A 72089-nucleotide genomic window follows, 5' to 3' on the forward strand; every position below is an offset into this window, starting at 1 on the left:
CTTAGCCAGAGTCCTCCTTTCTGATTAGCTTCCTTAGTTGTACAGATTTTAGTATGTTTATCCTATATTATATGTCTAATATCCACTTATGAGTGAGTATATACCCTGTGTATCTTTCTGCTTCTGGGATACCTCATTTAGGATAATTTTTTCCAGTTCCTACCATACAGAGCTAAACAGAGAATTCTCAATAGAGGAATATCGAATGGCACAGAAACACTTAATGAAATGTTCAAAGTCATTAGTCATCAGGGAAATGGAAATCAAAACAACACTGAGATTTCACCTTACACCCATCAGAATGGCTATGATCAAAAACTCAAGTGACAATACATGCTGGAGAGGATGTAGAGAAAGGGGAACCCTCCTCTACTGCTGGTGGGAATGTAAACTTAAACAACCACTTTGGATATCAGTCTTTCTCAGACAATTAGGAAAAGCTTTTCCTCAAGATCCAGTTATACCACTCCTAGGTATATATCCAAAAGATGCTCAAGTATACAACAAGGACATCTGCTCAACCATGTTTGTAGCAGCTTTATTTGTAATAGCCAGAAGCTGGAAACAGCCCAGATGCCACTCAGTTGAGGAATGGATACAAAAATTGTGGTACAGCTACACAATTGAATATTACTCTGCAATAAAAAACAAGGAAATCATGAACAAACTATATTTTAAAAGAAATAAAGCAGGGGTTTTAGGTCCTTTTCATGCATGATCCTTGGTTGGGGTATCAGTCTCTGCAGGATCCCCAGAGCCCAGTTTTGTTTTTTGTTTTGTTTTGTTTGTTTGTTTATTTATTGTTGTTCTGTTGGTCTCCTTTTGGAGCTTCTGTCCCCTCCAGGTCTTACTATCTCCCCCTTCTTTCACAAAACTCATTCTGGCCAAAGTTTGGCTCTGAGCCTCAGCCTCTGATTTGATACCTCGATCAGTGAAGTCTTTCGGAGGCTTTCTGTGGAAGGCTCCTGTCCTGTTCCCTGTCTTCTCCTGCTTCCGATGACTATTTGCATTTGCCCATAGACTAATTCTCCAAGTGGGTTCCCTAGTAAGGGGAGCAGTGGTTGTCTCTGGCTTGAACTCAGTGGCTGGCTCTCTGATCACCTCCACCTGGGATGTGCAGCCTTGCAAGGCCACAGATGAAGACAATGCAGCCAGTCCTGATGAGACTTGATAGGCTAAGATCAGATAGAAGGGGAGGAGGATCTTACGTATCAGTGGACTAGGGGAGGGGTACAGGTGGAGAAGAGGGAAGGAGGGTGGGATTGGGAGGAGAAGAAAAAGGGGCCCATCCAGGATACAAAATGGAAAATTTGTAAATAATAATAATAATTAATAAAAAAGAAAAAATAAAAATAAAGCAAACCAACTCTCATACAATGTATTAAGTATTCATGTGACAATCGCTTTGTGAAGCTGTGTAAGAGAGGAAGGTTAGTTTTCTGTCTCACATTTCTCTGTTTGAGCATTTTCTACTTATTGATCTTTTGCTTATATATTATGGTTACAAATTATGTGTTTTTATGAGTTTGTGTGTATGTGTGACTTATTGTGCAATTTAATTTTTATTCTGGTTTCTTTGGTATTTTTATTAATTTTTTTATTTCAAGGCTTTAAAGTAGCTTACAGTGTTTTTTAATTCCCATGACACCTTGTGTTTCGGACAATAAAGTGTCTAATTTACAAGTGAGGAGGTTAGGTTATTGTATAGTACCCACGAGTAAAAGTAGAACAGCCTGTTAGGTAGGTAAATGGACTCTGATCTTCAGAAGGTCTACACTAATTTCAAATATTGTCTTTAATCTTTGTGGAACTGTGAGCTTATTAAATCCATTGTCCTCATATTAAAAAAAAAATGTAAGCCTGAAACTTTAGTTCCTAATATGTGATTTGAGGACAATTGACTCAAAAGAACAACATACAGATAAAATGTCATGAATATGAATAATCAAGTTCCCATTATATATAATGCTCAATACAAAAAAAATATGTTTAAAACTACTTAGAAATGACATTTGAACCACGGTATGGAAGATAACCAGAACAGGGAAGGTTAGATAAAGAATCCTTAAAAATCTGTGTTCAATTTTATCAAACTCTGTACTACAGAAAACATCCATTTATGATATTTATATTTAAATTGTATTGTGGATTGTGAATAATTTAAAATAAATAAGATCTTTTTAATTAAATTTTTATTTTTTATATTAATTACAGTTTATTCACAATGTATCCCAGCTGTAGCCCCCTCCTTCATTCTCTCCCAAACCTACCCTCCCTCTCTCTTCTCCTCCCATGACCCTCTCCAAGTCCACTGATATTCCTCCTCCCCTTCCATCTGACTCTAGCTTATGAGGTCTTATCAGGACTGGCTTCATTGTCCTCCTCTGTGACCTGGCAAGGATGCTCCTCTCCCTAAGGGGGGAAGGGGATGAAAGAGCCAGCCACTGAGTTCATGTCAGAGACAGTCCCTGTTCCCCTTACTAGGGAACCCACTTAGATACTGAGCTGCCATGGGCTACATCTGAGCAGGGGTTCTAGGTAACTTCTTAATCAACACTTGATAAGGGCAAATTTTATGTGAAGGCAACAGAATAAACACACAAAAACATAAAGCAATATATTGAGGGAATTCCATGGTTTAGCTTATTCTGATTATGCCAGCATGAATGGAGACCACAGTTTTTACAGGGCTGTGCAGTAACACACACCTCTGCCCTCTCTTCAAATCAAAGCTTCATTTCAGGGCTCTGAAATGGGATTTGAGAAGGGTCTCCATTTTTTAACCTACCTTCCTTCCTTTACTCTTCCTCTTAAAAACCTCTTGAGCATCCTACATGAGCAATCAGAAATACCATCTACTTTTGAAGTAGCCATTCCTCAGATGGGAATTAGGCCCTCATGAAATGGAGAGTCTAACACAAGTAAATAGTTTGAAATTTGAAAAAAAGAAGAAAAGAAAAAAGAAAAGAATTCTCTCCACGCTCACAAACCCATAAATGCATAGGGGCTGAAAGGCATTTTAATTTTATGTTGTCTTAACTTATTAAAAAGCCTTAGAAGCCCTGAGAGCAGGCATTTCTTTGAGTACTTCCTGTGATATTGCACTCACTCGCTTACAGAACAGTCTATGACATGTGTTTAGCATGTCACAGGATCTATGACACCATCTCTTTTCTTCAGGGACAGAGGAAATACCCCTTAGTACAGACAGCAAGCCCTTGGCAGGACATTTTATGTTTTATAAAGTGATTACTTGGGAGCTCTCTAAAAAGTCTCAACAATTGAAAACACAGAGACTTTGAAATGATTAATGAATGACTTGTATTGGCACCAAAAACGTTTGTATAACAAATATTTTAAGGGAAGATTTCTTTTGTGATTATTCAGCGATTCAGGTTTGAAGTTTGCGGTTAAAAAGGCGAGCAAACAGAATTTAAATGTTGTTTAATTGTACTGGTTGAGAATGCATGAATATAATGAGACTAAGCAAGGATGGAAATTTAATGTATCAGTTCACTTTTTCTCTCTTCCAAAATTTCATTAAAGCAACAATAAAAGATATTTTTCAGGCATAAACCCACAATTACTTGGAGGAATAAAAGAAGAGAAAACGACAAGATAATCAAACATGAAAAGTGGACAGCTGGTAAATGCCTGAGAGATTCCCAGAAAACTGAGTCTTAAGAGAATTTGGAAAAAAAAAAAAAAAAAAAACATGATGCAACTTAATTTGCTCTGGATTTTCTAAAGGCCAGAAGCCTGTGATAGTACTGAAATCTAGAGTAAAGGGACTGCCATATACCATACAGAACGCAAAAGAGGCCTACTATAAGGCAATTATTCATTGTCTTTCTCAGAGACTTCCAACTCCAGGCTTTGCAAGAAAGCAAAGTTCCGACTTTCCTTAAAAAGATTATCCATCTGTAAGACTACTAGAACCAAAGTCACAAAACACAGAAATATTTCTTATAGTCATTGTTTTATAATTCACATGAGTTAACTGGATTAGGTTTTAAAAGTACATAAAAGTTTCATGAAGCTTTCTGAAGTAGAAGGGAACATATTTCTTTCTGCATTTGAGAAAGAACTCCATAGCAGAAGGACTCTTCTATAAACTTTTTCAAGATAGCATGAGGGTTCTGAGTTTCTCCTAGATACCTTAGCACCTGGAGAAGACCACTATTGGGAACCTCCTCATGACTCCCATCATACCATTAGCATCCAACAGCACCCCAGCATCCTTTAATAACCATTGATTTCTAAATAAAAATAAAAGCTGTCTAACTTTTTTTAAATAGAGGATTGTATGGTTGCCATCCATCTCTGGAATTGGGGAGACTTCTGGGAGTCTATGGGGGTGACCCTACCTGAGACTTCAAGCAGCAAGGTATATGGAGCCTGAAAAGGCCACCTCCTGTCGTCAGTAAGGACTTCCAGTGAATTGAGGGGGACACCAACATACCCATAAAACCTTTGACACAAATTTTGTCCTGCCTACAAGTAATGCAGGGATAAAGATGGAGTAGAGATGGAAGGACTGTCCAACCAATGACTGACCTAACTTAAGACCTACCCCATGGGAGAGACCCAATCCCTGATGCTATTAATGATACTCTACTATGACTGCAGACAGAAGCCTAGCATAACTATCTTCTGTGAGGCTTTATCCAGCAGCTGATGGAAACAGACGCAGAGACCCACAGCCAAACGACAGGTCAAGCTCATGGAGTTCCATGGAAGAGTGGGAGGAAGGATAGAGGGAGTCGGAATGATCAAGGACTCCATAAGAAGACCTACAGAGTCAACTAAACTGGGCCCGTGCGGGCTCTTAGAGACTCAAAGAGCATACATGGACTGGTCTAGTCCCCTTACACATACGTAGCAGATGAGCAATTTTGTTCTTCGTGTGGGTCCTGAAACAGTTAGAGTGGAGACCGTCTCTGTGTTGCCTGCCTTTGTATTATTTTCTCCTAGCTAGGCTACCTTGTCTGACCTCCTGTGGGGAAGGATGAGCCTAGTATTGCTGTGAATTGATGTGACAGGGTGGGTTAGTGACCATGCATATCTCCACTTCTCTGAAGATAAGGGGATTCAGGAATGCAAGAAGGGGGGTCTGTGTTTAGGCTGCAAAGTGGAGGAGAAAATGCCCTGACAAATACATCTTGCTTAGCAAACAGAGGTGGAGGGGGAAAGGGGGTAGAGAGAGAAAGAGAATAGAAATCAATTCAGTTTTAGAGGCAAATACCCAGAGCCTAATTTTAACTGGACAAGACTGAGATCTGATCAGATTTCAAAGTTTAGTCTTAAGGAAGGTTGATTTCATTCTATAGATGAGCAGCAGACCAGTAAATCTGTGGGTAAGTATATCAGTCAGGATGATTACTACAGGTAAAAGACGGACCACCATAGAGGGAGAAACAAGGAATCTCTTGAAAGACATTTAAACCAGCCAGTGGGAATACCTGACCACAGTAGAAATTATACAGATTGAATCTGAGATATTGTACAGGGAGGAAAAACTGGCAGAACACTTCATGTCTGATTGCAGTTATATTGTGCTGAGTACATATCAAACTAAATAGAAAAAAAACTTTAGGAAAGATAAATACTTTCAAAGCCAAAAAAAAGTTAATCTATAATACTTGTAAAAATAACATTTAGCTTTTGGATATGTAGGAGTGGTATTGCCAGTGCTATGTTGTTTTTCTTTGTTTGTTGTTTGTTTTTATTCTGCTTCAGACAATGATTCATTGCTATGTCTCCATCCATCCCTTTGAAATAATGTTATTACGGTTTTATGTGTTTGAAGTATATAATTTGATTATTTTTAATTTATAGGAGCTTACAGAGATTGCCTAAATCACAAAGGAAACTCTTGGTTTTAGATTTATTAACAATGTTCCACCTGTTAGGACTTTAAAGATGCTAATACGTGGGCTACATATGATAATGCGTTATAAAGGGGAAATAGTGTTTTATGGGGCAAGGCTTACAGTGTCATGTTTAAAGTAATTTGTTAGGAGTGTCCAGCTGACCAAGGATAGACTCAGTTAATTTTGATTGTTAGACTGATATAATTAAGAACCACCTCAAACATAGCTGCAGGTGTATATGTGAGTACCTTTTCAGAAAGGATTAGCTAGAGAGTGAAGACTTGCCTACACAAAGACTACCAGTGTTCTGTTGGGGTTCTAGGCAGAATAAAAATGGGGAAAGAAGAATCCTGCTGAGTGTGAGTACCTCCCTTTTCTGCTTCTTCTGAGATGTGACGAGGACTTCTCACTCCAGAGAGCTGCCTGCCACCATCCTTTTCTTGCTATGAGCCCAAGTTAACCATTCCTCCTTATATTCCTCTGTTGGGTACTTAGCACAAAAATGAAAATTAATGCCTTGTCATTACTTTAAAACATTTAGAGATGTTCCCTATGAAGAAGACAAAAGACCAGGGAAAATGGATCAGTCCTGATAAATACATAAACTTTTTATAAACATGTGGCAAAACACTCCATAATAGACAGAGATACAGCTTCACTTATAGAGCGACCCACCAGCATGTGTGAGGCCACAGGTTTAATTTCCAATACCACACAAACTAGGCATGCTGGTACATGTTTGTAATACTCACATTTGGGAGGTAGAAGCAATAGAAACACAGAATATCAAGATTGATATTGACTAAACAATGAGCCCAAGGTCCACCCGGTCTACATCAGACCCCGTCTCAAAGAAGGAATTAAAAACTGTTGTCTTCTCCTGCTTCCAATGTCTGCTGCATTTGCACTTCTGAATAGATTGAGTATCTTCCCTAGGGTCTTCCTTGTTGTTTAGCTTCTTTAGGAGTATAGATTTTAGCATGTTTATCCTATATTACATATAATAATCTAATAATAGTCTAATAATCACTTATGAGTGAGTGTATACCATGTGTCTCTTTCTGCTTCTGGGTTACCTCATTCAAGATGATCTTTTCTAGCTCCCACCATTTGCCTGCAATTTTTATGATTTCCTTGTTTTTAATAGCTGAATAGTATGCCATTGTGTAAATGTACCACAATTTCTGTATCCATTCCTCCTTTGAGGGACATCTAGGTTGTTTCCAGATTCTGGCTATTATGAATAGAACTGTTAAGAACATAGTTGAGCAAATGTCCTTGCAGGAGCCTACCACAAACAGCCTCTGAAAGACTCCACTGATAGAGATATATAAGCTGAGGCTCAGACTCATTGCCAAACTTTGGGCAGAATGCATAGAATTTTATGAAAAAAAAAAAAAGGAGAGATAGAAAGACCTGGAGGGGACAGGAGCTCCAAAAGAAGACCAACAGAGCCAAAAAAAAAAAAAAAAAAAAAAAAAAAAAAAAACCCTGAGCCCTGGGGTCCCTGAAGAGAATGATACCCTAGTCAAGAACAGTGCATAGAGAGGTCCTAAAACCTCAGCTCAGATGTAACCCATAGACTCAGTCTCCAAATGGGGTCCCTAGTTAGGGAGCAGGTGTTTTCTCTGACATGAAGTCAGTGGCAGGCTCTCTGATCACCTCCCCCTGGGCAATGAAGCCTTACCAGGCCACAGAGGAAGACAATGCAACCTGTCCTAATGAAACCTGATCGGCTAGGCTTAAATAGAAGGAGAGAAGGACCTCCCCTATCAGTGGACTGGGGGAGGGGCCTAGGGGGAGAAGAGGGAGGCAAGCAGAAGCTGAAAATGTGCCTACCATCATACAACATGAACAAATGGCAGCCCTCTGACTGGATATGACATGCCCAAGAGCCATCTGATTGACCTGTTCATCCCATGTAAAGAAGTCATCTAGACAACCTTCTGAGATGTGGGGACGGAGGCACTGTGGATGTTAGCATATTTTGGATGGGGGCTAGTTTGTCAGTTTGGTGTTTCGAGTGCTTCAGACCTGGGGTATTATACATGCTAGGTGAGCCCTGACACTCTGAGCTCCAACATAGTCTTCGTGGTTGTTGTAACCCACAAAAGATGACTGATCCAGTCCCTGATATATATATATATATATATATATATATATATATATATATATATATATATAAATACTTGAGCTATGACATTTACCCAAGTATATTGAACTGCAATTTATGAGTCAATGATTGAAAAAATTTGTCAAAATAATGTTATTCTACAAAGAGTCAGTTGTATTAACTGTGTGTTAACATGATTGATAAATGAGTTGCAGGCAGGTGGATTATGAACTGTCATTAGTTCATTAGCTCGGATGGGCATATCTGCAGAACTCTGAGCCAATGATCTTTGTTAAGACGTATTTTATGTGCAGGAGTGTTTTGCCTGCCTGTATATGAATGTATGTACATCACACACTTGCCTGGTACTCACAAAGGTCAGAAAAGGACTTCAGGTCCCCAGAGACTAATGGCCAATGGTGAGGCGCCCTGTGGGTGCTAGAATCAAATCTGGGTCCTCTGTAAGAATAACAGTGTTCTTAACCACTGATTCAATTCTCCACAGTCACCCCAGTCGCTTTTCTTGATGAGTATAGAAAAAATATTTTGAGGATGTTTATTACAGCCTTATATAGATGTAGTCTCTGTACATGAAATATTTTACTTTTTACATGTTAATATGTCTTCTTTATATAGTTTACTTACTGGTGATCATATTTTTTCTTCATTTAGCTTAGCAATGTTTAATTTTGTCACTATTACCACATATATTTGATCCCTTTACAATGATTTTCTTCTATTAGCTTCTGTCAAGAGAAGTCTTGTTTTTCATTTTTCGTTTCTTCTTTTTCTTATTTATTATTATTATTATTTATTACAATTTATTCACACTGTATCCTGTCTGTGGTCCCCTCCCTCGTCTCCTCCCAATCCCACCCTCCCTCCCCCATCTCCTCATGCCCCTCCCCCAGTCCACTGATAGGTGAAGACCCCCTGCCCTTCTAAATGAGCCTAGCCTATTAAGTCTCATTAGGGCTGGCTGCACTGTCTTTTTCTTAATCTGTGTGTTATTGCCACTGATTATTCTCTGTTCTATGTTCAAATTTAATTAGATTATTTTTCTTACTGAGATCCAAGAAATACAGCCCCAAAGTAATTTCTAATCCTCAACCCGGGGTAACAAAATAAAATCTAAAGTGTGGTTTAAAGATAGCCTCAACTCCTTTTGTATTCCAGTCCTCATACTCCAGAGATTGACTATAGATTTTTTTGTATGATTTAGTTAGCTCAAAAGAAATCGCCACCAATTCATTTTTCCCAGGTTTAGAAGCAGTTTCAGCTCCACATGCCGGGATTGCCAGACAAATGCTAAGTCATAATTGGGCTGTTGAGGACAGTGCAGCTGCCTTGAGCAAATCAGGCAGCTCCGCTGCCATAAAATGTTATTTGTTAGTGACTTGTTAAGAGAGCTTTCCAGCTCTCGAGGCCTATCTCCGCTCTCGGGAGTACATATGTAGAAGAAGCCGAGCCTTTCCTGGAGACGTAGCTCTCTGTTTGAGAACAGATGTTAGTTTCTCAAGGTCCCCAGGATTCCTCTTTTCTGATGAATCACCTGAGTGTTACAGTGTAAGCTGTGAGACTGCATCTGCATTCAGAACGGTTCATTCAACCACTGCCAGTTCCTGCTCTCCAAGGTTCAATATGAACGAGGCAGGCATCCCAGACTCCCGACCACTGCCAAGTACTCCCTCACGTGCATCTACGCAGCAGCAGCAGATGAGACCTGGGTGCAACTGCAGCCCTGGGTTTGTTCTTGTTTCTTACAGTGCCTCCCAAGAGAAGTGTGAATCTTCATATACAGTTGTTTGTAAGATGATGGTTTTAAAATATGGTCTGAAGACCTGTTATAATTTATACCTCTCTATGTTTACATTCCCGGCTTACTATGAGTACTAGAATACCAACTATTCACATAGGCTTAACTATCCCACCAGGATCACGTACCACCTTCATCTACTTGAAATGCATCACAAATAAGGGTACATCTGTACAACTTACATGTTCAAACTTAGTGATCAAGATTCAGAGCTGAATAGATATTCTTGTTCGCTGTTTCCCATTAAAGGAGCAAGCCTGGGGTCAACATTTAGTGTCATTTGAAAATATAGATACAAACTCAAGATAAACTCTAGAACACTTAAAGAATTGTTCAACATTCTTATCTGTCAGGAGAATGTAAATGAAAACAACTTTCATATTCCATCTTATACCTGTCAGAACAATGGCTAAGATCAAAAACAGAGATGAATGCTCACGCTGGTGAGGACGTGGAGCAAGGGGAACATTCTTCCACTGTTTGTGTGAGTGCAAACTTGAACAGTCACTTTGGAAGTCAATATGACTGTTTCTCAGAAAAATGGTTATCAGTCTACCTCAGGGCCCAACTACACCACTCCTGGGCATATTCCCAAAGAATGTTCCATCCTATTACAGGGACACTTGCTCACCTATGTTCATAGTGGCTTTATTTATAATAACCAGAAACTGGAAACAACCTAGATGTCCCTCTACTGAAAAATGGATAAAGAAAATGGGGTACATTTACACAATGGAATATTACTCAGCTATTAAAAGCAATGACATCATTAAATTTGAAGGCAAATGAATAGAACTAGAAAAAAAAATCATCCTGAGTGAAGTAACCTGGACCCAGAAAGACAAATTTGGTATGTACTCACTTATAAGCAAATATTAGCTGTTAAGAAAAGTAACAAGGAGGATTTAAGGGGGAACACAAGGATATCCCTGGGAGGAGATAATAGAATAGATTTAGAGGGTAGGCTTGGAACAATTGGGTGGGGAGAGGAAGTATCAGGTTGGGGGTGGCTGGAACAAAATACTCGGAGAAACTACTGGAATTGGGGCCATTTAAGCAGCAGGGTGGAAACCTAGGGCAATAGAAACTTCATGGAATCTACAAAAGTAACCCTAGCAAAGACTTCTAGTAATGAGGACAGGGAGCCTGAAGAGGTCATTTTCTCTAACCAAGCAAATGCTACCAGTGGAGGGACTGAGATATCAGCCCAGCCACAGAACCTCACATGTACAGTTGGGGCTTCCTTCGGAGCATGCTGAGACCAGAGCCAAACATAAGGTCATCAGAGAGGTGAGAGAGACTTTATCCAGCAACTGATGGGAGCAGATACAGAGCCTCACGGCCAAACATTAGTGGAGCTCAAGAAGTCCTGCAGAGGTGGGTCAGGAAAGATTGGAGGAACCAGAGGGGTAGGGACATGCCACAAGAACAACACAGCCCACAGAATCAACTGACCAGGACTCATAGGAACTGACAGACAGACACCAGGGAGCCAGTAGGGGTTCCCTAGGTCCTCCACATATATGTTACAGCTAAGTAGCTTGATGTTCTTGTGGGAATCCTGACAGTGGGAGTGGGCGCTGATCCTGACTCTTTTGCCTACTTGTGAGATATTTTTCTTCCTAATGGGCTGCATTGTCCAGCCTTCAAGTAATGACATGTGTCTGGTCTTACTATAGTTTGTTATGCCATGTTAGGTTGTGAGGGGAAGCAGAGAGGGTTGGATTTGGGGGATAAGGAAGGTGGAAGGGTGAGGATGGGGGAGGGAAGGGTCTGGATGTAATAGATGAAAAAAAGAGTATTACTTTTAAACATTCACAAAAGAAACTTTCTAGAGTAGATATTTAAATGCTATTATTATTTATTTTTCAAGTTTTTCTGTTTACAGAATTTATTTTCCAATGATGCTTTGTTCCTCAAAACCATTTTGATATTACTTACTTATCAACCTTACAAGAAGTATGAGACCCAGATAAATATTTTTGTACATATTGGAGTACAGACATTTGATACACATTTTTTCAAGAAAGTTAGTTTTCCTATCATAATTTATATTTTAGCAGTTACAAATTGGCATGCAAAATACAACAGAGAAATAAGAAGCTGATATTGAAAAGTACATGCACATGGTAGATTATGTTCCTTTTCAGCTATTTATTTGTCATACTTGTAAAAGAATTCTATGATTCTGCCTCCTGTGACTCATAAATGCTTATGCCACCACGCGTAGTCATTTTAGTTACTCTGGCAAAAGGAATATAAAAGGACATGAGTCAGAAAGTTTAAGAGTTATCCAGGGATTATATCATTGCTCTTTATTCCGCTCTCTCCATAATGGTGTTAGAATTTTTCTTTCAGTTCTAAACCTCTGAAGCTAGCCTTGGGAATCACAACTGCAGTCCGTGCAGACATGCAGGAGACCCAGAAGAATACTCTGAAATGACTGAATCTGTTGTGTAAGCCCCTGGTGCTTGTTACATAACAATGTTTAAAAGCTAGGGTAGTCTGTTTGTGCCGCTGTGGGCCCTGCTTAGTTGAGTCTGTGTGCCATGTTCTCTTGGTATCCTTAGGCCCTCTGAATCCTTCCTCCCCTCTTTCTCTGGGTTCAAGCCTAATGTGCAGTATTATAAGGAGGAATTGTGGGAAACATTCTTTTCTTTTTGTGGGAGTGGGAAGCATCTCTTGGAGCCAGGGTTTCTCAGTAGCCCTGGCTGTCTTGGAGATCTCTCTGTAGACAAGGCTGGCCTCCAACTCAGAGATCCACTTGTCTCTGTCTCCCAAGTGCTGGAATTAAAGGTGAAGTAACAATCAGGGAGCATGCATGGGCCTAAGATAGGTCCTCTATATATACTTTATGGTCGTTTAGCATGATGTTCTGGTGGGATTCCTAATGGTGGGAGTAGGGGAGTCTCTGACTCTTTAATTTGCTCTTGAGACCCTTTCCCTTCTCCTGGGTTGCCTCATCCAGCCTTGATATGAGGGTTTGTGCCTCGTCTTATTGTAACTTGTTATGTCCTGTTCCATTGAAACTCTGGGAGACCTACTGTTCTATGAAAGGAAGCAGAGGAGAGGATTTGGGATAGAAGGGAAGTGGGAAGAAGAGAATGGGAAGAGTGAAAGGAAGGAAAACTAAGGTTGTGATGTAATATATGAGAGAAGAATAAATAAAGACAATTAAAAATTGTTTAAATCTACTTTAAAAGTCATCCTCCAGAGTAACATTCTTCCATGACTAGAAAGATAGATAGCTAAATGGCTCACTTCAGCATCTGAATGAAAAAATACTAATAGAATCTAGAAAATTCATGACCCATACTATGTAGTCTGTCAGAAGATGATGTATCAATGGATCTATGGCTTTAAGAAAATATATTGAGAAAAAGAATACTATGAGCTTTACTTAATCACTATCCATTGTGCCTGACATAGCACTACTAAAAAAAAACAGAAAAGAAAAAGAAAAAAAAAAAAGAAAAGAAAAGAAATGCTACCCATTGTCTTAATTGGAGTATTGGAGTTTCTATTGATGTAAGAAAAACACCAATACCTAAAAATAATTCAGGAGGAAAGAATTTATTTGGCTTATACTTCCAGATCATGGTTCATCACTGAGGGAAGTCAGGTCAGGACAGGAATTCAAGCAGGGCTGGAATATAAAGGGAGGAGCTAATGCAGAAGACATGGAGGGGTGCTGCTTATTGCTTGCTTCACATGACTTGCTCAGCTTGCTTTCATATAGTACCCAGGACTAACATCCCAGGGATAATGCCACCCAAATTGGGATGAGCCCTCCCTGTTTGATCACGAATTGAGAAAATTCCATAGAGCTGGATCTCATGAAGAAGTGTGCTGAAATGAAACACCTTTTTCTTTGACATCTCTAGCTTGTGTCAAATAGAACACACGAAACCAGCCAGTACATCCAAAATGGCCAAAAGACTTTTTCATTCACAGGACTCAAAGAAAGCAGCAACAAATATAACAAACAGGTTATAGATGGCATTTTTCAGCCCATTGCTGTGACTAACATTTTCAGTACTGTTTGAGCAATTCTGGAAAATGTTGTTGAAGGTAAAGGCAAATTAAGACAGTTCACATTCACTACCATTAATGCAATGACCTTTGCATATGAATATACTTTCCTAGCCATATTGCAATGACATTGGAGCAGCTGGATCATCTTTGGCTATTGAAATCTTATGTGCCATAGTGAACAAGAAGTTCCTTTTTTTTTTTTAGCTATTACTGCTATCACCATGCTATCATTACTCTCTCCTCTCCTCCCTTCATCCCTCTCACTCTTCTGTCCCTTCCTCCTATTCTCTTCTCCCACTTTCTCTTCTCTCCTCTGCTTCCTTTCCTATCCTCTCCTCTCCCGCCCTCCCCTTTCCCCACTCTTTTCTCCTTTCTCCTCACTCCCATACAAATGTGTTCAAAAGACTAGTTGTTCTTTGGCTTGGTTGCCAAGTAACAAATAAAATAGAATCAAACTCATTAAAGCCAACAGTAACGGAATTTTAAGTGAACTGCAAAGACTATGTAAAATGAGTAAGGAAGAAAATTATTTTAAACCATTAAAACATGGGAGTTATTTCATAGAGCCTAATATAATAAGAAATGATTAGCAATATACGAGAGGTGTTGTATTTAATGTGATGTGCATAAATGTATTTCAACTTTTTAAAAATAAAGTAGAATATTGTCAAGCAATGATCAAATCTGGTATACCCAGCAGGCATTCTACTTATAAATTAGTAATATGTAACACATCATCTGTGGAATATTAATGTATACTAAATAGTGTTAATATAATTTTATAAATTATTTTTATAAAATATCTATACATTTTAACCATTTTCTACATTTTCTCAATTCTTTTTTTAATTTATTTTTTATTATTACAATTTATTCACTTTGTATGCCACTTGTAGCCCCTCCCTCATTCCAACTCTATCCCACCCACCCTCCCTCTTCTTCCCCCAAGCCTCTCCCCCAGTCCACTGATAGGGAAGATCCTCCTCTCCTTCCATCTGACCCTAGCCTATCAGGTCTCATCAGGACTGTCTGTATTGTCTTCCTGGTACAGCGGCACTCCCCCTAGGGGGAGGTGATCAAAGAGACAGCCACTGAATTCATGTCAGAGACTGACCCTGCTCTACTTACTAGGAAACCTACTTGGAGACTTAGCTGCCATGGGCTACATCTGAGCAAGACATCTAGGTTATCTCCATAGTCCTTGGTTGGAGTATCAGTCTTTGCAAAGTCCCCTGGCCTAGATTTTTTGGTTCTGTTGCTCTTCTTGTGGAGCTCCTGTCCCCTTCAGGTCTTTCTATCTCCCCTTTCTTTCATAAGATACCCTGCACTCTGCCCAAAGTTTGGCTATGAGTCTTGGCATCTCTCTACTGAGTAGAGATGTTCAGAGGCCCTCTCTGGAAGGCTCCTGTCTTGTTCCCTGTCTGTATAGTTATGCTCAGTTGGCCAGATATAGACTGCTTGTTTGACCATGTTCTGCTTCTGATGTCTATTGCATCTGCCCTAGGGTCCTTCTTTCCTAGGGTCCTCCTTGTTGTTTAGCTTCTTTAGGAGTATAGATTTTAGTATGTTTAGCCTATCTTATATGACTAATATCCACATATAAATGAGCATATACCATGTGTGTCTTTCTGCTTCTGGGTCACCTCACTCAGGTGATCGTTTCTAGTTCCCACCATCTACCTGCAAATTTCATGATTTCCTTGTTTTTAATTGCTGCGTATTCTATTGTGTAAATGTACCACAATTTTTGTATTCATTTCTCCATTGAGGGATATCTGGGTTGTTTCCAGATTCTGGCTAACTTGCACATATTTTAGATATATGCCTAGGAGTGGTATAGCTGGATGTGGAGGAAGAACTATTCCTAATTTTCTGAGAAAGCTCCAGATTGATTTTCACAATAGTTCTATAACTTTACACTCCCACCAGCCATGGGAGGGTTCCCCTTTCTCCACAACCTCTCCAGCATGTGTTATCACTTGAGTTTTTGATCTTAGCCAGTCTGATGAGTGTAAGGTGAAATCTCAGGGTCGTTTTGATTTGCATCATTTTCTACATTTTGAAACCTGCTTCTCTGGGGCAGAACTAAAAAACCATTTTACCAGGACAAGGGCAAACAAGCAGTCTGTATCCAGCCAACTGAGAATAACTACGTAGATGTGTACATTTGGAAGGACAGACACATTGATGTATAAAGGCTTCTCTTAGAAAATTGAATTTGAAAATGAAATATTTTTCTTAGCTAAAATGACAGTTGTTTTTAAACAAAATCTCAAATGTTTGATTTTACTAATAAAGAATCAGGAGCCAGATGAGAGCCTACTGGCTCAGAGAGGCAAAGAAAGCACCCAGCTGACCTTCCTCCTCAGCAGATGTCCCAGAAGAAAAAACTCCTTTTCCTTCTCCACACTGCATTAAAAACTATTCAAACTGAATGCCCCTCCTTTCTACTTCCTGTGTGTCTCTTTATCCTTCCTCCCAACTTCCTTTCATTCATACGGTTTTTATCCTACATTCACTCCCTGTCAACTGATTTCTCTACCTCTTGACCTTTGGGTGGCTTTATTTAAAATCCTATTTACAGAAGGCTCTTGAATTAAAGGTGTGTGCTAGGGCAGAGGAACACCAAAACTACCTATTTAATTGTGATAATTAGTTGTGGTAATTTTATAAAGCAGATGCTAATAATGTTTATTATTTGCCCTATAATTATTATGTTGGTATTATCTCACCCACTGTCATAATTAATAAAGAGAGACACCTGTTAGATTTTATAGTTGCCTTAATTCATCTTGGGATAGACAGATAATTCTACCTACACCATCTGGCCCTTTGCTATCTCCTTATCTCCCTGCCCTATCCCATGCTGTCTGCTTTACCCATTCCTAACCCCAAAATACTTGCTTATATTCTTCATCTGGGCAGTTCCTTCCCATGCCATTCTCTTGGAGTTCTTCTCTTGGCCCATGTGATTCTTTTTCTACCGCATAGCAACTCTGCTTTCACCTCTCTTTTTCACCTTTCTCTTTCCCCCTGTGATCCTTTCTCCTAACCCAAGAACCTTCACTCCACCCACCTCACCTTTTCCCTGCCCAGGTGTAGGAAGTTTTATTTAGCCAATCAGGAGGCAAAGTAATGCAAGCATCATTTTGGGGTGCATGAGGGATTGTTTGAAGAACAGTAAGACTCTTCAGGGATAGGGGACAAGATAACAGTGCAAAACACCAGGCCAGGCCAATACACAATAAACAAAAGGTTCTTGGATTGAAGGTTTGTGCTAGGGCTGAGCCACAGCACAAATGGAAATGAATTTTTCTGGCGCACAGTCTTGGCTTTCATGGTGTGATGAAATATCCTGCAACAACAATTAGTTGAATGGTCTTTAATCTGTTTAGAGTACAAGGAACCAGACATCCGTTTCTATTGAAAGAATCTTCCTGTTAAGTCTGCATTGCTGTTGGTGCCATAGCATCAAACTCCATCTCTCAGTGTCTTCCAAATAGTACTTAACAAATTTGTTCATGTGTTTTTTGCTGAGTTTAAACTGTTTACATGATACAGTTGGTGTGTGTGTGTGTGTGTGTGTGTGTGTGTGTGTGTGTAATGTAATGCCCTGTGTGTATATTAAGGATAATATTTTGCAATCTCCAAGTAAACCAAACTTTCTTGGAACATGATAGCATTTACCACAATGAGATGTATGGGCTCTGGAAAGTATTTCCCCACAGCGTTGAATAATCTTACATTTCTTGGCTATTTCTGAAATCACTGCTTTTCTGTACATGCTGCATCACTATACATATATCTTTCTTTCACCTACCCTATCCTATAATTTAAACTTTCCTCTCAGCTCTTCCAAGCGCTAATCTCACAGCCTTGTCTTCTTATTATCCTTCAGCTGTCCATTCAGCATTCACATTGCCTGAAGTGGAGAAGGGACCTAGTTGGGATAGACTGGGGAAATGCTGTAATGAATGGCCTGTGAGCTATGCACAGCCTATAGGAAAATAGGAAAATCCATCATATTTCCCAGTCTCCCCAACTAGCTCCCTTACCCACTCCAGGCAATGTGAGTGCTGAATAAACAACTGAAAGATGAGGGCTGTCTATCATCCTCAAAATTATTCAAATGTGCCTGTGCATAAATCATTCACAGGCTCTGAGGAGAAATTCGTCACTTTAAAATCCCCTTTCATCTCCCTTGGAGCCTCTTCTTTTTGCTGGCATTGTTTTAGTTGGTCACTTATCTCCATATGCATGTTACAGTGTAAATTTACCCTATAACCAAACTAGCAGTAATATCTTTCCTTCAAATGAGCACTCTAGGACGGTAATACACAGAGAGAAAAATGGTTCTATAAACAGACAAAAGATACCACTCAGTCCCCTTATTCATTTCCTTAAGGTTTTAACTTTTGCCTGAGCCACTGAAGCAACAATAACTCCTGCGTTCATGTAGCAGGAGAAGCTATGGAAAATGATAAGTAGAAAATGTGTTTGGGATGGGTGAGTAGCCATTGTGCCTCCAGGAGAGACAAGACTGTTGCAATATACATGGACATAGTGTGAAGCACTGAACAACCTGAAATGTTTGCAACAGAAAAAAAAAAAAAAAAAAAGGCTGTCTTCTTCTTTTTTTTTTTTTTAAAGACACACAGTCAAAAGCTCATCAGTGTCTGATTGTGGGTTTAATTATTTGCGTTGTTCTATAGCTGAAACCTCTATTAGCAATGTTGGCTCATGCAGCCTACAGAACTTCTTTCAAAGACAGGGGAAATGGCAATGGATTCTTGTTGCCTGGTGAATCTGGAAGGAAAGTATAAAGGTAACTTCAGGAGTCTCAGGGTGATGAACTGATAAGTGTGATCACATTGCTGACAGCATTGCCACAAGAGGTAAAATGTCTTTGCCTTCTTTAAGCAAAATCAACTACTATAAAATTAAAAATTTGCCTCTGTGTCATTTTTTATTTAAATGAGACTCAAGTTATTAGCAAAGAGTATAAAAGCAGTAATATTCAATGATTTTTTATTGAATCATATTAAAATATAAGTGAATTGTTTCCCACCACAAAGAAAACAATATTCTTATGTTCTGCTTATTCTCCAAATTTAATAATCTTGAAGTGCCCCTTATTTCTCAAGTAAAACCTTTTCATGCCAAAAATGTCTTCTTTATTTAGTCAGTCAAATTATCTGACTACTCTCAAGTATTCACTGAACAGAGTAATAATTTTTCTGACATTGTCAATGTTCCTTTTTATTGGTCTTTTAAAATAAATATTTAATTTGGGGTTCTTTATAGAGTAAAAAATATATACTTTCAATTTTTTTCTTTCTAATCAGTCATTCAGAATACAAGTCTTTGATATCTGTAGTTTGCTGAAATAGTAATTTTGAAACACCCTCAATTAAATTGGGAAATCTACTGTCCAAAGCTAAAATTAAGTTGGAGAAATCCTTAAGTCCTTGAATACATCCTTTTATTTTTTTATATTAGTATTCAGCAATGGAGAAAAATCAATGAGCTCTCAGATACCCATGGCAAGGGGACAGACTCACTGCTACGTCTCAGTCTAAATGGAAGTAATATTCTTTAAGACACAATAGATCTTTCCATGACTTTCATTTGTAATTCATCTGCTGTGCCAAATAAAAAGGAAACAGAATGGAATATTCAAAATGCTATATGCATGAAGATAACAAAAAGAGATATTTTTAAAGAGCCATAATTAATGTAATGATGACTGAGAAATTCATGACACAGCTAGCTGCTTTTTTCCTTCCCTGGAAATAAATAAAAAACAAAAACAAAAACCACTTCTAATATGTGAATGATTCTCTCTTTCCCTAGAGTTAGGAAAAAAATCTTTTTTATTCGGTATTTATGCAAAAATTAGAAGTGGCAACTGATGTACTATTGTTCATTTGTACTAAAAGATTAATTGTTACAAAAATATTCATCTTTTAGTAGTTACTATGGTTAAAATAAAAATTGCATCCAACTTTCTCTAATAAATATTCATGAATATTAGTTTTTTTCCATTCTGCATAAGATAGTGTTCTACTTTAGCTAGAATCAAGTGAGCTATGGTGTGTCTGATCATGCAAAGGAAATGCAATTCAGTAAATAACAACTAACATGTCATTGTACTCCTGAGGCGAAGGACAATCTTTGTTATTTTTTTGTGAAATAAATTTCAATTCTTTCTTTAGTATAACAACAACAAACACAATGTTTTTCTTTGTGTGAGAAGAGAAGGGAATTAGAAGAAGGAAATTAACTTTTGAAAACTTCCTCTTGTGCCCTATAAAATTTTTGGTTCACTCCATATTTCATTCTTCTATTCATCATAAGGAAAATCTTCTTATCACCAAGTTACAGATGACAGCACTCAGCAGAGAACTCAGCTCTCATATCAAGTGTGCGGCAGGCAGTAGAGCAAATGATGCCACTGGCACTTCAGAACAGGGAGGAAGGTTTTCAATTAGAGCATCCCAAAGTGCAAAGCCTTACTGGAAACTCTGCCAGATGACTTTTACTCTGGCTTCTCACCATTTAGCTTTTGTGCCAATGAAACCAGTCCCACACCAAGTATGTAAAAGCCAAGAGAGGGAAAAGGATGCAGCTGCTGCCAGCTCCACACTTTGTGCCTACAACCACTGTGACTTTGGCTGAACAAGAGAACCTTGCCAGGGATCTGTGCAGTAGGGATTCTGATGAGTCTATACATTTGCAGGTCTGTAGGCTGATGGATGACTGGGCTGCATGACCTGCTAATCCAAGATTTAAAGAAATTGCATATCTCTTTGGAAGGTGATCCAACTTTCTTCCCCTAGACAAATGCCTTGGGCACTGAGGGAAAAAAAAAAAAAAAAAGACTGTACCAGTGTCTTTTACCAGATTCTGTCACAAAGAGTCTTCTAGAAAAGAAGGTTCCATAACTTAGGGGAGCAGGGATAAGGGGAACAGGGAAGGAGGGTGAAATCTGAGATCAGGAGGATAGTAGGGAAGGGGCTCCAATCAGATGTAAAGTGAATAAATAAATAAAATTTTATATAAAAAAGAACCCACAAGGGTAGAAGGTTGGAGGGGGGAGGGAGAAGGAGGAAAAAGATGGCAGAGGTGAAGGGAGAAGAGAAATAAGCTCCAAAACTCTGTAAGGCAGACACTGCAAAGTCATATTCTATCAACACTGATTCAGAATTTGTTCCCTGTTCCATTCCTACCTTAGATCCACAAACAAATGAGCAAGAGCAGTAAATAATTCATGGAGTAAAGGTGTGTGTGTGTGTGTGTGTGTGTTTGTAAGAGAAAGAGAGTATCTGTATGCTTACTGAAAGTTCATAAACAGATTTCAAATGAAAGAAGGCATTTTGATTAGTTTCTAGGCCTAAAGTTTCATATTTCAATATATAACTGTATTTGTAGTTTGAAGTGGTATTAGGATACTCACAAGATGTGGAATTTTTGTTTGTTCTTTTGCTTTTGTTTTTTGTTGTTGTTGTTCACTTCTACTTCCTTGTTAAGTTCTCTTTGGTCTGGTACTTTTTGTTCTGGGTGAAAGTGCCCTACCACAAAAATGCCATGCATTGGAATCAAGCCTTGAATGCCTTTCAATTAAAGGATAGAATGAACTGAAATACCCCTGTCTGTTGGATATGTTTTACTAGTTAAACTGATTTGGTCTGACATAGCCAAAACAAGAAATACTATGGTCTTATATTCTCTTACCTTGCTGAAGCCTATTACTCTGGTATTTCTGTAAAAACAACAATGATGTACACCAAGGGGTAACTTGAGAACACCTGTGTGTGTTCTCTGTGTCTGGTGCAGAGGAGCCATCCAAAATTCTTTGAATGATTCTGAATGTCACTAATCATAATAAAACCACTTTTCATCACAGTGTAAATATCAGCGGTAAAATATCAGTTTGTTTATTCAGTTCTATTTCTCTATGGTTTCTGCTCTTGCTTCTCACTGTTCAAAGGACAAAAGAGCATACTTAAAGTGGGCTTACACTGCAGCACCCAAACTGAACTCCCAGCCTCCAATGGATGGCAACTCGCCTTGCCTGAGCAGCTAGGACAATAGAGGACACGTTCCTGCAGTCAAGAACTATAAAGTCCTTGGAGCAGGCACCTTTCTTCTAGGACCATTCACGAACCTTGCTGCGCTTCCTAAGAACTGAGTTGATTTTTTCAGACTTCCCCCCAACTTCTTCCAAGTTTCCCTTTTTTCCTGCAACCATGCTGACCATGAAGACCTCAAAGGGATACTCCAGCTTCCCCAGCTCCTCAAGAGTTCTTTCAAGTCTGACCTGGAACTAAAGAGCATCCAGAGAAATACTAGAAAGCATGTGCCAGATCAGCCCAACTGCCTATCAAAGCCCCTGCCTCATCTGAACAAATGACCCTGAGTTTGACCTGGTATTTCTAAAAATCCACATTTTAAAATATAATTCTAAAAATTTTTACGATCCAAAAATTGTCCTAAAAATAACTCATAATTCAAACAGGATACTTGCCAATTAGATTTTCCTGTAAATAAACAGAGAATGGCTTCTAGCTCATGGAACTTATCAATGTAAATCATTAGCCACATTTATTAGAATTTACCCCATTCTATTTCACCTTCCCAGGGAGATTTATGAGTTCCTCTTGAGCCCTTCTTGTTATTTAGCTTCTTTGCATCTGTGGATTGTATCATTTACTTTACAGCTAATGTCCACTCATAAATGAGTACATGTCTCTGACTCTTTTGCCTGCCTCTGGGACCTTTTTCCTCACACTGGTTTGCCCCATCCAGCCTTAATATGAGGGGAGGTGGCTAGCCATATAGCACCTTGATATGCCATGTTTGGTTGATATCCATGGAGGCCTGCTTTTTTCTGAAGAGACACTGAAGAGGAGTAGATGGGATTGGGGGTAAAGAGCCAGGGAGATTCGAAGAAGAGAAGGGAGAGGGAAATGTGGTTGGGACATAAAAAAATGTTTTGAGAGAAAAAAGATTTATAAACCTATAAATTCTTTGAAAAGAAAGAATCCACTCTATTCTTTGCACTGCTCAAGACAAAGGTTTTTACGCAGCCTCAAGCTTTCCGTCACAATGAAAAATTTGTGAAGACGTGAGATTATAAAGAGAAAAGCTTTGTTTGGGTTCACAGTTTCAAAAACTTCAGTCCATGATCCATTGGCCTTATTTCTTAGGGACCGTTTGGGCAGTCACTCCATGGCAGGAGTGTGTCAGGAAACAAAAGAAAGGATAAAACAATGGCCCCATGAATCCACTTGTTGCAAATCCCTAGTGACCTAAAGTCCTTAGCCTTTTGCTTACCCTGAAAAAGTTTCCACCACTTCACAGTAATGTCAAGCTGGGAGCAAAGACTTCAACACATAAGCTTAGAGAGACACTTAAGATCTATACTGAACCAGTGAGCAAGGGTAAGGAGGAGGAGGATGCTCTCTCTCTAGGAAATAACCAGCTCTGTTGGGAGAAATGCTTCAGATGACCATTTACATATGAAGTAAATAGGACTGTGAATGGGGGGAGTAACTGTTTTCCTCTCCAGTGTTCTCAGATACAGCGAGACAAGCATGGCTCCACAGACACTGTGGCTGACCCACCACTGAGTGTGTTTTCAGCCAGCCTTTGAAACTCAAGAAGACCTCACTTGTATTTCCTATATTGTCTTTGCTCAACCTGGAAAGCAGCCCTTTAATACTGGCCTAATATCTTTAGAACAGCAGCTTCAAGCACCCTTAGTAAATCACTTATATCCTGATTCACTCGGTCTATCAGTATGAGAAAGTCCGACTTACTTGGTTTTCAACTTCAAAGTTTCTCTCATATTAGAAGACAAAATCAGTATTTTATTTGCTCTCCATACTAGGTCAATAATAGGATCCTCTCCAGTTAAATATTCATTTTATAGTTATAGGGTCATTTACACACGAGAAAAGAATTGAAGTCCTTAGGTCACACTTGTGCTGATTTTACAGTGGTCTTAAATGAATGAAAGTCTCTTCTTCCTCTCCAAGCTGTGACACCATGTCATGTGGCTTTTGCTGCTTGAGCTTCAGAAAATATCTGCCCTGAGGAATACAGTCATGTCACATCACTCACAAAGGATTCTCACATTCTCACATGAAGTTGGTTCTATCCAGCTTCATCCTGTTCGATTTCATTTGGATTTGTATCCCAACGGGCCGTGATTAAGACTGTTGGAACCTCGTGGCTAAGTAATTTTGGAAAACTTCTAAAAGCTCCTACGTACCTAGTTTTGGGCAGACACATTTTACTCAATCCCATATTTAATGTTTACTTTTCCTGTAAAATCTTCCTTAATAAAATCTGAATACCAAAACTGAGCATCACAGTACTATTTTCTCAGTGGCAGTTCTAGGTGTTGATTCATATATTGCAAGAACTCAAATCAGTCTAGTACGGATGAATAGTAGGAAGCTTGGCCCTTGTCCAGGGTCTTCAATGGCCGCATGTTTCTTTTCCTTCAACATGAAATTCTTCAAAAGAAAAAACTGTGGGAGTTTAAGTGAAAATTGTCCTCCCATATTAAGCATTTGAATACTTCGTCTCCATTTAGAAACAGTCTCTGAGACTCATAGCCAAACTCTGGCAGAGTGCAGGAAACCTTTTGGAAGAAGAGGGAGATAGAAAGATGTGGAGGGCACAGGAACTGCACAAGGAGACCAATAGAGATTAAAAAAAAAAAAAAAAAAAAAAAAAAAAAAAAAAGGCCCAGGGGGCTCTGCAGAAACAGACACTCAAACTATGAACCATGCATGGAGAGGACCTAGACTCCCTGCTTAGTGTCCAAATGTCATTTTGTTCATTTAATATTGGTGATCTACTGCTGGGCATGGAGCCTGCTCTTAAGAATGTTTTGTATCTCCACTGAAACTCTGGAGAAAACTAGTTTCTCAACTGGAGATAGCTTCTGGGTTAGGGATGAGGACATGTGTGCATTTCTTCTGTCAGCTCTGGGAACCATCTGCAGGTCCTGTACATGTGCTCCAGGCTATACTCACATTCACACAGAGACCTATCATTTTAAAATTATCTCAACTATCAATTTAGTTATTTCCTCTTTTTATTTTGTGTAAAGCCAAGAGTTAGAACGGATGAAGTGATTTGGTTTCAAGTCATAAAAGTTTTTCATTCTCAGTTTCTGGGAAATAGACCAAGAAAGATTTACCAAGTTTTATTTAATAACTCCTGGTTTTTCACAGAATACTACCTTACTTAATTCAATATCCTCCAAAAGACTTTAGAAGTCATAGTATTTCTATTTTCTTTATACTTTTGGTCATACTAAGTTTTGTTCATACAAATTTTATTTTACAAAAAGTAGAATATAATTTGAATCTTGATTATAATTTTATCTAAATTATAGGACTCTAAAAGGAGACAGGAATTGAATTCAAAGAGCAGTGTAGAATTAATTCCTCTCCCAAGATCATATGAATATATAACACAACTTTAAAAATAAAACAAGAGTGTCTTATCTTTATTAGTCATTGTATCATGGTAGACAGTAGGGAAAATGTTCTATAAAAGTGAACTATCAAGAGGAGGAAGCACAAATATTTTTTTTAAAAATTGAAATATAATATCAAATAATCCTATTCAAATATGTAAATATTAAAATATCTAGTTCAAGTAGGTAATGTAGTTACCATTGGGAAAGAGAAAATTGGAGTTAAGAATTGTTCTTTCTTAATCTTACAAATATTTAACTCCAACATACATGCTTGAATAAGTTAAATATAAAACTTAAAAGATGAGACACTGGGCCATTGAAATGACAATGGGCAAAAGCATTTGGCAGACAAACTTAAGTAACTGAGTTCTACACTGGGTCGTACAGTGGAAGGAGAGGACAGATTCCCAAAGCTTTTCCTTTGACCTGGACATAAAAAGGTCCTAAACTCCTGCTCTTTTCCAGGAACAAGGGGTAACCATAGCACAATTTTAATAAAATAGTTTTATCTCATCATGTGGTTAGAATGCATGTCCACAAAAGCTGGGCACTGCCATGAACTCAATCAGAGGAATCCACTGTCCTCTCCAATGAGATCCGCCTCCACCATTTAGCCTACCGACAGACAACAGGCTCACGTCTGGCAACGCAGTATATCACTGTGCTTGTGGACTCAGTTTTTTAAGCTACGTCTCCATGACGATCAGCTAACAGCTAAATTTCATTTCTTATAGCACTTCCATGGCACTTGGCATGCCTTTTCTTTCAAGGACTTTCTCTGTATTTAATTCTCAAGAAACTCTCACACAGAGGCACTCACTTTTTGACTATCTCTAGACAAATAGCAGATTAAGAAAAAACACACAGAGAAACTGCGGGGATATGAGTACACCCGAAGAGGACTTCATGGGGAAAGCAAAGGGGTGGGGACATCTACAAGCTAAAGCCTTGGGAGAAGCCAAGCCTGCCAACGTCTTGCTTTCGAACTGGTAGTCTAAGAATGTTGAAAGTCAAGGGAAGGGAACTGCATACCCCTTATTTAGAGTCACTTGTTTGTCAAGGTCCCAGGTAAGCCACGGTGGTTAACTTCTTGTTACAGACATGTAACATGAGAATAAATAGTTGTTCTCACAAGCCATGTGCCCACTGTGCAAGCCCACGGATATATTTTTGGCTGTGTGGGACTGTGACTCCATTTTACAGCTCTGTCATTATAGCCTGGTAACAATGATCTCTCAGTCCTGTCAGCTGCCAGGTTTGGCCTGTGGTTACCAAATTGCACTTTAAGAGAAAATGAAAGCTTGTTCCCCACTGCCTTGCATGGGGAGCAATTTGGCTGTCTTTGTGCTACATGCCTCAGATGGGAAATGGCAATAAGGTTATTAAACTTTTCTTCCACTCTCTCATAACCATAGAAAAACCTTCACTGACCCAAAACAATTAGTATAAAGTTTTTTCTAAGAACTTTTTTTGTAAAAACCCATGTTTTGACGTTTGATTTGAATAAACTAAATGGGATGTGATGTGATTTTTCCCTTCTCCATCTAATAGTTGCTGTTTTGATTTTCTAATAATGTATAGACATCTATAATTGTATTGCCTTAGAACTTAAACAAGTAAAAAAAAAAAAGACAATTCCTCCATCACTGTGAAAGTATTGATCATGTCTGAACCAAAGATGTGTATCCTAGATGATTTCAGGATAAAGTCCAGCTCTTCAAATCATGTTTAATTTATTTATTTTTTTATTAATTACAGTTTATTCACTTTGTAGCCCAACTGTAGCTCCCTTCCTTGTCCCCTCCCATTTCCACCCTCTCTCTCTCTTTACCACCCATTCCCCTCCCAGTCCACTGATAAGGGAGGTCCACCTCCCCTTCTATTCTTCCCTAGTAACAAAGTTGATATTCAGTTTTTATGTGCAAATAATTACCTTCAAATTTGTTTTAAAGAACTAAATGTAAGCCAGATATAGTAGTGCACACTTGTAATCCCAAACACTAATTGAACTGAAGTAGGAAGATTGCATATTCTATGCTAACCTGAGCCAGTTAGTAGACCCATAGATATATTTGCATGTAATCTTATGAAAGAAGGGGGAGATAGAAAGACCTTAAGAGGACAGGAGCTCCAAAAGGAGACCAACAGAGAAAAAAAACTGAACTCTGGGGGTCCTGCAGTGACTGATACAGACAATTCATGGAGAGGACCTAAAACCCTGGCTCAGATGTAGCCCATAGACTCAGTCTCCAAGTGGGTTCCCTAATAAGGGGAGTAGGGGCTTTCTCTGCCATGACCTCAGTTACAGGCTCTCTGACCATCTCCCCTGGGGGGTGCAGCCTTGCCAGGTCACAGAGAAAGACAGTGCAACCAATCCTGATAGGACAGGATCAAATAGAAGGGGAGTAGGACTTCACCCATCAATGGACTCGGGGAGGGGCATAGGGGGAGAAGAGGGAGGTAGGGTGGGATTGGGAGGAGATATACTAACCCTGATAGTCCAACAAAAGACCATGCATGGAGATATCCTAGAACCCCTGCACAGATGTAGCCCATTGAAGCCCAGTCTCCAAGTGAGTTCCCTCATAATGGATACAGGGGCTGTCTCTGACATGAACTCATAAGTGGCTGGCTCTTTGATCACCTTAGTTATGCTTGAGGTCATCAGCTGTGCAAGTCTGTTCATCTCATTTGGCCCTCTTATGCAGTACAGCCCTCTACAGAAATCAGTAGGCTTGAGCTTCCAAGTTGGTCTCCCCCATCTACAACAACTGATGCTTGTGAGTAGCTGAAGTCACCTCCTTTTCCTCCACATGGCCTCTCATCCTTCAGGGCACAAACCTCTTTGTCCCTGATATGGAATTTACAGGACAGAATTCCAAAAAGACGAAAGCAGACAGTGAGAAGTGCCTAGATGTGGAGGTCCATTCTCTAAACCCTTGGTTCTCAGTTGTGGGGGGCTGAGATCACAGAGAGAAGCTGATCATTGTAAATTTTCAATTTGTATGTACACAGAACAAAAAAAAATAAAGTCTCAAATCACTGTTTATGGCAATAATGCCCTAAACGCTTTGCTTTCCTCTCATCTCTCCCTTTCATGTGCTTATTGGATACCGGAGACTTTTACTCTTCAAAGGCCTTGATGGGTTTTTAAGGTCCTAATTTTTTATTTGGTTCACTGTTGAGAGAACACAGCAGTATGATAAGGGGTCAAGTGAGTTACTGAGAAATTCTTATCTACTTTCTGCATGAAAACTCCTCTGAATGTTTTAAAGACATAAACCTGTGTCTTTTCATGTCTGGCATGATGCTGATGAAGAGAAAACCTTCCCAGACTATCACAAGCTAGCCAAGATTTATTTATTTTTCCATAATCCCTCTGTTTATGTGTTCTCAAATGACTAATGAGGCCAATCTGTAGCTGGCAGATTTTGCCACAATTTAGACAGATGGTTTCAGTATATGTGCATAAAGAAAGTAATGCTGGAAATGTGAAAATAAAGATGTGCTGTGTGCCATGTGAGAGTTTTTCCTAGAGAGAACAAAGATATGGGAAAGGGGCATGGAAAGATTTCAACGTTACTTATCTATACAATACAATCCTCTTATCTTACAGGCCTCTGCGGTAACTATTGGTAATAATTACCTTCACATGTAGATGGTTTCTTTAGCCCAAACATCTTGAAAAGTCTAAATTATGAGCTCCAGTTGTTGATTTTAGAAAGCTTGCAGAAGCAGGCTTGAGGGACAGCTCCTGAAGAAAACACACCCTTACCCCAAAAGTGAGCTTGTCCTAGAACTGAAACAAAACAAGATACTTCTGGGAAATTTTAATATAAACGGGGCTGACCGCTTTTCAGTCTTTGTCTAGGTAACACATTTCTGAGCCTTCTGTTCTCATCCAGTTATCCAAATATTAGTGTGAGCTCCCAGATGGGTACCACTTGTCAACTTGATACATTTTAAATTCATTACATACAGCCTAACACAATGAAAATATATTTGTTCATGCATGTATTCATATATACTCTTTATGAATATTCATCAAGCACTTCCTTTTTTCTATCAAACATGTTCTTTGTGTAAGACAGGCAATTGCTATGAAACACATGTATGACTACACATTGGCCCTATTTCCAAAAATTTACATATTCTACAAACATGTCTACAAATTTGATATTACATTAAATGTATGGCGTGTTAAAGAAAAGTCTTTGTTGTCGATTGCTGTGGTGGTTAAAGATAACATTAAAGAACCAGGATAAATTTAAAAAGATATAGTCAAATGTACTACTTTATCTGAAGACCTGTTGCCCAGAAATCTATGCCACATAAGTGCCTTTTATGGCAGTTTGCATTCAATCTGTTTGTGATGGTTGAAGAAACTGGAGTCTATGTGAGTCCTAAATGTGGATGTAAGGGATACAATATCTATATGGGTATCAGGTCTCCTAAAAACAGAATAGAAATGAGTCTGGGAATAGAACCAAGTCTGGAGAAAGAAGGACAATGAGCAAAGAGCCATACACTGAATGTTCACCTACTACTACAAGGAAATTCCAAGTAGTTGGCAAATGCTAAACTATAGCTTCGCCATCCATGTTGTTGTCAGGGTGTACATTATATCTAATCTTAGTGTTTGTCAGCTGGATAGGTTCAAAGATGCTGACCAAATAAAACGTTTCTTTCTGATTGTGTTTGTGGTAGTGTTTCTGGCAGAGACTAACATTTGAAGTCATAAACCTTCTACAGTGACAGATATCATGCCATCCATCAAGGGGTTTTGATTAGAAAATAAAAGCAGAAAAGTGCATGTGATCCTTGCTTAAGCTGTAATATTGATTCTATCTTTTCCTTAGGTTGTCAGCATTTCTGGTCGCCAGGTCTTTAGAGTTGATCTGGAACTACACATTTGGCTGTCCAACTTCCAGATTGCTAACAAAAGATTACAAGTTATTATAGCCTCCAACCTTATATGAGCAAGTCTCTCATTTTAAAAGGTTTCTCTCTGCCTTTCTCTCTCCCTCTCTCTCACATGTCTATATATATATATATATATATATATAACATATATATTATATATGTATGTATATATAATTTATCATGGATACATAGATGTATGTAATACATATAGATGAATATGTGAATATATACACTCCATCAATATATGTACAAGCACACATATATGTGCAGGTGTCTAACTTTATATTTGTATAAAAAAGTGAAATATTAAAAATATTAAAAGTGAATATTATATAGAGATAGGATATGTTTTCTCAGATAAACCTGAAAAATATAGTATGTTTTTCAAAGTAGGAAAAGAAACAGTACATTATTTACTACTTTCTTGATAGATTTCTTGTATAACTTTTTAGTTCCAAATGTTATTACAACTCCTGTTCCTGCTACCCTACCCCCAACACATATGCATGTGAACACCACACATACACACACACACACTGTACATGTTAGGGGCATAGGATTTAAATAGCCCTAGGTTTTACACCAAGCCTCTGGTTTCTGCTAAGTAAATTTCTTCAAAATCTTCATTTGCATCTGTCCCATTTGCTTCCAGCTTGGTTACCAGGTGAATGGCCAGAGCCAGAGTGTCCTTCCCATCCATTGCCCTTTCAATTTCATTGTGTCAATGTTAAGAGAACTTTGAGTAACCGGTTTGTGAGAGGTGAATACACTGCTAATCTAAACTTTGAACAGGGCTCATCCTTACTTTCTAATTAATCACATATACTGTGAAACTCCTCTCTCAAGCACTAATTCTAGTAGTACTTTTTTCCCTATTATGGAAGAAAGAAACACAGAGCATTGTAACAGTGTTAACTTTCCCGAGGTAGTTTTGCTAGAGATATGCTATGTTAGTTCACAGGCTTTTTTCCAAAGCACCACACATGGCCAATTTTATCAAATATCACATGTTCTACAAAAGCATAGCAAGGATCCCTTTAAGCTAAATTCAATCCAATTTGACTTCCATATCTATAAAGAAAGAAATTTGACCAACAGAGCCAAAAACCTGGGCCCTGGGGCCCCTACAGAGACTGATACCCCAAACAAGGACCATGCATGGAAAGGACCTAAAACCCCACACTTCAGATGTAACCCATAGACTAAGTCTCTAAGTGGGTTCTCTAGTAAGGGGAGCAGGGGCTGTCTTTGGCATGAACTCAGTGGCAGGCTCTCTGATCAATTGGAGGGTGCAGCCTTGCTAGGCCACAGAAGAAGACAATGCAGCCAGTTCTGAAGAGACCTGATTGGCTAGAGTCAGAAAGAATAGGAGAAGGATCTCCCCTATCAGTGGACTAGGGAAGGGGCATAGGGGAAGAAGAGGGAAGGAGGATAGACTTGACAGGAGAAAAGGGAGGTGGCCATAGCCAGGATACAAAGTGAATAAAGTGTAATAAATAATAATAATAATAAATAAAATAAAAAGAAAGCAACTTGACTCTAAGTATTAAAAGAAGGTGTTAATTCTAAAACAAACAAACAACAACGGCTTCAAAGCAGTAGACCCACCATATAATGCTAAAGCAAGGCACAAATTTGTTTCTCTCCTAGAGAGCAGTCTATGAATTAAAGTGAAGCCTTGACAGTTCAAATGCCTAACTTTGATATTAGGTCTGAAGGTGATTGCTCTGCTTCATATCACCTTCAGTGTGGCAGAATAAATGAACACGCAAAGGTGTTGCAGGTATACTCATTTTTATAACAAAAATGCAAAATAAACCCTTCATGTCTACCTGAGTAGGCAGCACTTACTTGCCCATGACAAATATACAGGAAAGCTGAGATATGTCGTTCCTAGCTGGGTAGGACGCAGATAGCACCTGAGCAGCCTATCAGGAAAGAAGGAGGCTTGGTATTGCTGGAGCACCTGTGGTATCTGTGGTAAGTAACAATTTGGTCAGAAAAGGATGCGTGGGGAGGGAGGACAGAAATAAAGAACTCAGAAAGAGGAGGCAGACACTTTAAAGGGCTAAAGAGAGATGCTCTCCTGCACTGACTTTGAATCTAAAGTCTTGAAGATAGGAACTTTTCAAAAGAACTCCCTCTGCATCCACTATATATACATTATTCTGGAAATTCTACAGAAATCTATCCGCCGCATAAACACTTCTAGAGCCCTGTTTTCATTTTTTTCTATATTCACTACAATTAGGGAGGATTTTGTATTTTTTAAAAAAAGATGGAATAAATAAACTCAGAAAGGCAGGTGGGGGCCTAACATAACGTGAAATAACTTGACCACAGAAAGGAATGTTGGGGCAAATGCGGAGTAAATAAAGCACTGGAGGGGAAGGCAACCAGGCTTCTGTGGAGTCTGCTCAGCAAAGTTGGCTCTCGTTCCCAGACACTGCAGGTCTGCACGATGCTGAAAAATTGGCCTGAACTCCAATGATTTGGAAAGAGTAATGCCCGAAAGAAAACTCGAAGTTGGACTTAAAGAAGTTATTTCATGGCTCTCTATTTCTGGTGCTGCATCTGTGGATAAGACCTCATTGCAACAGTTGGATAATTTCAATTATAGAATTCATAGTTATTCCTCATAATTAATGGAATATTACTTCCAAGTCCCTCAGAGGTCCCAAACCCACAGGTACTCAAGTCCGTTATATAAAAGATCATTCAACATTTGCATATGGCAGAAGTACATTCTCCTACATTTTTCAAAACAACTTTTAATACTTATTATCCCTAACATGATGTGACAGTTATACAAATTATGCTGCATACATGGATAATAATACTATATTCCATAGTATTGATAACAATAAATATAGAGGTATGTACATATTCATCACAGACTGAAGTTGTTCAAATACTTTCCCCAGTGCTTTGCTTTTGAAGATTATTAATAAATTTTATCCACAAACATGTGTCTTGGTGCTCTAATAAGAGATGTACCTTAGAATAATGCTTTCATTCACAGTAAAATCTTCTTCACTCACTCAAGCAGTACTATTCTTGAAACAGAAGCCATTCATTAAGTGAGTGAGTGAATGAAAATACTTTGTGGATCCTTCAATGTAACAAAGCTTCAGAAGTTCTCAGTGGATACTCAAGTTTCTTGGTTGTTCTTAAACAGTGATTCAAGATGAACTATTTGTCTTAGAAATATGATCCAAAATATATGAAGCCAACTGAGAAAGAATAAAAAATGCTTATTAATTTATTAATTCATGTTCACCCATCACCTCAGGCTGGGAAGCCCAAATCTATAGGAAAACAAACAAAAACAAAAACAAAACAAAAGGCTTCCAGAAAATACATTTTCAACCTTTTTTTTTTCTAAAAAAAAAAAAAGGAAAATGGAGCCATCTACAGGCCAATCCTACCATAAAACAATATTTGAATTCGTCATCTTGAAATAGAAAAGCTAGTGCTTTGATTTCGTGTTATTCTTACTTTCATTTTTCATTTCTTGCTAACCCTTTCCTTCTTTTGATGCACAGCCTAAGGAACCAAAAAACCAACTGGCATCAGAACTGATCCAGCTTGTGCCATCATCATTTTCCCCTGGATTGATTCAATTGTCTCATCTCTTTCTTCTCATGTGTCCCTCTATGCTTAGGGCTCAACAATGGAATCAGAAAAAGCTGTCAAATGTGAGTTACTTAAGCAATAGCCATTAAATTTTTTTAAGTTAGTGAATCATACACACACCCAAGAATTGGTGATAAAGTTACAAAGGATGTGTCTGTCTATAAAGAAATCAGAAAAGCTTATGAAGTAACTAATATATCACTGAAATAAAGGAAGAACAAACAAACTATGGAGAAAGAGGAAGCAAAGCCCCTTTGAAAGTGATAACAGCGTTTATATTGAGTCTTGGAGGATGAGTGGATTAGCATTCTATCCTATCTTTTTAGTCACATGGGAATAAAAACACGAGGGATCATGTGACATCTGTCATTTGTTGGGGAATGACTCCTTAATGAGCTCAGCACTGAATTCTTAAATGTGTGAACTCATTTAATTCTTACAACTGCCTGTGCTGGTAGACATTTCATTCTGTTGTAGAGAAGTGAAACTGAGTCTTTCAAAAGTTGGGTAATTTGCCATGGATGGTCAGATAGCTTGCCCCACCTGTCTTTTATGAGATCCTGACTCTTAGGGTCTGAGTGATACGCAGAATATGGGAGTCAAGGACAGAGACCATGCTGTCAAAGCAACCACACAGCAAGAAGTTTGTCGTTAATCTTCAGGCCCCTCACTGATGGGAATCCTGGGGTTTTTAAAGGGTGAGCTAAGAAGGGTCATCATTTGTTTATTTACTCGTTCATTTACACACTGTAGGGAAGTGAACGTACACATAGATAAAAGAATGAGTAAATCGCCAGGCTGGAGAGATAGCTCTGTAAATACACAAGTGTGAGAACCTCAGTAAGAGCCCCCCAAATCCATGCATAAAAGCTGGTCATGGCATGCAGGACTGCAATCTTAGATCTTGGAGTGACAGAAATCGTCAGCTCCTTAGGGATCACTCCCTAACGTACACAGTGAGCTCTGGGCTAATGAGAGACCTTGTCTCAAAAATTGAGGTGAATGGCTGGAGTGACAGTTGAAGTTGTCCTCTAACTTAAACACACACACACACACACACACACATATACACTCACACACTCACAGATGTATTATAATGTATATGATATGCAATATACATCCCATATGCACCAAAAATAAATAATTTTTAAAGAGACACAGAAGAACGTTCCAAGCTCTACACTGATTACCCCATTTTACAATTAAGAAAGATGAGGTTCAGGGGTTGAGTAGCTTGATTATGTTCTCATAAAAATGACCCAAGGATTTTAGCCAAGGATTTTATCTCTTGATCACAATTATAAACAGGATACATTAAATAGAAGCGTATTATTGTGAGCCTTGTAGGTCTCATAATTCAAAATTATTATAAATGTTTTCAAAATATAAACATAAATTAACTCTGAACTTCATCTTTTATTAGCCGAATAGCCTTGAACAGGTAAGTCCATCTATATTAGCCTCCATCTCCCAATCTGTAAGATAGTAACAATGCATTCTTTGTTGTGAGGATTAAATGAAATGTCATCTGCAAAAGCAGATGTTAAGTAGATCAGTTGATTGCTTAGCATTGGTTAAGTAAATGTAGAATTTAAAAGAATAAAATAAAATAGAAATCAGAGTCCATGTTTTAAAGTGAAATAACAATAAAAAACAATAATAAAAAGAAACCTGGCATTCACCCAAGCACAATTCTAAACTATCTCCACACTGTTACTTGAAATAATTACGCACCAGAAAAGCAAGGGGCATTTGATAAGCATATAATGCATAAAAACATGGACTCAAATCACTCTGTAGATCCTGAAAACAATTTAGATTTGTTTTTACACCATCTGCAAACTCTCAGACTTCAGAAGTTTGCTGAATCAGCACCGCCCATCTTGCCATAGACTGGGTACAAGTATACAAAGAAAATGGAAGTTAATGCAGAGCTTTGGACTCCATCCAGGGTTTTGTCTTGAAGTTAAAGTTTCTAGAAAACAACTGTCGTGTGAGATAAAGGAGGAATATCCTTACATGTGTTGGACCTCTTTGGTTGTTTCCTTGTTTGACTGTAAGCTCTCTGATAAAAACTCATGAACCCTCTGGCCTTTGTAATGTTCTTCCGCCCTGGTCCTGACAGTGTATCTTTGCCTCCTTTAGTGTAATTAGTTACAACCCCTCCCTTTATACCTATTATCAATCAGCAACATGGCAGCTTTAAAGTACCTGTTACACATCACACAAATGAGGACAGGAACATGAGCATAAAGGTAAAAATAATAGATTTACCTTCAGTCGCATTAAGAACTTCCCTTAAAATATATCAGTAAGAGAGGGAAGGGTCTGAGAATATTTTAGTTTCATTTCTGTTGCTGATTTTTTTTTAATCCTAAGAAATACAACCTAGGGAGAAAAAATTTGTTTCTGTTCACGATTCCAGCTTATGTCCATCATAGCAGGGGAGTCACATTCCTTTGTTAAGGTTTCTATTCCTGTGAAAAGGCAGCATGACCATGGCAACTCTTTTAAAGGAAAAAATTTAGTACTTGGGGATGGCTTATAGTTATGAGGTTTATTCCATTGTCATCATGGTGGGAAGCAGGACAGAAAACATGGCAGAAAGCATGGCAGCACACAGGCAGACATGGTGCTAGAGAAAAACTGAGGATTCTACATCTGGATCCTTGTGCAGCAAAAAGAGAGAGTGAGCCTATGGGCCTGGCTTAAGTTTCTGATACCTCAAAGTGTACACCCAATGTACACTTCCTCCAACAAGGCCCCTTGTCCTAATCCTTTCAAACAATGAGCCTATGGGGACCATTTTTATTCAAACCATATCAGGCCAGCAAGAATTTAAGACAACTAGTCACACCATATCTGCAGTCAAAAGCAGAGAAAAATGAATGCATGCATGCTTAGTGTATGCTGTCTTTCTTTGTTCTTGTACAGTCCAAGGCTCCAAATCAGAGAATGATGCTACCTACTCTCATTCTCACTCTTCCTACATCAGTTAAGACAATCAACCAATGCCCCACAAAAATACCCACAGGGCAACATTCACTGAGAGCCACAATCTTTCATTTGAGACTGTCTCCCCAAGTAAGTAAATCTAGGTCATATCAAGATGATAATTAAAATAGCTAAGTGTAGCCAATAAATAAATCTGACAGACAACTTGTATTCAGATTTATTTTTGTTAAATCTAATTTACATTATCAAGAAAGGTCAAATGTGGGGAGTAGAGAATAAAGTCCTGAGAGAATGTGTGCTGTTGACACAGATAGAGCCATGTCAGGAACCAAATGACTCGACCCCATGGGAGGGAGGTTCAGAGGGATAGTAGAGTCTTCCTCTGGTCCCTGTGCAAATGTTGACATGTGTGCAGAAAATGTCCACTTCAGCTCCCCTTACCAGATGTTTATGACCTAAAGATATTTCCTTACAGAGACTGCTCCAAAGAGGAGCTAATCCTACCTCCTGGATCTCCCTATTCAACTGTTTATAACACACACACTAAGCTTCTAGAGTGCTGCAGTTTATCCATCAAAGAACCAAACCCACCCAACCTGTGATCCTCCATTTCCTTTTGGGGTATCATCCACTACTGGTCCATGAGGGTAAAAGGAGCCGGGCGAGGGGTGGGAGGGGAGGTCCATGAGAACAAGCAAGTGACTCTCAGGACCAGCTTCATGGAGACTGCTCAGCTTCATTTGGGGTGAACAGGGGCTATATGCAGTTCTTGAGGAGTGGGAGAAGGACACTGTTGAGGCGCCAGGCTTGAGGTGCCAGGAATTACATTTCAGGAATTCGGGGTACTTGTCCAGCAGGTTCTTATGAGGGGAAATAAAATTTAACCTGCATTTTGGCCAAGGGTTATGTGACTTTCCTCAAGGGTGGTGGCCTTGCTTAGAGATACTCTGCAGATGAATTTGGGCAGAGAGAAAGAAGGCCTCTACTGAGAAATGGAGTCCTTTCCTCTGCACCAAGCTTGGAAGAGCTGTCCAGACATGGTGGACTGTAACTGTAAATAACAGGGTCTTCCAACACCAACCTCAGCTATGTCTATGCATCCATCTGTCTGTGTATGTTTGCCTTTCCTTCATTCCCTCATCATCTCAGTTAGGGTGATCCCTGATACCAGGCTAGACAAAGCAGTCAACTCTGTTTTTAAGTCAATAGAACATATGAACAATTAGTTTAAAAAGACAGCATTCTTTTAGGGTCACTAAGTTGTCAATTTCTTGAAACATTGAAGAATTGTCTGCTAAAGTCAAAGTCAGAAAGTCTTGTACATCTATTTTTTTCTTTTTTATTTATGACAATTTATTCACTTTATATCCCAGCTGTACACCCCTCTGTCATATCCTCCCAATCCTACCTTCCCTCCCTTTTCTCTTCCTGCACCCTTCCCCAGTCTACTGATATAGGAGGTCCACCTCCCCTTCTATCTGACTCTATCCTACCAGGTCTCATCAGGACTGTCTGCATTGTCTTCCTCTATGGCTTGGTAAGACTGCCCTCTCAGGGGGGAGGTGATCAAAGAGCCAGCCACTGAGTTCATGTCAGAGATAGCTCCTATTCCCCTTACTAGGGCACCCACTTGGAGACTGATCTGCCATGGGCTACATCTGTGCAGGGGTTCTGGAATGTAAACTTGAACAACCATTTTGAAAATCAATCTGGTGCTTTCTCAGAAAATTAGGAATAGTGCTACCTCAAGATCCAGCTATATCATTCCTAGGCATATATCCAAAATATGCTCAGGTACACAACAAGGACATTTGCTCAACCATGGTCATAGCAGCTTTATTTGTAATAGCCAGAATCTGGAAACAACCCAGATGTCCCTCAACAGAGGAATGGATATGGAAATTGTGGTACATTTACACAATAAAATACTACTCAACAATTAAAAACAAGGGAGGGGGGTGGATCCAAGATGGCGACTAGCACACACAGTTTCTGAGCGGTGGGATACCTGAACTTCTGAGTTAGTGAATGGAAGGACCCCTAACCCAGGAAAACCACAGCGAGGCTTTCTAAACAACAGGGAAAATCGCAGGAGGTGAAAACTTTGATCTCGGGTCACCCGGGGACTTGTTTGGGGAAGGAGAGAAATGATCCTTTGATCTTGCGGCACTCCCTTCCCCCAGACCTCCCTCCTCCTCAGCACAGCGGACAGACTCATCTTTCTCAGTGCAGACCTAACTGCCTGGGGTATACAGCCGCTGAGACAGAGCCCCAAGCACTTTAGCAGCAGGCAAAAGCCAGCAGTAAGTGTCCCAGAGTCCCAGATTCTCACAGGGGCCGCACCATCCTCCCAGGGCGCGAATCTGCTAGATGCCATACTAGCTCCGCAGGATCGCCATCACTGACGGTATGGCCCGCCCAATCCCACAGTGACAGAGAATACGCTATATACTCACCAAAACCAGGCAGAAACATCATACAACCTGGACATACCAGGCGCTGGGCCTCCCAAGCTTGGAGAGCACAACGAAGAGACCCCAGGACTTCCCAGAAAGCATCAGGACTAGCGACCCAGTCTCCAGTTACAGCGGGACTTGACAGCGGAACAGCACTGAACTGGCAGGGCACCACAGCCCTCCAGTTTAAGGCTAACCAGGGCCAAACCAGAGAACAGAGAGCCTGGTTACCCCATCCCTGCTGAAGTGACCACCCTGAAATCTCCAGCAAGACCTCAGAACCTGGCAGTGACAGCAGCACAGAACTGGTGGAGCACATCAAAGAAGTAGGGCCAAACCAGAGAGCAGAGAGCCCCAGATACCACGATCTCTGCCAAGTGACCTGCCTGTAATTGAGTGCACCCTTGAGAATCTGCAGATCCCCAGATCCTGGGTCCTTCTAAATCAAAAGCCAGGCATCGAACCCCCCTCCCACCCACATACCCACTTTGGGAAACAGAGGGGCACTAGGGACATTGAAGTTCCTGCCCTGTGGGCCTAACTGAGGAGTTAAGGCAGTTAATGCCAGAAATTGCACTGCGATCATCATTAGCGCCTGAGACATATACAGTGCAGAGCCCCTCCCACACACTCAAGGGTTCAACATTAGGCATCACTCTGTCCCTCGAGACACATGTCCACGCACACTTACACACACACACACGCATGCACACACGCTTACATTTGCCCCGTTTGCGCCTGCATACTTTCCTCCCACAGGTACAGCTAGTCCTCAGCACACACTGAGAGTTCTCAACTTCCTGAAGAACTCTCCAGACACCAGAGAGAGACAGCACCAGTCTGATCTGCAGAATCCAAAAACAAACAGGGAAGGTTTCAGATAAGCCAATGGCCAGGGGTAGGCGAAAGAACACTTCCAACATAAATCAGGACATCATGACTTCACCAGCAAACCCCAAAATTGATGGATACTCCAATTCAGCAGAAGCACAGGAAAATGATTTTAAAGCCATGCTTGCCCAATTATTTGAGGCTCATAAGGAGGAAATGAACAAGTCTTTCAAAGAGATGGCCAGTCAATTGGAGGCAAAGAAAGAAGAAATAAACAATATCCTTAAAGAAACACAGGCAAACATAGACAAACAAATAGATACACAAGTAGAGGAAAAATTAGTGGCCTATAAAAAGGAAATGAAAAAAGAAATAGAGGCCATCGTAGAGAGACAGGAATCCAAATTCAAACACATGAAAGAAATGGTGCAAGGCATGAAAACAGAATTAGAATCAATAAAGAAAACACAAAATGAGAAAACCCTTGAGCTGGAGAACTTGGAGAAAAGATCAGGAACCACAAAAGTAAGCATCACCAACAGAATACAAGAGATGGAAGAGAGAATCTCTGAGGCTGAAGACACACTTGCAGAAATGGATACTTCTCTCAAAGAAAAAGTAAAATCAGAAAAGTTCCAATCACAAAATATCCAAGAAATCAAGGATGCTATGAAAAGACAAAATCTAAGAATAATAGGAATTCACGAAAAAGAAGACTCCAGACTCCAAGGTCCAGAAAATATTTTCAAGAAAATCATAGAAGAAAATTTTCCCAACTTAAAAAAAGAGATGTCCATAAATATACAAGAGGCCTACAGAACAATTAAAAACAAGGAAAGCATGAAATTTGCAAGCAAATGGTAGGAACTAGAAAAGATCATCCTGAGTGAGGTATCCCAGAAGCAGAAAGACACACATGGTATATACTCACTTATAAGTGGATATTAGACATATAATATAGGATAAACATACTAAAATCTGTACACCTAAAGAAACTAAGCAAGAAGGAGAATCCTGGGTAAGATGTTCAATCCTTATTCAGAAAGGCAAATGGGATGGACATCACAAGAGGAAGAAAATAGGGAACAGGACAGGAGCCTACCACAGAGGGCCTCTGAAAGACACTATCTAGCATGGTATTGAAGCAGATGCTGAGACTCATAGCCAAACTTTGGACAGAGTGCAGGGAATATTATGAAAGAAGGGGGAGACAGGAAGACCTGGATGGAACAGGAGCTCCACAAGGAGAGCAACAGAGCTTGTACATCTATTAAACTGTCTGAAACTTTTAAAAGAATAGCTAAACCAGTTTTGGAGAATATGCACACAACTAGAATTCTTCTATCTCTCTGGTTGTGAGGTTAAACAATACAAATACTTTAGAAGCTCTAAGCATTATCCCTGATATCTGAGTAGACAGTCTACTACCTAATATTTCCTCTCTTGAAAAATATTTATGTGTACACATTTGCAAAAAAGTTATAATCAAAATGGTCTAATAAACATTATGGTGACAGTCAGATATGGGATACTACCCACAAGTTCATAAATAGTCAAAAACAAAACCATGCCAATGCTATGCTATTGGTTACCCTCAAGACCTTTACAGTAAGATGCTTGTGAGAGCCAGGAGCAGAAGCACATGCCTGTGATTCTAGCACTCAGGGAGGCAGAGGCAGGCAGATCTCTGTAAATTCAAAGTCAGCCTTGTCTACAAAGTCCAGGACAGCTGGGCTATACACAGAGAAACAAAAACAGAAATAAAACAAAACAGCAACAACAAAAACTCTGTTCAGGAAGATGCCACATACTTGAATCGCAAAACCGAGAAATACCAAGCTGTGATTCACCTCCAAACTTCATCCTACTGTTTAGCTTTAATAGTGCTGCAAGATGTTATACCATTACTGAGGGAGGAAAGTAAATATCGGTCATACCCAGATGTAAACTCTGTGAGTTTAGTAAATAATGACTGATCTGGCACGAAGCACCCACTGGTGCGATAGCTATGTGAACAGCACAGGGAGTAACTGACCACCTACTCATGGGATATAAGGCCTGCTTCACAGGCTAACCCACACTTGGTACCATTATCAGGCCAAGAACCTATGGATAGTCCATAGGTGTGAAGGAGAACCTACTACTCTCATTATTCTAAATGGTCACTGTATTTAAATTTACTCTAATGACTAACTGTTATAACGCATCTCCCTTTACTCATCAGAGACATTTCTGTCTGCAGAGAACACAGACACCCAAGATGGCATAAAGGATAATAAAAAGCAGAACGCTCCACCCTAAATGGGACACCTATATCTCACACATACCGCTCCCGAGGCTCATTGCAAAAGAGGGATGTGAAAAAGGTACGAGCCAGCAGTGGTGGATAACTACATGGAAAATAGTGTGTTCTGAACACAGCATGGAAGCTGCAAATACATACTCAGCAAGTATTACGACCTCCACAAAACTTCTGCAAGCTCAAAGCAGACAAAATTCCCCGTGTGGAGAGGGGAAGTGGGCAAGAAGTCCCACCCATAGCCAAGAAGCTATTGGCAATGGATTGCTGTCGGGAAAGACAGGATTTTTTCTTTTAACGGTGTAACTGTTGGTAAGATGGCCGTGTTCCCATGGAAGGTCACACATACAAGAACATACAGGCAGCACAAGTTAGACTTAAAGTGCTGAAGAATGGGGACATAAAGTTGGGTGAGTAGGAAAGGATGGGGTGATCTGGAAGGAGTTGGTGGAAAAGGGTAAATATGAACAAAACATGTATAAAACTCTCAAGGAGCTAATAAGATAAAACTGTGGCTGTTAGCTTATAGGTGGCCTGCTTCTGGGTTGCCTAGTAATCAATGGTGTCATCATGTGTCGCCAGCCAGGTGTGTGGCAGAAGCACCTGGAAGATGCAGTTCAGCTATAAAGGGGCCAACCCACCACTTTTTCTCTCTCTCGCTTTCACTTGCTATCCTCTCTTGCTCTCTCTGCTTTTATTTCCTCTTTCGGGGCACCCCCTCCCTCACCTTTCTCTCTCTCTCTCCCCACCTCCATCCAATAAATGTCTTTCATCTCACATCTGTTTTACACGGCATCTTTAAATAAATACTAACAGTGGCAGCATACATCAAAATGCCATGGAGCAATAAGAAGAAGCAAGCTACCACTGTGAGCAATGCTAAGAATGAATATTAAAAGCATGATGCTCAGCAAAAACACATGTTCTAAAGTTCCCTTTATATGAAATAGAAAGAGTATCAACACTAACTTCCTGTAATAAAAGGCAGGACAAGCTTGTCTTTGGTAGAAGTGGGGGATGAGGGAGAAGCTCTGACATGCTTTCTGTTCAGATGTCTCTCTAATCTTTGCAGAAAGGGGATTTGCTTAAGCATCACACAGGTTTTAGGTTTAACCTCCTCTCCCCTAATGACTGTATGAAATTGAGTCAGTTCCTTTTTTCATTCAATCCTCTTTACCTATCTGGGCGTGGATAATTTGGAAGAGCACCCATTATGCTCAGAGCATATACTACTATGCAACTGTCTGCTGTCCTTCTGGGTCTCAGCTTGATACATCTCACCACGTGAGAGCCCAACCATCATAGCAGTGCTAAGCATAAGCTCCAAAGCCTTTGGTAAGATTGAGAAGAGCCTCTAGAATGAACACCAGACTCCATAAACCACACTTGAGGTCTGAGCCTTGACAGAAAAATGTTTTCACAGGCCCCTAGCACATACCTTTTTTTGTGATCTATATATTCATGTCATCCTTATAGCTTCAACACCTGCCAAAGCCCTTTTGTCCTCTTCCCAACCTTTTCTGCCTAGAAATTTCCCATAGATCCTTCTAAATGTAACTTCCTGGAAGACAGCTTTAATTTCCCCACTTCTGGCAATAAACTGGTTAGTCCCCACGGCACACAGACTCTTAATAAATTGGAGTGTATTATCTGTTTTCTAATGGCATCTATTTCTCAAAACTAAAACTTACAAGAGCTTTATCTTTGTATTCTTATGCTATGCACTACACTTGCCATAGAGAACTGTTGTGGGGATTAGAAAAGATGTTAGAAAAAATATGAAGAAAATTGATAAATAAATGAAGGTTTTACAAATTTAAGCCAAAGCATTCAACTTGAAGAGACATGTTACATCATAAAAAATGTAAAACCTAAAACAGGGAATGAAACTATAACTTGGAGACAGAACATTGAGATGATGGTCTATAAAACTATATTATCCTATCTGTATTACTCTGTAGACATAATTTAAAATGGTGTAATTTTACCTCTCAGGAGTCGAAGGCTCAGTTATATGTGAAAATCCTCCCTACTTTAATTACTATATGTTTGAATGAAAGTAAGCAGCTAACCCATGACCCAGGTCTTTCTCTATAGACTGTAAGCATTAAAACTAATGCTAATGAGGTTCTCTCATGCACATAGCCTTTCTGGAGCCCAGCAGGAAATGGTTTCACCATTGCTAAGCCACAGTTTTAAAGACAGAAGAAGAAAAGAATATTAATTCAGAAGCAAAGCACAAAGGGATACTCTCTCAGTGTGGAACAAACCACATGAAGCAAGAAGAAAGTTATTTCTAATGGACAATTTGAGACAATGTCCCCCACAGCAAAAATAATAACAATAACAATAACTATGCTCATAATAGCTGCACAAATTAAAAATACATTTCAATACAAAGTGATCTTATTTAGGGAACGTTATCTCAAAGGAAGGTCTTACTGAATTAGACCCAGAAGTTCCATATCAAAAAGCACAGATAAGTTTAACTATTCATGTGGCTTTGCTATTGTCAAGTGTCAATGTTTGTAGCTCTCCTTGTTTGTCTTACCCAGTCTCTACTGGAAGGCTTGAGGCCATTTTGTTTTGTTCTGTTTGTTTGTTTTGTTTTGTTTTGTTTTTTATGTTAAAGGCAATAATTTGTACACATTGTATTGTAGAACAGAGAAAAGGGAACACTATATAGAAGGATCTTATCTGAGATGGGAGTTAAGATGTGGGAAAGGTTAAAAAAAATACAAATTAGGTCATGGGAACAAGGAAAGAACCAATTTAGTAGCTTCCCTGAGACCAAACATCATCTGGAAACAGGGTTGGTGCTGACTCAGCAACATTTCTAGCAGGAACCTCTCTAGGTCCACCTATTATTGTCAGCAGTGTGGCTCACTGAGCTCCTCATTCGCTTGCTCTGGGACTTTCACATTCTACAGACAAACACATTGTTTTCTCGTGTCGCTGGATCACACATATTTATAGACTCAGAAGTCTCAGCTGCAGCCTCATCTGTAGTTGTCATGTCACCACCAAACAGACTGTTGGCTGGCCTACAGCTCACCCACACTTAGAGCTTCACTCTGGTTCAATCACTTTGGCTAAAATAGAATGATCAAGTGAAGAAACTATATCCTTCATGAAAGAAATGCCTTAGAAGGACACATTAGGAGAGGCATACAGCAGAAAATCTGTCCTATCTGGAACATAATCACAGGACCAACTGAGATGGCAAGAAGTTTCTAGAAATTTGCCATACTTCAAGGTCAATGTTCAATGGTCGCTTAAATGACCCATTTAGTTACACCAATGCAATGCCACTTATCAATGAATTTCTGTTTCAATCAGACATTTTAACTAAATTGACTTATCTGCTGGCTATGATGTGCTGCAGAATAATAACAGTCCCCATTATCCTAGTGGTTTCTTCAATTGTATCTATTGTAGGTAGTCTCTGTGCCATGTCACCTGCAAGTCAGACCCAAGCTTACAAGACTATTTTTGTTATCGTATACTGACCCAAAACTCTAGTTACTCCAAAGCAGTCCTACTTTAAGCCTCTTGTTCCAAAGTGATTATTAACATCTGCTCTTATCACTCTCACAGTTTCACCTTCCCAAGTGCCAGGCTTGGAGAATATGTCATGTCACCTTTTCTATCTGAGTCACTGATGATTTCATGGTAAAGAATGACGAGGTGTGGCAAAGCTCCAGGCTGCCTGAAGAGGGGCTGCTCAGAAATGATTCATGTTCTTTCTGTACGCACTGTACTCTCACAGTGCACTCCTTAGCTCAGCCAGGTAGGAAAGGGCAACAGATAGAGTGAAATATAACCTACCACTCTGGACAATGGCAAACATGGAGAGAATCTGTGATAATATACGTGGCTTCCTCAGTGAGTGTGTATGGAGTAAGTAAAAGGGTAAAATTAGATTCTCTGCAATTTGGAATCCATACATCTTGGTAAGTTTCCAGTGTTGTTTCATTTCAAAAGTCAGGGGGAAAAAAATGATTCCTGGGAAGAGGAAGTAACTTTATCAAGGTTCTAGAAATCTGTGTATCTGTCCACTATGAAAAACATGGAAGTTGGGCTACAACAGAAGGAACAGAAGTTAAGGGACAATGAAATCAGACATGTCTAAACAGAAAGATCTTCTGGGATTCAGTACACAGCATTGTGACAAATGTAATTGTTTGATACAAAGTCATAAATGAAAAAGAGGTCATTAGCAGGAGAATTTTATAAGTCCTTGGATATAATATAGCATGTTAGGAGTATTCTTGTATCAGAAATAATGTTGGGAATAGTTCTGACCTTATATTCAGATGTTTAAGGTAAGATGAATCTTAAGTTCATCTTGCCACTAAATGGCCCTATTACCTGATTGTCTATGCTCCAGGCCCTAGCTATGTAGAGACAAGAGATTCTGAACACTGAGAGTGGTTCCACCCATCAACTGTTAGGAATGAGGTTCTGGGAATAACACCATATCAAAAGCTAGAATATCATTCTGAGAATCATTGTCAGATTTTTTTTTTTTACAATATCGTGTGGATCAAAGCAATAGATTGTATCTGCTTTTGTTGTTCTTATTTTGCTTTTTCCTCTCACAGACAATTCTTATGAGGTTAGGTGATATAATTGTCATTTGCTATGAACTAAATATTTGTGTCTCTCCAAAATTTTTGTTGAAATCCATACCCCTCAATTTGATATGAGAATTTGTAGCCTTGAAGAAGTCTATGTGAGATCAAACGATGAAATCTTCATCATGAGATTTGTGCCTCTAGAAGTGGAGAGAGCAGTCCAGTGCCAAGGTAGGAATGAGTGAGGCCAACATTGACTACTATCCAGATCAGGAACTTTTTAAACCAAACAGGTGTATATACTATTTCCTCTGTGGCTGAAAACTCACTGGCCATTATGTGAAAAACCTACAGTGTAGGCCACACTTGATCTAACTTCCTCTCTTCTGTTACTCTTATAATAATGGACACTTTCTGGCTCTTATTCTCCCCAGATAACACCTTCCCGAAAATGAAGAAAAGGATTAAAATGAATGATTCTGTCCAGTTCTCACATTCAGTTCAGTAGTAACCCAGTCAGCAATAAGGCAGTGGATGTGGCTCACATTTTATCTTTATTGAAAATACATCTTCATACAATGTTTTCTGATCACAGTTTCCCCTCCTCCATTTCCTCTCAGATACCTTCATCCTCCCCCACCCTTCCAACTTCATGCCTTCATTCTCTCTCTCTTTAGAAAACAAACAGGCAAAAGAAAAAAGAACAGAAATAAAAACAAGAAAAATACACACACAACAAAACAAACCAAAAGCCCCCACAAATTTAGAAACATAATATGCAAGCAAAGAAAGACCAGTAAGTATTTTTGTAAAAATAAAGCAATATGAGAAACAAATAAAAATGTATACCCAGTGAGATCCAGTGGAGAAAACTAAATTTCCTTTGTGAGAAATGTTTAATTGGAGGTAGCTTCTTAGCTAGCAGTGAATTTTATTTGGGGTGAACAAGTACTTTGGGGAGGATGTAGGGACATCCAGGTGGGTATAGATCATTGGCTGAAGTGCTAAGGTACTGAAATGCCTCATCTACATGGTGAGGCTTTCTAGGAATCCCAGATGCTTACTGAATGGGTTCTTATCAGGAGAAAGTGAGTTGAACTTGTAAATTCCCTAAGGACTTCATGACATTCCTCAGGGAGAGAGTGTGGGGATCCTGGCTCCCCCAGCAGAGAAAAGAAACCCTGATGACAAAGGGAGTTTTCCAATTTGTCCAGAGATGAAGGCTTCTCATTCCTGACAGGACCCCATCTGGCTGGGACCTGTGCATGCTACCATAGTCTCTGAGAGATCATATATGCACCCATTCTGCTGTGTCTGGAAGACATTATTTCTTTGGTATCCTCCATCCCTTCTGCCTCTTACACTGAAGGGAAGGGTTTGTTGAAGATATCCCATTTAGGACTGAGTGTTTAACGTCTCTCACTCTCTGCTCATTGTCCAGTTGTGACTCTATGTGTTAATTCCCATCTATTACAGGAGGGAGGTTCTTTGATGATTGCCAAGGGAGACACTGATCTACAGAAATAGCAGAGTGTCATTTGGGGTCATTTTTATTGAAGTGTTTCTTTGCTGGAACAACAGCATTTGGTTTTCCCCTGGTCTATCTAGTCTTCATGTAATCCACATTTTAAAGAGAACTGAGCTTTACAGAAATTTTTATCAGCTACTATGATCCCAAATGGGTTCAACTGTTCCAAAACAAGCATATTTGTATTTTCAAAATTTCTTCAGGAGACTCAATGAACAGCCAAGATTGAACAGCTCTGAACTATGTTATAAAGTTGCCAGTGAGGATAGAGATGAAAGTGAAGCAATTTGTCCAAATACATGAAGCTTCCAAATAACAAAGCCAATATACAAACCTGGCTGTCTAGATAGAAGTCTTTCCTTAGCTTCATCAGATGCCTGATGCCATGTCAAGAAACATTCATCAGCTGGCTAATCAGCCTCTTTCAGTCATCAGTTGCTGCAGATCCCAGACACTGATACTTCAGTGGAGCTAGAGATGGACTTGTTCTTTCCTCTAAATCCAGCAGAATGCACCTGTCCCTTATGTCTTACTGTTAATAGCACAGGCACAGAAGCTAGTTGTAACTAGTAAATAGTAATTTTCACAAACTGCTCTGGCTTGCATTTCCACATAAAACTACTTTCCCATACACTCCACTAGCATTTTGATGTACATTACATCCTTAGCTAGTTCCGTGGTTACAGATCCACATAGATCGATGCCTATATATGCCATCATTTGAGCATCCCGTTCAAAGAAGCTGATAATTACACCATCTGGAAGCCAAATGTCACAACCAATTAGCTTGATAGGCCCCACATATTTGGGCAGAAACAAGCCTATACAAAGCCATACTGTAGTATAACAATATAGATAAGGAAGTAATTAAATGCAAGAACAACAATGAAACAACACTGGCTTACTGCAGTGATTAAAAGAGGTTCATGGCCAGAATCTGGAAACTATCCAGATGTCCCTCAGCTGAGAAATAGATACTGAAATTGTGGTACATTTACAGAATGGAATACTACTCAGCAATTAGAAACAAGGAAATAATGAAAGTTGCAGGCAAATGGTGGGAACTAGAAAAGATCATCCTGAGTGAGGTATCCCAGAAGGAGAAAGAAATACATGGTATATACTCACTTATAAGTGGATAGTAGACATACAATATTGGAATAACATACTATAATCTGTACACCTAAAGAAGCTAAGTAAGAAGGAGGACCCTGGCTAAGATGCTCAATCCTCATCCAGAAAGGCAAATGGGACAGACATCAGAAAAGAGAGAAAACAGAGAACAGGACAGGAGCCTACCACAGAGGGCCTCTGAAAGACTCTACCCAGCAGAGTATTAAAGCAGATGCCAACACGCATAGGCAAATTTTGGGCGGAGTGCAGGAAATTTTATGAAAGAAGTGGAAGAGAGAAGACCTAGAGGAGACAGGAGCTCCACAAGGAGAGCAACAGAACCAAAAAGTCTGGGCCAGGATATCTTTGCAAAGACCAATACTCCAACCAAGGAGTATTGCTCAGATATAGCCCACGGATGCTCAGTCTCCAAGGTAAGGGGAATAGGGACTGTCTCTGACATGAACTCAGTGACTGGAACGTTGATCACCTCCCCCTAAGGGGGCAGGGGTTAGCCTTACCAGGCCACAGAGGAGGACAATGCAACCAGTCCTGATGAGACCACATAGGTAGGGTCAGATGAAAGAGGAGGAGGACGTCCCCTATCAGTGGACTTGGGGAGGACCATGGGAGGAGAAGAGGAAGCAAAGGCAGGATTGGGAGTAGACAAGGAAGGGGACTACTGCTGGGATACAAAGTGAATAAATTGTAATAAATAAAAATATTAAATTTTTTTTCAAAAAAGATGTTCTAATCTAGAGCCAAAGAGACCCAAATTTAATTCCCACCTCTGACACTTGTTGAATGGTATTGCACAAGTTATTTAACCATTGTTTAATTTTTAACTGTGTGAATATCAAATGGAGGTACATAAAAATATGCTTATTAAATGAAATATGATCAATATGTTAATCAGATCAAGTTAAGATATAGAACCGAAGAGCACTCCGATATCTGTGTGTGTGTAAATATATGTATGTATATGTGTATGTGTATGACCCTAAGTACATATCCCTAAATGTATTTGAATTGATCTTCTCACTGTGAACTTTATCTTTTTATTTTAATTTTTCATGTCATATATTTTGATCATTAGAACTACAAAACTAATTTAAGACCCATCCAAACACCCCCCCCAATCACTTGGTTCAGAAGATCCAAGACATAAGGTCTGACCAAAAACATGACAAGTATCAAAATATTGATTTCTTATCTTACATCACTGTCTGAGTTGGGGTTTCTGTTGCTACAACAAAACATCATGGCCTAAAAGCAAGCTCTGGAGGAAAAGGGTTTTTTTCACGTATACTTCCACATCACCGTTCATAATCAAAGGAAGTTAGGTCCGGAACTCAGACAAGGCAAGAGCTTGGAGGCAGGAGCTGATGCAGAGGCCATCAGAGGTGCTACTTACAGGCTTGTTTCTCATGGCTTTTCGGCCTGTTTTCTTTTAGAACCAAGGACCAAGGATGACCCTGTCCTCCTTGGTCCCTCCCCTTCAATCACTAATTAAGATTTCATTTTATGGAAGCATCTTCTTCAGTTGAGGTTTCCTCCTTTCAGATAGCTCTAGTTTGTGTCAAATTGACATAAGACCAGCCAGCACAGCCAGATTCCAAATGTCTGCAGCATGGTGTCGGAGCAATGGAATCAAAAGGGTAGCGGCTGTGCAACTCAGTATGTGTACCTGACCTGGAGAAAAGGGGTGTTGATTCTCTGTGATTCTCCTAACTTTAAACAGAAACATACCATTACTTGCTTTGCAAACTTCCCACAATCCTTATGCTGAGCAACATAAGGTATTAACAGATCTAAAACAAGTGTCAGGACTCTTGAAAGACTCTAAAAGTCTAAGTTGTTATTAATGGTGTTTCAGAGCTCAGTTTTTGTACTTTTTTATTTTACAGTTGTAATTCACTTTCTTATAACAGACATGCTTCCAAAATGATGTGTAAGAGAAGCCTATTATAGTGTTGTGTGTGTGTTAAGGTCATTTTTGCTGTTGTTGTTATTTAAGAGGGGAGGGGACACACTTAAAACAAATATCAACAGTCATGGTAACAAGAAACTACAGAATACTGGGAGTAAATAGGAAGTTGGACAGACAGTTTGGTGTGTAACCAAGAATATATATTTCATGTATTGTTTTCTGGGCATCTGGAAGATATTAAAATGATTGAGCCCCACAAATACTTGTAAATCACATTTCTTTTGCTTAATGCCCTCACACATCGAAAAGAGCCATAAATCATCCATTTTATGTGTAAGCACGATAGTTACCTGCTACTTGTTAATTCCAACTGTGCACACTGGTCATGCTAAGTCCAGCTCTTCCTGGCATAAAGAATTCAGCTCTGACAAAACACAAGTTCACCAAGTTTATGTGTCTCCCTCTTTCACTAGAAAATGAGCTAGAAAGCAAAAACAGCTTCCCAGTTATACCCCTAAGTTCTAATTCGGTCCCTGACATACAGCCAACACTCACTAATAGTAAAAATGCAGACAAGGATGAATATGCTTTGAAGATGTGTAGCCTAAGCCAAGCCTGGTGGTGGATGCTTATAATCCCAGTACTCCAGAGGCTGAAGCAGGAGAGTCCTAAGTTCAAGACCACTCTGGCTATGTAAAAAGCCCTTATTACAAAAAAAAAAAAAAAAGAACAATGGCCTGTTTAAAGATGTTTGTCCTCTTATAGATACCTTTTTCTAAAGATAACAAAGACTACAGCATCTTTTTCTGTGTTTTAGAGCCAAATGCACTTCAGTACATTTTCAATTTAGCATTATCACAGTCAATATTAAGTGTGTTTATACAACTAAAGAGTTTAGCTTATGTGTGATGCTAGTCTTGATGAGCTAAGTGATATGAATATTGGGAAAGAGTTTTGGCTTGATGATAGACTTTTCTGCCCAGTAATTATAGGGTCTTTGGTTTGATCCTCAGCACCACATACAAAGCCACAGGAATGCTATCACTCACTAACAATGAGAGTCAATATTGTGTCACTTGGATGCCAAGGACATGATAATATCTCCTTGTCTCATTTTCTTTATAACAAAAAGAATATTAATCTCCTCATTACATTAGTATGAAGCCCATGTGTGAAACTGTGTGAAGTGGAGAGTGCAGGAGACACAGTGAGTACTAGAAAATAAAACTCAAGAAAAGTTTTAACTGTTTAGTGTATACAAGACACCAGAATAACTACTCTGAAAAAGAGATGATTGAGGGCCAACCTTCATGGTGACTGATACAGTTATAAAAGACCTCGATATGAATTTGTCAGGGGAGAATGGATAAATAAGGATAGATAATTTTTCCCTCATTGCTCTCCATAGTAGAGCAATCCTAAACCAACACATAAAGGAATTTAGACAGCAGCCACATAAACAGAACACCTAATGTTTCCTGATACTTTAGCTAATCGGTTATTAGTTGGATACATAATGAAAATAACAGCAGCTTGACCAAGTTGACATTTAATATTTTAATCTTATCTCACTTTAATATTTATGGCATTGCAGAAACAACATGGTTACCTCCTTTTAAGCCAATTAAAGTTCAGATGAAATTACTTAAATCCAAGTGCCCATGTATTCAAACTCACCCTAACAAATAAGCACACTAAAATGTGTAATAGCACAGGGACAATAGAACTTACCTCCTGCATAGGCAATTTTGTGGCAGTGAACAAGAAGGTAGAAATTATGCCTATGTAAAGGTGAATATTCTGGCCAAATAAAGACATAGGTGGAAGAAAACCCAAGGTTTGAGTGTTCACTGGTGCAAGGATGGAAAAGGTGTGCATTATCTTTGCTGTTTCCATTGTCTGGAACTCAGCTATGAGTTGCAGGTCATGAAATGGGAATGTGAGGACCTGACCCAGCAGCAACTTACTATCTGGAATCCTATACCCATGGAGAATAAAAGTAGCTGTACGTCTTCTGTCATCTCTGGACACAAATGCAAGCACCAAAGCCTTGCCTCAAACCAGGCACATCTGACCCCAAATGCCCATGGCTCTAACAATATAAATCACACAATAGAGATCCCATGATCCAGCACTGCCTATGAGTGCTATGTGTCTTTAGAAACATTCAAACCTCCAAACAAATTCAGAAATTTGTGGACTAAGAAAGCATGACACAGAAAGCTAAAACAGCCAGGACACTTCCTCCATAGAAGTTACATGATAGAGCATGCAATTCATCAAGACCTGTATCACCCATTCTTTGATATCAGCCTCCCCACGGGACCGGTGTAGCCTGCTCTATTACCTTAGAGCCAAGCACTGACACCAGCCTTGCCTTAGTGACTTTCTTCTTGTCTGCAACAAAATACTTCTCAAAAGCAACTTAAAATAGGGAAGGTTTGTTTGAGCTCATATGGTCTATGAGGCCAGGGAAGGCATCGTAGAACAAGATTGAGGCAGATGGTCATATTTTAACCTCAGTCAGAAAGCAGAAAGATATAAATACTGGCTGTTCTGGCTATTCTTGGTTGCTAACTTAACTATATCTGGAATTAACTAAAATCCAAAAATTGAGAGCACATCCCTGAGGAATTGTTTACCTAATTTGACATAGGAAGACCCACTTCTTATCCAGTTATTTGAGGTAGGAAGACGCCTTTAATTTGTATCTTGACATGGTAGGACATACCCCACGCCTTTAATCTGGCTCACACCTTCTCCTAGAAGCCCATATAAGGACATAGAAGAAGGAAGCCTTGCTCTTTGCCTGCTTGCCTTTGCCTCATTAGCATGTCCTTTTCTTCACTGGCATTAGAGAGTACTTCTTTGGGATTCTGGCTTATACTTAAGATCAGCTAAGGCCTCCAATGTCATGACCTGAGCAAGTACTACATTCTTAAACTTTCCCATTCACAACCAGCCAATGTTGACTTAGCAAGTCATTCTAATAAGTCCTCATTCTATACGTTCATTCTATAAGTTCTGTTACCCCAAAGAACACTGAAAAATACATTGGCTCTACTCGCTTTTTTTTTTTTTTTTTTTTTTTTTTTACTAAGTTGGGGACACAAGCTGAGATTGTTTCCTTCAACTTTAGGATAGGTCTCAATTAAAACTCTTTTGAAAGGCCCTTGCAGACACTCACATGATTGTCTACAAGGTGATTCAAATCTCATCAAGTGGACAAGATCATCCATCACAAACCTTGAAGAAAATATTTACTAGATCATCTTAGCTATCTCTCCAGGATGCGGCCAAAGCAGCCAAGCTATTTTAGCTTGCATTATATCATACTGGGTCGCCTTACTTCCCAGGCAGCTCTTCTTGTGGCTCATTCAGGAACCCCACAATGAAAGACCCCACTGAGAGCAAAAGGCTTTGACTCTGTGTTCAAAGAATTCATGAATCAGCAGTGTTTGGACCATAACCTTACTCCCAAAAGGTTAACCAAAGTGTAGAGACTTTCTCAAGACTAAGAAGTGGTAATTCTATTCATATATTACTTTGAAGTTGAAGAATGAAATTGTATTTACTGGACATAGATTGAAAAAAAAAAAACTCTGTTTTTCAAAGTGACCACAGACCATATTTTACAGCATAGTCTTACAGTAAATTTCACAGTGGTTGATGCCTTTTGAAGAATTCCATGACATTGTTCAGATGAGCCTAGTCCAGAGTGGTATTTAGGATCCAGCTATGTCACTTTCCATAGCTGTGTGGTCAGAGACATAGCTCCTCATATTTGTGAAGGGTGATACTTCTAGTTTGTAAAATGGGGACAGTCAGCCCATTTCAGAGAGCTGCTGTGAAGACTGGGTATAATATACCAAATGTCATCACTCAGCATTATGGCCGTTTTACGATGGCACTCACAAGACTGTGAGTTAATTAGATATTCCACTTTATTCCATTTTACTATGTATCTCCGAGATATACACTTTTCTATGCATAAAACAAAAGTTTCTTCTTCTTTACATCTTGAGCATCCAAGTCAGTACAGAACTAAGAATCATCCTCTCTCAGAGGGGCACCCCTGGCTCATAGCGCCCCAGTTTGATTTATGCACCTTTCTTAGTATGTACTTATTAAGTATTCTAATTCTTATATCCAGAGCTAAGAGGAAATAAGCCCTCATTGTGCACATCTCTGAAGTCAGATAAACTCAAGCTAAGATTCTGAAATCTCCCTAGAGTTTTGTGTATAGACATAGGCAAAACCTTAAAGTCATACAGCCGAATCTTTAAGGACGAGCTGAGAACTAAGGTTCATATTGTACTAAGCATCTTACGAGAACACTGCTTTAAATGAACACAGACTCCTTTAACCCTTGCAGTGGATTCTCGTCCCATTTATTTAAACAAACTCATGGTAAATCTAAATCTAAAATGATAGAGTCGATATGGAGAACACTTGGCAGTTCCTCAAGAAATTAAATGTGAAATTATTATAGTATTTAGGAATCTTCTACATATATGCTCCAAAACTAAAAACATATGTTCTCCTAAAGAATTTGTAAATAAATGTTTAAAGCAGTCATATTCGTAATATTTATAATGTTGAAACCACCCAAGTGGCCAACTACTGATGAATAAATAAACATTATCACTCACTATTTAGCAATACAAAGAAGTAATACCCATACAAATATGACACAGATGAACCTCAAAAACGTTATATTATACAATGTCATCTATATTAAATATTCAGATATATAAGAACCAAACATAGATTAGTAGTTGCCAAGGGCAGGGGAGAAGATATAAGACACTAATTAGTAAGGGACTTATTTGGAAAATAATAAGATGATTCTAAACTTGAATTGTGATGATAGCTACATAATTTTTTAAGTAAATTTAAAACATTGAATTAAGCACTTAAAATAATAAGATTATGGTATATAAATATTATTTTGACAAAGCCTTTTATAAAGATGTCCCTAAATTTTTATCCAATATAAAAAGGTCAGCACTTAAAAGTTATACATTCAAGCAACACTAAATGGACTCAGCAGGTTGCATTTATAGTCGGTTACATTTATGTATTATAATAGTTATAATTTTTAAAAGTGGCCATGAATTTGAGGTGGAACAAGAGAGTGGAGGACATAGGAGAGGTTTGGAAGAGGAAAGGAAGACAATGATATAATTATTTTCTTATCAACTAGAAAAAGAATACGTATGTATGTATGCACAAATTCCTACTAGACACTATTAGCCATGGTATTCCAGAGTGACACTATTTCTTTGCATATTATACACATTCAGGGCAAAAAAACAGAAACTAAATGTCCTTCTGAAATTTCCAACCACCTCTTTAGAGACTTATTCTTCTCCCACCCAGAAATCAAACTAGAGCCAGTATAAAAATAAGCCTAAAGAAGTCGAAGCTGGACCTAGATACTGGTATAGAAATTGAAGTCAGTGTTGTCTGGTTTTCAATCTGAAAATCAATAGTTCTCCGCCTACACATACATGATCTTTCAGATAGGAATACTTTTAAAGAACATAACCTTGCTCACAGAAGTTCTCCAGCTTCAATTATTTTAACCATTTGTTCAGTCTCAATATTCTTTAAGTTGAATTCAAATTTTCCTCTGAGTTTAGAGATTGAGAAGAGTGAGCTCATTTTTCTAATCATTTTAATTAGCATTCATAAATCACCTACTCTATAACAATTACTAGTCCAGCTCTTGAATCTCATTAGATCATTAAGTTTTGGACATCACTAAGCAAAAGCATTTCTTTTGCTCAAGACACTGAAGTGTGTCGATGAAGATAAAATAGGAATATTGATTTAATTAAATAATTTAAATGGTCAGTCAGTTACAACAAAGCAAAGGATTCTGGGATGAGGGAACACTGTGATATTTGTCACCCATATAATGATGATACCTTACTGTCCTCTGCAAGGTCATTTCATATCATTCAAGCCCTGTGCCTTGTATACATAAGAAATTATAAACGATCCAAAGAGAATGGTGAAAGAAACATAGTTTTCAAATATTATACGATTTTTCTAAACATGTTGTAGCCAAAATCTTATTCACAATAGAGTAATGGAGTAATAGAGAACCACTCAGTCCCTAGGCTTCCCCTGTGCTCCAAGATTTACCTTGACTTTCCTCATTCAACTGGCTTCAATTACTGCTAGCTTTAGCTTCAGCAAACAACAAACCATTGAAAACTCAGCTTTCCATTCTTCAAAGTGAGGCACTAGAAAAAGTGAAAGGCAAGGCAACAAAGAGCATTTAATCATCTGGATCTCGCCCCTTGCTGTGATGAAACCACACCACTTGGCCTCTTTCCAAGACTAGAATTAATGAATGAGCAAGATTCTCCCAAAAAGCCTGTAACTACCGCCTGCTTAGCCCAGTGAGCCTGCCCCTTTATTGCTTTTGGCATGTCTGCCTGTTGCTAATGGATCAGCTACCCTTGAGAATAAACGCACACCACACACGCGCGTGCACACACACACACACACACACACACACAGGTGCACACAGGTACACACACACACAGAGAGAGAGAGAGGATAATGCCTTATGAATTAAGTTTCTATTTCTTCATTTTAGTGACAGACTTCAAGGGACTTGATTTTGCTGAGAGTTGGGCATTAACAGCAAGACAGCAATTGGTCATTTGTCCTCCTCTCTTTCTTGTCTCTAGAGTACTTGGAACTACTTTTGCCCATGGTCTTGGACTACAGTGGCTCAGACATCAACTCTGTCCCCAGTTTGCAGCTCTGTAGCCCCTGTAGATGAGCATGGTGGATCTCTCTACCCATCTCATCCATTTTGAAAAAGATGGTCATTCTGGGCAAGACTTTTCTAGGAGTTGAAGTTTGTTAATGAAGAAATGTTAACATCAGTTTAACATCAGTTAAAATCAGTTGCTTTGATTTTAGGACAAGGATCTTGATCACTCCCTCTCTCTGATTCACATAATGCAAAACAGGCTGACCCTGAATGTGTCCTAATTGTCACCCAATATTATGTACTTTTCTGTTTTTCTTTTGTAAATGTAATCCTGATTTCCTGGTGGAGAGTTCTCTCTTTCCTGTCTAGACAATGTCTTACAACTTTATTATTATTATTATTATTATTATTTATAATTTATTTACTTTGTATACTGGCTGTAGGCCCCTCCCTCATCTCCTCCCGGTCCCACCCTCTCTCCTTTTCCCCCTCTCCCAATGACCCTCCCTCCTCTAGTCCAAATCTTAAGCCAAAGGGTAAGCATATGGCACATTTGGAGATCACAAATATGCTCTCCAAAATTTTGATCTGCAACAGAATGATGAAAAATATTAGACACAGATTCCATTCCTTGGGGGTAGGAGAATATTTAGGCACAAACATTTTATCAGTTCCTAATGTAAGGAAATCACACACTCCACTTTCACAGCCTCCAACATGCACATCTGGGCAGTCCATGTTCCCTTTATAGTCCACAAACAACTTTATTCCTTCCAATAAATTACCTCTTTGCATAAGTTAAGCAGAGTCAGTTTCTGTTACATGAAACCAAGCAGCTGCATAATAAGGTCGATTTTTCTCAGTTTAATAAAGCTAGCTTGAGGGTATATAACAATGTGGTCCCTGAAGATGGACTAGGTTCCTACTCCATCGCCACTCCATCGCAAGCACGTTAATAACTGCATCTGTGTACCTTAGACTACTTTGCAAAGCTTTTTAGCTCCCTTTTCTCTTACCCCCATCCTCTCTCCCTCTCTCCTTTCTCCATACATACGTATATATGCAGTAAGAGAAACATATCACACAAAATAAATATGTACTATGACATCAGTAACTCTTACGCATAACTTAAATGCTACAGAGAAGGGGAGAAGTGGCATGCTTAACAAAAAGACAAACATAAAATGATTCAGGTTTTCTGGCTTCCATGTCACAATATTTTCAAGTTAAGAGAACACAAAGGAATAAAATTAAATGTTTAACATTTATTAGTGAAATATTGTGGATGTCTGATGTCATTTAATTTTTCTTGAAATCCTTGAAGATTTCATTGGATCTCTGCTACCCTCAATGCTAGTACAAATGTCAAGAACACCATCCTGGTCCCCAGTATGTAATCATGAAATTAAATTAATGAAGCCCCTGTAGTTCTGATGGCAGAGTCTGTGGCTCACATCATATTGACTGTCATAGGGAAAAACAAATCTTTAATGGACATAAATCAGAAAGACTTCTCCATTAAATGTTACTGTTCATCAAATTAATTCAGCATAGATTAAATTGATTCTTTTAAAAAAGTAAAACAATAAGATAAACAAAACAAATTACAGGTAAAATTACCCTGACCTCAGGATCGGAAAACATTTCTAAGATAGGAACACAAAGCGAGTATCATATATATATATATATATATATATATATAGTTTTATTATTATTATTACTTTACACTTTATTCACTTTGTATCCCCCCATAAGCCCCTCCCTCCTCCCCTCCTGATCCCACTCCTCCTCCCCCTTCTTCATGCATGCCCCTACCCAAGTCCACTGATAGGGGAGGTCCTCCTCTCCTTCCTTCTGATCTTAGTCTATCAGATCACATCCGGAGTGGCTGCATTGTCATCTTCTGTGGCCTGGTAAGGCTGCTCTCCCCTCAGAGGGAGGTGATCAAAGAGTAGGCCAATCAGATTGTGTCGGAGGCAGTTCCTCTTCCCATTACTATGTAACCCACTTGGACACTAAACTGCCATGGATTACATCTTCACAGGGGTTCTAGGTTATCTCCATGCCTGGTACTTGGTTGGAGTATGGGTCTCTGGGAAGACCCCTGTGTTCAAATCTTCTAGTTCTGTTGCTCTCCTTGTGGAGTTCCTGTCCTCTCCATAACCTACTATTTCCCACTTCTTACATAAGATTCCATGCACTCTGCCCAACAGTTGGCCATAAAGTCTCAGCGTCTTATCTTAAAAGGAAATTATCAACATATATGACTTCAAAAAAAACAATAAGTACATCTTAACATATTAAATTCCAATACTGTTTTCACAATGCAATACATAAGATCAATTATCTTAATATACATTTATGGTTTTCTAAAACAGAAAGAGTAAACGTTAAAAAAAAAGCAAGGAAGCAATCTCCATGAGCATCCAAATCACAAATTTATGGACAGATAGTGTGTAAAAAAAGTAGATTCGCTGGCATCAAAAGAAAACATAGCTACTAAAGTGTGGTCCCTATTCGCTGCATTGACAAAGGCTTCTATTTGTGATTATTACTATTATGACACCTGATGCTGACAGGTGGTAAGCGACAGTACCATTTCTTAAAAAATAAAAATAAAAATCCATAGAATGACATTTACTAAATTCAGAAGAAATTTGTACAACTTAGCTCAGAGGAAATATTCTTTAAAATCCATAGCATTTTTCAAAATAGTAAGCTAAGAACTTCCCAAGTCAGGAAGATCGTTTCCATCTGTCGCACATATATCTATCTTTTATAAATTTTATAAAAACTGTGTGCAAGAAAATGTATCTGTCTGTCCATGCACCCTGTTCACACATGTTACCAAAACACATATGAACACCAGAGAATTGTGTGCTTTCGTATGCATGTGTACACACGAAATCTCCAATGCACACGTCACAAGTCTGTACACACGGATGTGCTCGTAGATGGGTGCTTGTAGACGTGCTTGTGAGTGGGTATTTCCTGACAAGTTTAAAATCCGTGTGATATGAACGGGACAGCTTTTCTCTCCTCCTCACACTATCAAATCTTGCTTACCCTCCTGTATTACACCCCAAGCATATTTCACACGGTCTCGGCAGTTTGAGTTATTTGACATCTCAGTCGTTTCTTTCCAAATCATAATTTCTCCTCCCAGGTTCAACTTTCCCTGTTAGGGAAGCAGCTTTTTCCCTGGAGTGGTGTGCTCTGTGCTCCCCTCACGTTAGATCTTGCTGCTTTTCTTTGGGAACCGAAAAGAGGACAAGAAAATGAGCAGGTGGGCACAGTTTAGAGAGAGGATTATTATCCCCTTCACAGCTGAGAAATTTTTAGGAAAAAAATGGGTTTATGCTATAGATAATAAGTACACACATCTTAATTATATTATTCATAAGCAAATTTATTTCAACAATTCTATAGACATAAGATTTTACATTTCCTTGAAGACAAAAGCCAACTTGTACATTAATAAGATAGATACCTTTGCATAAAGAATTACATGTTGCTGATTATTTGATATCGCAGAGCATTTTCAATGTTTTTCATAGTTGATTAGTAACTTAACATTAATTCTGAGAATACTACGTTACCTTAAAATATTGAGACCGGATAGACTAGAATCAGAGGGAAGGGGAGGAGGACCTCCCTTATCAGTGGACTGGGAGAGGGACACGGGTGGGGAAGAGGGAGGGCGGGATTGGGAGTGGAGGAGGGAGGGAGGTACAGGGGGGATACAAAGTGAATAAACTGTAATTAATAAAAATAAAAATAATTTTTAAAATATGGGTCAAAATGGCAAAAATGTGTACAGGGCCAATTCAGGAAAGGTTGGAAATCCCATCTTACTCCCAGGCCAAATTTATCAATTTTATAAAACCCAAATCAGAAACTCTTAACATCCTAACACAATTCAAAGCAAAGATATGCTGATTTGATACACGGTGACCAAGGACAGCAAGAAAATATGAAAAGTCTTTGTTTTGTGCAATTAAATCATCACATTATTACAGAGACCAGCAAAGGCATATACTACAAGGTCCCATAATTTACAGCATACTAGGGCACACAGGAGTCACAACCGTCAGCCGAAGTCTCAGAAGCACTCGGTGGCTTCCTCTGGCCTCTCGGTGTGCACATTGTGAAGTGTGCATGCTGTGTGTCTTCAGAACTAGAGCTGTTGTGAAGTTATGGAGTTGCAACATGGGCAGGAAGACTCTTTTCACACTTAATTCTAAATTAGTTTTTAGTTATTGCACATTCAGAAACCTTTCACTGTTGCCAGTGTTTTTGCAACACCATCATTCAGTTGCACAACGCCAGAGTCTTAAAAACCTGGACCCTGGAGGACAGCGGTGGCCGGTGTGTAATGTGGGAGGCTGCAGTACCCTCAGGAGCTCTCTTTTCAGGTCTCCTGGTGCACAAACCCAGCTGCGCCTCCCACACCTTGAATCCCTGTCTCACTGTCTCCAGAACCGTTTGGACTTCTGAACAGAGAGCCTGGGATCTGGTCCAGCAGGGCAGCTGAGGGAGTTCGAGAGCGAAGGGATGAGGGAGCTTCTAGCACACTTTCTCTCAGTTTCATCATCCTAAATTCTGTGACCACAAGTATCTCTCCCCTGGGCTACAGAAATAGCCTCCAAGGCCTTGTCTTTTGCTTTCCCCGGATCCACACACCATGCTGAGGTCACAGCGTTTCTTCCAAAACTCACTTTCCACTCTGTAAAGACCTCCCAATTACTTCCTTCCGGTCCCTGGTTAGACTCAAAGCTAGTTATTAAGCGAGAGGAGGCTGGCCTCGGGCCTGTCGGTACCATTGTCTCCCTTCTCAGTGGTGCTTTATGCTCATTCATTCTTCCTTTACTTGTTTATTTGCGTAGATGGGTGCGGGGGTTGTTGAACATTAGTCAACATCCTGTGTTTGGATTAGACAAACGGGCTACCACTGAGCCACCTCCCCATACTTCCCACGTCTTTCTTAAGCGCGGGTCTCTCCTTCTTTATTCCCAGAACATCCCAGAAGCACCATCACATCTCCACCTTAATAAGACCCCATTCTTTCTCCTGATCTTAATCTAGACCCTGCCCCAAAGCCCCCAATCCGGATACAAGTTCCATACAGCACATGATCACCCATCACTCCCTCCCTTCACTCTTTTGAATGTTAATCTGATCTGTGCCTGTTCTGATGGTGACGCCATCACCGAGCGATGAATTATGTCTCCCATGTTACAGATGTGTATATGACGTGACCCATGATTGTACTTAACTACAATTAATTCAGTCAGCATGATGACGCTGTAAGCGCATTGCTAGGGTGCCAGGGTACGGGCCGCTTTACGAGCTGAACAGTCACAGGGTTTCCTAAGAGGGGAGCCCGGATGAGGAACGGCGAGTGATGCGGCAGCCTCCTGAAGGAGCCAACACCTGGGAACATTTACCGAGTCACTAAGGCATAGAACAGGAGGGAATAGCCATCAATCAAGACGGGCTTAATGACAGCCCAGATGTGTGGACATGGATGGGTGCACAGAAGCAAGCCTGGTGGCAGTCATGGTTCTTTTTCCACGGGCTGAGCCAATCCAAAGTCAGACAGCAAGGGCACAGAGTCGCATGGCTTACACAGGCCCGACTAGCAGCGTTCAGGGCAGGATGGAGGTGAGGAGAGACATTCTAGCAGAGCCATCCCTCTCCCTCGCCCAGGGCTCAGCACATCGCATTTCAATAAACATTTGTGAAAATGAATAATTAAACTAAACTGAATGGAGCTGATCAGACTACTGAGTAGTTTCCAAGTCAGAGGATAGCGTATCCTTGAGTTACGGTCATGGGTCCCGCCGCAAGGTTTCTGACAGTCTGTGCCTCCTGCGATTTAGAGAGTTTGGGAGACACAACATGTTGTATTCCAAATAATTTCAACGAAGCCTTTGGTTTGCCGTGATAGGATGCTCTTTTACTCTTCCATGTTTTATCTTTAATTGTTGCATCTCCCTTCCCTAAAAGTGTAGGGCATAATTCAGACAAAGAAATACTGCATCTATTTGGCGATTCAAACTCAAAGACTTGATTGATGAGGCCACTTTATATGCACACGTGAAAAGAAACCAAAAAAAGAAGTGTGAATTTACTAATTTAGCCGCAGGAATGGTGAGGGCCTCCACATGCTGGTTCTGATGTGGACTGGAAACTGAATGCAGATCGTGGGAGCAGAAAAACCACCAGGACAGCAGCTAAGACTCCAGAAAGAGGCATGCCAAAAGCAAGTCACTAGCACTGAAGAGCAGTTTACAGGGGTCTATTTGAAAATGACTCACTCAAGCAGAGCCCGGCATCTCCAAAACAACCTTTCCAAAAGACAGTTGTTTCAGCGAGAGAAACTTATCAAACTGAATTTTTAATACACAGCCTGATGATTGGATCATTCTCTGCTTAACTACAGTCATTATTTATTTATTTATTTAACCTAGGCCCAATCTTTCCATACACCATAAGCCAGGAAATTAGACTTGAGCATTGTGCAAACAGCAGCAGGATAGAGGATACTTTATGATATCAATGTTGGAGATAAAGCTCTAATTCTCTTCTATAGGACACTGTCCCCTGGTCAGACTTTTGCTATAAGATTTTAAATCATAGTAATTACTTTGACCTCAGCTAAAAAATGTTCCTAATATGACATTTTTGTTATAATAAGGTGTCTAGTTAGTTTTTTTTCAATTTTACTCAAGTCTAGCCACACCTGGGAAGAGGGGACCTCAACTGAGAAATTATCTCCATCAGATTGACCTGTGGGCTCATCTTCCAGACATTTTCTTGACTGCTGATTGATGAAGGAGGAACCAGCTCACTGTTTGCAGTGGCAGCCCTGGGCAGGTAGCCTTGGGCTGTATATGAAAGCAGGCTGAGCAAACCAGGGGAAGCAGCCAGCAAGCAGCACCCCTCTGTGGTCTCTGCTTCAGTTCCTGTCTCCAGGTTCCCACCTTGAGTTCCTGCCTTGGTGTCTCTCAGAGAAGGACTTTAAGCTCTAATCCTAACAAAGCCTTTCTTCCTTCAACTTGCTTTGCATTATTGCTTTATCAGAACAACAGAGAAGCAAAACTAGAAAATAAGATTATGGTGGTTCCACATGAGCTCGAAAGGTAACATAGCTTGGGATCAGTGAGTTGATGGATCAGTGCACTTGCTGCCAAATGTGACAATCTGATCCCCAGGAACCACAAGCTGAAAGAAAAAGAACCGACTCCTGAGTTGTCCTTTAACTTTCTCTCTCTCTCTCTCTCTCTCTCTCTCTCTCTCTCTCTCTCACACACACACACACACACACACACACACACACACACACTATTTGAAGAAGGGTCTTATGCACCATGTTTTGAGATGCTGATTTCAGTGCCCTGCAATCTGGTTTCCACCCTGCCATTGAGCACTGTTACGAATGTTGAACCATCTCTTGTATCCATGTATTGTAAGGAATGTCCCCCAGTTATTCCTGATTGTCTAGTAAAGATGCTGAATCCTGTGACTGGGCAGAAGAGAGGTAAGTAAATTTTAGGTTCCTGGGATTGGGATTGGAAGACCACAAGGACCAGAAGTTAGTAGGAGAAGATGTAGCAGGAAGAGAAAGAGTCAGAAAGAAAGGAGTCACCATGAAGGAGGATGGGCAATGAGCACATGGTCATGAGGACAGAAGCTTCCTGGGAGTCATCAGATTGCCAAGTGATCGGCTTTGTGTGGTGTTTAAGGGTAGTAGAATTAGACTATCTCAAAATCTGCCCAGTATACTGGCTACAGCTTAGTAATACTCATAGTCTCTCTGTGTCAATTATTGGGGAACTAGATAGCTAAAGAAAACTACTGCTGTATTAATTTCCTGCACTTGATTAATATATACAGAATAATTAATTCATTCAACACACAGGCATGCAAACACCATAGCAAGCACTCATGCACGTACAATAAATAAATGTAAAACATTTTTAATAACACATCTTGATGTCAAGGTTGTGTTTCCAAGGTAATAGGACAAACAAGAGAAGAGGCCACACAGTTCGGTGCTTGGCACAGTCCTCTATAAAATATGCTGAGCTGGTAAGCACAGCCATGTATGGGAACAAATATGTTACATCGTTTGCTATAATGTGATTTCACCTGCTTCTAGAGAGAAGAGATTTGGGATTTATCCAAACAGCAATTACAATCAATTAGAAGACTCTCTAGACTAAAAGAGTAGATTTTATATCAGCTAAAACTATTCAAAACTTTCTGTCTTCCTAAAAAGCAGAGGGAAGTATTGGAACAAAGGTAAAATGGAGCAAGCAACTTGAAAGACAGTCCAGGAAGATAGTCTTGGTGGGAAGACTAATAAATAGGAATTCACCCTGGGGGCTTTCTCTCTCCCTGTGACATTTGACCACCTGACACAACAGAAAACAGTTATGATCAGATTAAAACCTCACTGGTCGTGTGGGATCCTCTCTCTCTTCTCCAACCTCTCCTTACTGATGTGACATTCTGGAATAGAAAGATTACAGGTAGAGTAAGAAAGGCCACAGTGACATGGCCATGAACTCTACATTAGTTCAAGGGTGAAGAGGGAGATAATCCCTGATCAAGATTAAGCAGAGAGGTAAGTGACTTCCTCAAATGAAAGCGTGCTGGAGGGGACAACTGGAAAGCTGGACATGGAGTGCCAATGTGAGATTTTGCACACCAGCCAGCCCTTGTATTCTTGGACTGGATCTGAGGTCAGAGATCATTTCCTTCCATGTTTCTAATGAATACCCTAATGAACACTTTGCTTCCAACATCATTTTTAATTTGAGGGGCCTGGGCAGCAGGACATCAGTGAAGCCATGTGGAAGAAGGGTAGAGATCAGAGTAGCGGGTTCTTTTCTCCTAACAGCTGTTCTAACTTGGGCAAATTTGAATCTCTACTCTTTAAAATACCTAAAAGTCTTCCAAAACTGAACTGCCACTGAAGAAAACTAGTCAAAGCTTGAAACAACCTAACGCTTCCAAATTTTATAACTCCTACAAATCTTGTGAAATTATTTGGCCTATCTCTAAAGCATTGCACACTCTAGGCATTCCTAGCCACATGGGCGACCCAAACAAAGGAGTGACTGTCGTCTTTATTTTTATTTACTTAGAGGAATAAATATATAATCAATATTACCACGCAGTCATGGATTTTAAAAATAAAACATCTATGCAAAAAAATAATAAATGTGTCTACTTATTGTATAATAAACTTCCCGGGTTAAATATAAGCAGAAGAAAAAGTAAAAAAAAAGAGAGAGATAAAAACAAACAGAAAATAGAAGTCACACACACACAAAGGAGGCAAAGCAGAGGCGATCTTTCAAAATTTAGAAAGAAACCCAATGAAACACAAGGCCTGGCAAGAACCAGCGTGATGGCCAGCTTCTGTGGGATAACAGCAGCATCTAGTGGACAATATGGCTACTGCACCTGAAGACTTCTGATGCCGAGATTCCCTTTTCTCCTTTAATAGTAAAGGCAAAGGGCAACCTGAATTCCTGGTACTTTTCCAGTGAACCAAGTGCAATTACATAGAAAGGCTGGTCCAACATATGAGGAACTTCGGCTGCTCAGTTCTTAGAAAAAGCAATGTCTCAATGAAAACTCTAAAGATAATGAAATTTTATAAATTTGTGTTGGTATTGTTTCCTGTGCCTTATTTCTGTTTTATTTCCCTCAATTAATTAATGTATGCATCCAGCAGTGTTTATTGGGCATATTTTATACACTCTGGATGTAAGACTGTGTGCTGGCGACACAGCAATATGAGCAATATGTGAGGAGAGGAGCCTTTTATTATGGAGGGTGGGTAGCAGGCACAGCATTGATGTGAAACTAAGGAAGGAGGAATTTAGGTGGATCATCAGCAGGTGCTGTGAGTCTGAACGCCTATGACCCAAGAAGAAATCCCAGCTCCAAGTTTTACTCGCTCTTCTAGTTTCTAAGCTTCAATAGTTTCAGCTACAAAGTGAAAAAGGCAAAGCTTTCTCTAGTGCTGGGATTGATTGTATAGAATGTGGGGCCCAGGCTAAGAAGCATACAGGTTTGATAACACTCATAGCAGCTGGACCACATGAACCTGTGGACAGCTATTTTCAGATGTTCTGTTGTCCTGAACAGTCTTGTGGGGTTTGTTTCCGTAGAAAAATTTATTATATGATTTTTCTGCAAGCCTTATAGTAAATGCTAACATTGTGTCATAAAGGGGCAATACTTCCATTTTGTGGCTATGAATATTCATAGCCAAAGACACTGAGGAAGTTCCTAGTACTCACTCATCTTTGATTTCTGGACCTAACTAGCTTTCAGCAGTGCAAGAAAGACACAGGCCAAAAGCAAAATGCAAATTTAAACTTCTCATTCACAATTACTTGATTTAACCATGCCAGCTATGTTTTAGACTTGGCAGTGATAACAACTTAAAAGTACCTATATGATTCCAAAACTGATGGGTAAAAAATTACAAGTCAATTAAACTGTTTGATTATTGAGTTTTGCTAGCAGCCCACTATGTGGCTAAAACCTATTTAGTCTATTATAACCACCTGCTTTTACTTTTTAATTTTTTCTTTTTATTAAAAATAGATTACTTTTTCATACACTGCATCCTGACTATAGTCTCCCCTCTTTCTATTCCACCCAGTTCCTCCCCTCATGCCTTCCCTTCAGGATCCCTTTCTGTCTCTCATTTAAAAGACCGGGCTTCCAAGAGACAATAACCAAACATGACAAAATAAAATATAATAAGATGAAGCTAAAAGATGTCACATCAAAGTTGGAAACAGAAACCCAGCAGGAGGAAAAGAGTCCCAAGAGCAGGCACAAGAGTCAGAGCCCACTTGTCCTCACTGTCAAGAGTTCCATAAAAATACTAAACTGAAAACCGTAGCAGATGTGCTGAGGACCTGGTGTAGACACACATAGGCCTGCTGCTTCAGTCTCTGTGAGCTCATATGCACCTTGCATAGTTGATTCAGAGGACGTTGTTCACCTGGTGTTCTCCACCCCTTCTGGCTCTCACAGTTTTCTACCTTCTCTTCCATGGGATTTCCCGAGCTCTGAGGCGAGGGGTTTGATGCAGACCTCTTATTCTGACTCTCTCACACACACTCTCTCTCTCCTCTCTGAGTCATGTCCAGTCTCTGCATCTGTTCTCATCTCCTGCCTAAGCAGTTGCTTTTTAAAGACTTATCATATCATACGCAAAAATATATTTGTGATATAAGCATTTCTTTTTTTTTTGAGTTTTTTGTTTCATAAAACCTTTATTTTTTATTTTATTTTATTAATTACACTTTATTCACTTTGTATCCCTCCATAATCCCCTCCCTCCTCCCCTCCCCCTTTTTAACGAATGCCCCTCTCCAAGTCTACTGATAAGGGAGGTCCTTCTCTCCTTCTTTCTGATCTTAGTCTATCGGATCACATCAGGAGTGGCTGCATCTTCTGAGACCTGGTAAGGCTGTTCCCCCCTTAGGGGGAGATGATCAAAGAGCATTTCTTACAGTGAGAAGCAACAATGCAAACAGCTTGAAAGCTACTGAAGCAGGTGATAATCTCTGATCCACTCCAGAAAACCTGACTGGCTGTCCCAGTACTCTTTGTCTTTGCAGACAATAGGAATCACGTGCCTATTATACATCATAAGATACATCATCCAAATGGATTTTTTTACTTGTTACTCATTCTTCATTGTCGTGTATAAATCAAGTTTTTACCTACCCATCGTCAGCAAATTTAAAGCAAAACCAAATTCTTGTTTGGTGGCTATGATTAATTGCCCTCAAAAGAAAACCTGATTATTTTTTAGTTGTTGTTCATTGAGAAAACAGGTGATTAATCATCTGTTTCATTTCACGTTTTAAAACCATAAAATTTGTGTTCCAGAAGTAATACACATAAAATGGAGAGAGCAGGAGGGTCTGGAGGGATGGCTCAGCAGGACATGCAGCTGTCCAGCACCACAAATAATACCATGGTAGGATATATCTAATTCTAGCATGGGGAGCTAAGTCTCTGGCATTTGTGGGCCAATCACCCTAGGCATATCTAGGCATATATGAGCTCCCAATTCAGTAAGTGACACTATACCAAAAAAATGGGGAGGTGGCTGCAATCACAATTAGAAAAAAAAACCATAAATTTGAAGGAGAGGAGGAGTATATGGAAAGGGTCTGAGGAAGGAAAGGGAAGGCAGAAACATTCAAATTAAATTTTCACCTCAGAAGTAAGAGAAGAACTAACTGGAAAACATTAAAATCTGGTGAATAAGTAAAGAAGGAAAATATACCGTCTCTTTCTGTAAGTAAAGAGTGATTGAGGCTCTTTACTCATCTTCTTCACTCATGATCTACCTCTGACCTTCCTTCACACACACACACACCCATATACACAATTACATGCGCACCCAGCACCCACACGTACACACAGCCATGCAAGCACTTATGTAGGCCAGCGCGCACTCATTCTATGCGTGTATGTCTCTCTGTCCCTTTGTCTCTCTATCTCTGTCTCTCTGTGTTTGTGTGTGTGTGTGTGTGCGTGTGTAAAGCCATCACAAATGGATGTTGTGAATATGTATGTGTTTCAGCCACCCAGTTAGTTTAGAGTCCCTGTGCTCAGCCATCCTCAGTCACGCATTTCCAAGGTGTCTTTGTACAGCACTAACAATAATTAGAACATTATGGCCTGATTATTTGCTGAAGTAATTCACTTAAGCTACGTGAATGGTTGGAATTTAAGGGTGCAAAAGAAATGTCACAGGACACTAATAAAATTTTATTAGTTTTTCCACTTACATAATTCAGAAACACCTATTAACAGGAAAACAGCTTCCTCTCTTACAATAGAAATTTAATCTTAGCCCATGGTTTTATAGACATAGTAGAGAGCAAATCGTATTTTGATAGCTTTATAATATTCCTTATAAAATATTTTCCATGAGAGAAAAAATTAATATTGTGCCACTTCTCCCTTCCACAGAAAAGAAAGATACCGTTGTGGTACCTTTCCCACTGAGTCTGGATACAGCTTCAGTATCTCTATTAACACCACAATCCAGGTGTTACTATAAGAGCTGGAATATCATCAACAGGCTTATATTTGAATAATTGGTCCCCAGCTGATGACACTTCTGTGTGAGCCCAGCAGGTAGACATGAGCCACTAGGAGCAGGCCTCAGGTTCATAGCTGCTGTAATGTGACCAGCCACTGTAAACACAGGCTGCCACAAATTCAGCCATTTCCTGTTGCCATGATGTTCCTACCATGATGAACCACACCTCTGAACTAGAAGCTAAACTAGACCTGACCTCTTTCACGCTGTTTCTGATGGGTATCTTGTCATGGTAGTGAGAAATGTAGCCTGATTACCAACCTAGTAGAATCTGCACAAGATGAAATGAGTCTCCTTCCTTTCAGTGACTATTAGCATGGCTACAATATCTTGGGTTGGTATTTCCTATCTCAGACCATCCCTAGTACTTGAAAGGGAAGCAAAAATCTAACACCATACAATGTGTGATTTCAAGCTGTAACATACTGCACAACTAGAGAAAAATAGATTCCCTAGAAAGAAGCAGTGGCTGACTGTATGACCAAACACTGTAAAGTCTATTACACATCTGTCAGGAGTGACCTAGACAGTAAGCAACTCAAAGCCAATTCTTCTCAAGCCAATAGAGCCTGACTTTTAGAACTACACAAAACAGAAACCACAATA

The sequence above is a fragment of the Meriones unguiculatus genome, chromosome 8, assembly GCF_030254825.1.
Source record: "Meriones unguiculatus strain TT.TT164.6M chromosome 8, Bangor_MerUng_6.1, whole genome shotgun sequence".
NCBI lineage: Eukaryota > Metazoa > Chordata > Mammalia > Rodentia > Muridae > Meriones > Meriones unguiculatus.